The following is a 71,796-nucleotide window of genomic DNA, read 5'->3' as shown; positions in this document are numbered from 1 at the left end:
TGAGCTAACGAGCTATGCTTTGCCTGCAGCAGCAGCAGGGGCGGGCTTGTGGTTGTATTTTCATACACTTCGTGGATCTGATTGGTTGATTTGGCCCGCACCAACATAGGTGATAGACAGATGGTTCATCCAATCAGCTAACCAGTATTTTCACCCCTTCCCAAAAGTTCTCCAACGGGAAGTTCCCAGATGGATATGCTGAGCAAATGCGAAGTTATCCATCTGGCGGAGTCAGGTTAAAAACTACTGACTAAACGGTTGAAATAGTAATTAAAAGTACTGACTTAAGGACCGTTTGGTATTTATGGAATGGACCACTGGAGGAAAATAGGGCAGGGTCATGTCTTTTTATTCTTTTTTGAGGGGAGGGTAATCCAACATTTTTCAGTCCAGGGGGGGGGGGGGTCACCCAACTTTTGTATTCATTAAACAGCAAAATTTCAAAGTGGCTTGTTTGGTGCATATTTTTCAATGTAGTTCTCAGTCTCGGCCCTCCTGTATATCTTTGCCAAGCGCAAACCATTACAGAAGGTATCGATAAATTGTTGGGGGAGGGTCATGCATTTTTTACAAATCGTTTTGGAGGGTCATAGAAAACATTTTATTGGCGAGGGGAGGGTCCTGTCTATTTTGGCTAAAGGTCCCAAAACTCCTCCGGTGGCCCCTGAAATAAATAACGAACAGTCCCTCAACAGTTTGAATAGTTATCAAAGAGTTTTGACTAATCAGTTGAAATAGTATATCAAAGTACTATCTAAACAGTTGAAATAGTAACTAAAAGTACTGACTGAACAGATGAAATAGTAACTAAAAGTACTGATTAAACAGATGAAATAGTTAGCATAAAGTACTGACTAAACAGTTGAAATTGTTCGCTAAATGTATCGACTAAACAGTTGAAATAGTTAGCTGAAAGTACAGACTAAATAGTTGAAATTGTTAGCTAAAAGTACTGACTAAACAGTTGTCTGTATTTGATTCTGTTTCCTGCAGATGTTAAGCAGCTGTTGGTGGTTAAAGAAGAGGTTCCCCCTGAGCAGCAGGAGTGTAGCTCCAGTGTGGACCAGCAGGAGCCAGAGCCCCCCCCACACATTAAAGAGAAGCAGGAGGAACTGTGGAGCAGTCAGGAGGGAGAGCAGCTTCAAGGGCTGGAGGAGGCTGATATCACCAAGTTCCCATTCACTCCTGTCCCTGTGAAGAGTGAAGATGATGAAGAGGAAGCTCAGTCCTCACAGCTTCATCAGAGACAAACTCAACACATGGAAACAGAAGCTGATGGAGAGGACTGTGGAGGACCAGAACCAGCCAGGAACTCACATCCACTTTTACAACCAGAGACTGAAGACCAGATTGGAGACTCTTCTGATCCTGAGACTGATGACAGTGCTGATTGGAAGGAGACCAGAGAACCTCAGTCAGCTTTAAACTCTCGGAAACATGATTCAAGATGTAAGAAAACATTCAGCTGCTCCGAGTGTGGGAGAAGATTTAGCTACATGTCAGATTTTAAGAGACACATGAGAAGCCACGGAGGAGAGAAACCTTTCAGCTGTTCTGTGTGTGGTAAAGCTTTTACTGAAGGGGGAAACCTGAAGAGACACATGATAACTCACACAGGAGAAAAGCCTTTTAGCTGCTCTGAGTGTGGTAAAGCTTTTAATCAAGTGGCACACCTGAAGAGACACAAAAGATCTCACACAGGAGAAAAACCTTTCAGCTGCTCAGTGTGTAAGAGATCTTTTACACAGAGAGGAAGTCTACTGTCACACGTGGCTTTAGTCCACAACGGAGAGAAAAGATTCAGCTGCAGTGTTTGTAACAAAAGATTTGCCTGGCATTCTGAAATCAAAACACATAAATGTGTTGGTCATATAAACACAGAAGCTGATGGAGAGGACTGTGGAGTTACAGAACCAGCCAGGAACTTACATCCACTTTTACAACCAGAGACTGAAAACCAGACTGGAGACTCTTCTGAACCTGAGACTGATGACAGTGCTGATTGGAAGGAGACCAGAGAACCTCAGTCAGCTTTAGACTCTCTGAAATATGATTCAAGACGTAAGAAAACATTCAGCTCCTAATAGTACTGTCTAAACATTTGATATAGTTATGTAAAAGTACTGTCTAAACAGTTGGAATTCTTAGTTAAAAGTACTGACTAAACTGTTGAAATAGTAGCTAAAAGTACTGACTAAACTGTTGAAATAGTTAGCTAAAAGTATTGACTAAACAGTGAGAGCTCGTGATAGATGATAAAAATGCTTCACAAGTTAAAGCACAGTTTGATGTGCTGCAATTGTCTGAAAATGCAACTGCATTGCACAAATCTCTGATGTCTTTAATCCCATCTGATCAACAAGAAAAACAAAATGCATGGTTCAACAAGCATCACTTAATACAATCAAGGATTTACTGAAGATGTTAAAGTTAGGCTTCCAGAAACCAGCAGGCCTCTTTCAAAGCTAACTCCTGATATTGAATGTCACCAGGAAGCTCTGTCAGTGAAAGAAAGTGGGATTCATGAGGCTGTGAAAAAGGGACAAGAGCATCTATCTTCTCAACATGATGACCAGGATGACATGTTGCCATTATTAGGGCCTGAGTGCCGACAGCAGTAAAGGCCCTATTGAAACTGAAGGAATTATTTTCCTGGCAAATGAATTGCCTTTTTGAGGGGCTTAACATATTCAAAAACTCACCAAAATTGGCGGTCGCATCAAGTCTGGGGAAAATTTACGTATTTTAAGGGTTTCGGGAATATGTGCACAAAAATGGCTCGCTAGCGCCCCCTACAAAGTTAAAGAAATTGAGCCCCTGCAGTGCGTTTAACGTAGACTCACGAAACTTGGTAAACATATGTAACATGCCAAGATGTACAAAAAACGTCATTGGAGCCATAACCTAAACCCAACAGGAAGTCCGCCATTTTGAATTGAAAGTTCGAAATTACTGCGATTTTGGCCATTTCCACATGTCGTACTTTAACGAGGTCCTCCTAGAGATTTCATCCAATCAACTTCAAACTCGGTCTGTGCCATCTTAAGATGTTGACGATGACAAGTTGTTAAAAGAAAAACTTTTCGTTATAGGGTGTGGCGCCATTTTGTTCCTACAAAGGTATCTCCTCTTGTTAGCATTCCACTGGCCGGCATTTTTTTTTTTACGTCACTTGACTGCGAATAACTTTACATCTGAAGCGTTTAAAGACTATTTGTCCGTTGTTTATATCTAAATAAACACAACAATGTATAAAAGGCTCCATTACCTTGTACCTCATGTTATGGCTCTTTAGCAGACGTTTTTGTAAAAATAAGCTAACGATTGTGTCATAACCACAAGACTTACTGTCACACAGTAGAGGAATTACCGTATAGTACAGGAGAAGCTTGCAGGCAGTTTCGACTTACATTAGCTGTTTAGGTTTAATTACTAATGTTAACTAGCATGTTAGCTAGCAATAATTAGCCTGTGCTGATGTTATCTCCTTACATCAGTGGTTCTCCAACTTTTTCGGTCATTCCCCACTTAGGACAAGGGGGAATTTTCAAGCCCCACCTGCCCCCATCGCCCCAAAACAATGCTAATGAAATACGCAAAAAGCTTAAAATGTTCCAATTTATTGAAGTAACAAGTTGTATCGAAATACAACTAACTATCTACATCAAATAACAGCAAATTCAAAAATAAAGAAAATAAAAGTGCAGCTGTGTCAAAATTTGTATCAAGTTCAAAAATAGAAAAGACATAAAAGTGCCACTTTGCAATCTGTTAAAAAAAGAAAAGAACAGAAATCCATTTGGCAAGACAGGTCTATTTATCCCTGCATTAGTGGCTGAAATGCACAATTTCGGGGGTGATCGGTCTAATAAGCGGCAACACACTATAAGGACGGTTTGCTCTCACGCATGATGCATTTATAGTCACACACACACACACACACACACACACACACACACACAGTCACTCTCTAGTCTAGTGGAGGCGGGTATGGCTGCAACCTGGAGTGTCCTAAGCTGTCCCGTATCATGCCGAGGCATACCGGTAAATTCAGAGGGTCAAAAATACGAAATCGAATTATTTTCCAGATTGAGTCACGGGTCCATGGGTGTCAGTTTGGTTTGAAATGTGCTGGGGACAGAGACTCATTTGGAAGTGCATTTCCAGAAGTGCTGGGTACAATGACGCATTCATTTTTTTTTCTCTCTTTCGCGCAAGTTATGTTTGAAAGACGCTGTCCTGTAGCTTACTAATTAATAAAAACGTGGTTTAATGTACGTAAACAATGATCAATGATTACCAAATTTCTCTCTCATATTGCTCCTCATAACCACTGAAAACTGTAAAAAATTCGAACCCAAAGTCCTATTATTATGGACGTTATCTGACATCTGACTCGTTTCTGCTTCACATTTTCAGCAGGGCAGCGTAGCGGCTGTGGGTTGACTCCCAACGGTTCTCATGGGCTTCATAAGTCCTAACATGAAAAAGCTTAACGTGGTTTAATGTCATGGTCTAGTGGAGGTCATGGTCTAGTGGAGGTCATGTTCTAGTGCGAGGTCTTGGTCTAGTGTGAGGTCTTGGTCTAGTGGAGTTCTTGGTCTAGTGTGAGGTCTTGTTCTAGTGGAGGTCATGGTCTAGTGGAGGTCATGTTCTAGTGCGAGGTCTTGGTCTAGTGCGAGGTCTTGGTCTAGTGCGAGGTCTTGGTCTAGTGCGAGGTCTTGGTCTAGTGCGAGGTCTTGGTCTAGTGCGAGGTCTTGGTCTAGTGGAGGTCATGGTCTAGTGGAGGTCATGGTCTAGTGGAGGTCTTGGTCTAGTGGAGGTCATGGTCTAGTGCAGCTCTAATTTTATTCGAAACTGTTTTTAAGTAGGATAGGGCTTATGAAGGAATGTTTCTAATGTTTTTAATTATTTATTAATCACTATAGTAGTTGGTCAGCACCGAGAACTGAGTTCTTATTTCGTTCCCCTCATCCGTGTTGTGAGAATGACAAATAAATAAAGTATCTATCTAAAAGAAAATGTTTTAAGGACCTCTGGATCAGTTGTGCGGAGTGCTGCTCCTCAGCGATCTAATGGCATGGAATTATACTTTAAGAAAAAGGAAAAAAATGTTGAAGCTCTTAACATTGATGCAGACTTCCACTTCCACATAAACTTGGAAAAGATTAACAAGGAAAATCAGCAACTGGAAATGCTGTGTTACACTTTGGAATACCAAAAAAGAAAAGGGCAGACAATAACAAATATCTCCAGCATAGGCCCCTGGAGCTTATGAGACAGAGCACAGTTCTAAATACTGGTACTACAGCGCCTCCAGTGTCTCATCACAGAGATGTCCATACACTCTTTTCCACAAATACTAACAATGATCAGAACCACATGTTGTCTATAATGGAAAAACCGAATGAGATAACCGCAATGCTGGTGCATCATCAATGTCTTGCATCGCTGTTATACAATTATTTATTTATTTTTATATATATATATATATATATACACATATACATACACACACACACACACACACTGATGAATACACTGTTTAAAGTCATGTTTAAAGTGTGCATTAAATTTATCACTTAATTATCTTTATAGTTTCTATATTTTAGAATCCAAATTCTTGAGAATCTCTTTTCTATGTCCATATAGGCCTACTAGGAAGGAAAGCATACAATAAAAAAGGAAACTGCCTCTGTGAAACACAAAAACAAAAAGAAGTGAGAAAAAACGTGGCAGAAGTGGACCGACTGAATGACATATATCTAAAAATATACATTTACGAACTACTGCCCTTAAATGGAACCATTTAAGAAGTGTTTCTTTTTTACAAATGTGTTTCACGTTGTGATAATTCCATATGAAGCTGCTGCTCACTCTGTGTAAAGAATACACAATGTGTATTCTCCATTTTAGCATCAGTAAATGTGTGATCGATACCGTAGTCTATTTAAGAAAGCTGTGAACGTGCACTTATCCCAACAATGTACACCTGGCTTGACATAGCTTCACCTTCTCATCCTTGCTCGGCAAACGTGCAACCGATTAAGCCACGATGAGCGGATCACACTAACTCAAGCTGCGCTTTTTCGGGTATCCTGGATTTCTTCATTCTACTTTTGTGCAACCACAACAACTTGTCAGAAGCTGTCAACATATGACTGGTTCAGGCTATGCAAAGGCAAAGACTTAACTTCCAACACGTTGGAAATGAGCACATAATTGCATCTGCCTACTTGGATATGGTCTTCATGGCCAACAATAAAATCTGAAGATGGAAAGGGTATACATGCATACAGTCTGTTCTTGCATGGATGTTGCAACGCCATGGAGGAGGTGCATAGTCTGTGTGAATTGAATACTCCTGCCAATGTGATCACTGTGATTAAAAGATTGCCCTACAAACTGAGAGACAAGTGGCGAACCGTGTCATGTTACATCCAGGAAAGGCATTGCCGGAGAGCTATGTTTGTTGATATTGTGAATTTTATGGAGCACCAAGTGAAAATCCTAACAGTTTGGAAACCTACAGGATGCGCCAAATGTTGGTGTCAAATAAATAAGTCGGCAGGACAAAATCACCTCGCTTAAGACCTAAAGGAAGTAGCTTTGCCACTGCTGCTACTACAGTTGAAAAGACACTAACAGAACACAAGGTTGGAGATGGATATTCACCTGAAAAGACTTGCCTGTATTGCAAGGGTGGACACATGCCCGAGGTTTGGTACTCCTGGAGAAGAGAGCTCAAAGTGAGAAGCTTGATTTTCTGAAAAAGAATGGAGTTTGTTTTGGCTGTTTGTGTAAGGAGTGCAGGAAACGTCTCTCTTGCAAAACATGTGGCTCAAGACACCCTAGAATGTGTCACCTTCACCACAACGACAAGGGAGCACATGCACACAAAGGCAGGAGCAATTCACGGAGTGCAGTTGGCAATTCTTTGGTAAGGCAGGCAAAAGAATTTCTGATTTGACACTTAATGAACTCTGGAAACATCAGTTCAAGAAAGACTTTCCAGAAGGCAGTCAGGAGAAACAGCCAGGACTTTAAAGGGAAGACTGCATGTTCTTGGAAATGGCTAACGATACTGTGAAACTAGTTGATGGCCATTACTGTATTACTGTATTGCTTTACCTCTAAAAGACAGAAAGATAGGCATGCAGAACAACACATCCTTAACCTGAAGAGAAGGTTTATTAGAGATGCATTATTCCACAAGGACTACACTGCTTTCATGAATAACCTTGTATCCAGTGGAGATGCAGAGAGAGTGCCAACCACAGATCTGGAAGCCAGTGACAGAAAGGTTTGGTATATCCTACACCACTGTGTATACCATCCGAAGAAAGGAAAGATCTGAGTTGTCTTTGATTGTGCAGAGTCATTTTAAGGTGCATTACTCAACGCACAACTCCAAGCTGCGCTAACTTTGCTCTCCGAAGGTGCACTTAAGACAACAAAGACTTCTTCAGCCAGCAAGTGTTTGAGACCATCATGTACAGTTTTTATGTGGATGACTGCCTTGATTTTGTGGCCTCAGAACAGGATGCTGTATCCCTCTATAAAGACCTTAAAACTATCTGTGCCAAAGGTGGCTTTCATCTAACAAAATGGATAAGCAACAGTCGCAATGTGTTGGCTTCAATACCTGAAGAAGAGAGAGCAGGAAGGAAGGAATTCAAAGACCTGGATTTGGACCATGACTCACTACCTGTTGAGAGAGCACTGGGAGTGCGTGGGTGCATCAAGTCTGACACCTTTAAGTTCAGCATAACCCTTTAGGAGAGACCATTGACCCGCAGAGGGATTCATTAAATTGTCAGATTTTTCTATGACCCTCTGGGGATCCTAAATCCTGTGGTTTTTACAGCTAAAAGGATTCTTCAGGATCTGTGCCGGAACCGGCTAGGATGGGATGACTTCATACCACAGGCAGTTGCTCAGGAGTGGATGGACTGGTTGAAGGAGCTACATCAGCTGGAAGGCTTCAGCATCAGACGATGTTTAAAACCACGGAACTTTGGAGAAGCAACCACTGCTCAGTTGCATAATTTTGCCTATGCAAGTGAGGACAGATATGGTACAGTTACCTATCTGCAGATGAGCAATTAACACTCTCAGACACAGTGCCTTCATAATGAGAAAATCCAGGCTGGCACCTTTAAAGGCTGTTACAATACCACGCATGGAGCTGACTGCTGCTGTTGTAGCAGCTCGCATGGACAAACTGTGGAGAAAGGAGCTAAGACTACAACACTGTTTTCTGGACATACAGTACCTCTGTATTGTAGTGGGGGGCAGACACCATCACCTCATTTAAGAATAAACTGAAAACTCTCCTCTTTGATAAAGCTTATAGTAAAGAAGTGAGGAGTTGCAGCGTCCGCCTAACCCGGCCCACCTGCTTCTCTTCGTAGTCATCAGATTTATTGATCATATAATCAATAATATAGTGAGAGTAGAGGGAGGCAGGCCAGTACAGCCTCTCATCAATGTTTTCATTTGTTTCCTTTTATATGCATCCTGTCCCAGAACTGCTTGTTACTAACCTAGCTCTGGGGAGTTTACTCCCCGGAGTCCTTATGTTTCTTGCAGAGCATAGCTCTGCGATTCCCTTCAAACGCCCGGCCGCGTCTGCTGCACCCACCCGTGCTCTGCAGCGCCACGTTTCATCCCGCAACGTCCTGCTGTGACATGAACTACAACGACTACCTTCAAAGTCACTGTTCCACTAGCTTTAATGCGACTATTATCACCATCACACCCCCAACCGACCCCGTCAGACAATGCCTACCAAGAGTCTGGGTCTGCCGAGGTTTCTTCCTAAAAGGGAGTTTTTCCTTGCCACTGTCGCAATAGCCACTGCTAATGCTTGCTCTTGAGGGAATTACTGTAATTGTTGGGGCTTTGTAAATTATAGAGTGTGGTTTAGACTGTAAAGTGTCTCGAGATAACACTGTTATTATTTGATACTATAAATAAAATTGAATTGAATATTAAAATACATTAAGAATGAAACTTCAAGATTTTGAATCTTTGTGGCCAACAGGGTCTCAGAGATTCTCGAGGTTTCTAACTTGTCTCAATGGAGATATGTGAACACTGCACACAATCCTGCAGACCTGACTTGAAACTTGGATATCTGGTCCCTCATTTCTCTTGCAATCATAAGAAGACTGGCCTGTTAACCTAGATATGTTGCAAGAATTTCCACCTGTAGACTTTGAGGTCAAGATCTCCACTGCAATTGAAGTTTCTACAGTCAAAGACGAAGATGATGCAGCGACATGTTTGATCAACCACACCTTGTCTTGGACACATCTAACAAGAGTGATGGGCTGGATCCTAATATGGAAGGTTTTCCTTATGAATCTCAGGAAGAAGGACATTGGTGATTTCGAGCATAAGCTCTGGGATGGTTATCTCTCATTGGGAGAGATCAAAGAAGCTGAAATCAAAATGATCATGTTCTGTCAGAGAAGAAGGTTCTCAGAAGAGTTCTGCCTCCAAAAGGGAGAAGGTGTGTATATATAAGCTCAATCCAATACTAGAAGATGGTGTGTTAAGAGTTGGAGGATGGCTGAGTAAGGCTGCCATGCCTGAAGAGTCAAAACATCCTGCCATACTAGCTAAATACCTTCATATCTCTGATCTCATCCTACAACATATTCATCAAGAGGTTGGCCATGGAGGTAGAAATCATATGTTGTCAAGGCTACGCCAGAGATACTGGATCCCTGGTGCCAGTGGTTTAATAAGAAAAATTCTGGCAAGATGTGTCGTCTGTCGTTGACTACATGGAGCTGTAGGTCGTAAAGACAGAGTTTCTTTGGTAGAACCTCCCTTCAGTCATTCTTGCATTAATGCCCTACGACGCTTCATTGCAAGATGAGGGCAGGTCAAAGAGCTACGTTCAGACAACGGCAGTAACTTTGTCGGCGCAGAGCGAGAGTTGAGACGAGCCATTGAAAGGTGGAACCTGGAAACGATCAATGATGTGCTCTCGTTGAAAGGAATAAAATGGACCTTGAACCCTCCCACTGGATCGCATCATGGAGGAGCATTGGCGAGACTGATCCATTCTGTCAGAGAAATTCTTAACTCTACTTTGAGGACACAAAGCATCTAGGATGAGGAAGCACTCCACACAGTGCTGTGTGAAGTTGAATCAATCCTGAACAGTAGACCTATCGCAAAGGAATCCACAGATCTAAACGACTTGGAAGCATTAACACCTAACCACCTTCTGCTGCTCAAAACTAAACCATGTTTACCAACTGGACTGTTTCAGAAAGAGGACATGTACAGTATGCACGGCAAAGATGGAAGCAAGTCCAATACATGGCTGACCTGTTTTGGAAAAGGTGGACTAAGGAGTACTTACCACAACTGCAGGAACGACAGAAATGGACAAAGATCAAGCAGAATTTCATTTCTGGAGACACCATACCAGTGGTGGATGATTCTGCTCCCTGCAACTCCTGGATCATCGGAAGGATAACAGAAGTGGTTCCAGACAGAAGAGGACTCATGTGACAAGTCTGGATAAAGACCCAAACCAGCTGTATATGCAGGCCTGTAACCAAGATCTGCCTTCTTCAGGAGTCAGCTGTTTCCTCTTTGCTGTACTTTGATAACTTGACTTTTGACTGATTTGAATGGACTATTTTTTTACTTTTTGCTTCTGAGAGAAGACAGAAGATTGGATAATTTTTTGTATGATGGACTATAAATATGTTTTTTGTGTATATCCCTGCATGTGTAATATATGTTATAATTACTTTGTATTAACTGTAATAATTAGGGGCCAGAATGTAAGAGCCAGGTGTAGTTCTATTATTTTGAAAGGACATGTACGGTAATCAAGGCACCTGGTGGGGGCGGAGGAAGCAAAACTAAATAAACTAAAACTAAAATGATGTGCTTCTCCAAATCAAGGAACACCGATGATGCTTGTCAGATTGTTACTATAGATGAGAGAGTAATTGAACGAGTGTCAGTCTACAAATTCTTAGAAGAAAGTTTGTCCTTCAAGCAACATATAGAGTGTCTAACAAAACAACTTAGAGGGAAGTTGGGTTTCTATTATAGAAACAAAGGCTGTTTCTCTTTTAGTGCGAGAAACACTTATACAAGCAACATTTCTGTCAATGCTGGATTATGGTGATATTTTATACATTGCATGCAAATCAATGTTCTCTGAAAGATTTGTTACTAATTCTAGTTTTCGTACTCATCACTGTAACTTGTATATGAGTGTTAGTTGGCCTTGCACAATCGCAGGTTGGAGCATTGGTATATTTTTCTTTTTAAGTCCATACTGTGTAAACTGCCTCCTTACTTATGTTCTCTCCTGACTCCTAAAGTCACTACCGGGAAATGTAATCTTCAATCATATGGGCAAATCATGTATGACATTCCCCGAACACGAACCGTTTTCGGTGAAAGTGCCTTTACATTTTTTGCACCCTCATCCTGTTATGAACTGCAGACTCATCTTAAATTAGACTACCTACGAACATTGATACAGTTTAAAATTAGGAGAAAGGATTATTTAAGTACTAAATGCACATGTGCTGCTACTGGGCGCTGCTGGTGATTATGCTGGTGATGTTAATTTGCCAACTGTTTTCTTTTTCTGTTTTTGTTGTACATTTTAAATATGGAACTTTTGTACTGCTGTCTTGGCCAGGACTCACTTGAAAAAATTATTCTGAATCTCAATGGGATTTCTCTTGGTTAAATAAAGGTTAATAAAAAAAAGTAATAATATCTGTTCACCGGTTTTGTGACTAAATGAGGGGGTGAAAGGGGGAAGTCTCATTATTTGCTGACCGCTGTTTTTCACACTTTTCTAAATGCTGTTTATGACTTTTGGACACAACTTCATATGCAAATAACACAATTATGGGATGTATTGAAAGCAGAACCTTGTTAGTGTAAATAAATCTGGAATCCGTGATCATTAAGCGCGTCTGGCAAGTTATTCCCCTACTCAACCTCTCGGTGGCTAAAATCTGAGTCTCAGATTGCCACCTACAATGGTCAACAGTGCTAACACAGATAGCGGGATTACTCCCTAGTTAGCTAAAAGTACTGACAAAACAGTTGAAATAGTTAGCTAAAAGTAATGTTGGAATAGTTCGCTAAAAGTAATTACTAAACAGTTGTCTCTATTTGATTTTGTTTCCTGCAGATGTGCAGCAGCTGTCGGTGGTTAAAGAAGGGGTTCCCCCTGAGCAGCAGGGGTGTAGCTCCAGTGTGGACCAGCAGGAGCCAGAGTCCCCCCCACATTCTGAAGAGGAAGTGTGGAGCAGTCAGGAGGGAGAGCAACTTCAAGGGCTGGAGGAGGCTGATATCACAAAGTTCTCATTCACTTCTTTCCCTGTGAAGAGTGAAGATGATGAAGAGAAAGGTCAGTCCTCACAGCTTCATCAAAGACAAACTCAATACATGGGAACAGAAGCTGATGGAGAGGACTGTGGAGGACCAGAACCAGCCAGGAACTCACATCCACTTTTACAACCAGACACTGAAGAACAGACTGGAGCCTCTTCTGAACCGGAGACGGATGGCAGTGCTGATTGGAAGGAGACCAGAGAACCTCAGTCAGCTTTAAACTCTCTGAAACATGAATCAGGACTTAAGAAAACGTTCATCTGCTCTGAGTGTGGGACAAGATTTGGCCTCAAGTCAAATCTGAAGCAACATATGAGAACTCACACAGGAGAAAAACCTTTCAGATGCTCAGTCTGTAAGAAAGCTTTTACACACAGTGGAACTTTACGGTCACACATGAGAACTCACACAGGAGAAAAACCTTTTAGCTGCTCAGTTTGTAAAAAATCTTTTACACAGAGAGGGAATTTACAGTCACACGTGGTAGTCCACACAGGAGAAAAACCGTTTAGCTGCTCTGAGTGTGGTAAAACTTTTACTGAAAGGGGACACCTGAAAAAACATGTAAGAATCCACACAGGAGAAAAACCTTTTAACTGCTCAGTCTGTAAAAAATCTTTTACACAGAGGGATAATTTACAGAAACACATGAGAACTCACACAGGAGAGAAACCTTTTAGCTGTTCAGTCTGTAAAAAATCTTTTACACAGAGAGGAGATTTACAGAAACACATAAGAGTCCACACAAGAGAGAAACCATTCAGCTGCTCACTTTGTAAAAAATCTTATACACAGAGTTGGAGTTTACGGTCACACATGACAGTCCACACAGGAGAAAAGCCTTTCAGCTGCAGTGTCTGTAATAAATATTTTACACATAGTGGAAATTTACAGAAACACATTAGAACTCACACAGGAGAAAAACCTTTCAGCTGCTCAGTCTGTAAGAAATCTTTTACACGGAGAGGAAATTTACGGTCACACGTGGCTGTAGTCCACACAGAAGAGAAAAGATTCAGCTGCAGTGTTTGTAACAAAAGATTTTCCCGGCATTCTCATGTCAAAACACATAAATGTTTTGGTCCAATGGAAACGGGAGCTGATGGAGAGGATTGTGGAGGACCAGAAACAGCCAGGAACTCACATCCACTTTTACAACCAGAGACTGAAGGCCAGACTGGAGACTCTTCTGAACCTGAGAATGATGACAGTGCTGATTGGAAGGAGACCAGAGAACCTTTAAACCATCTGAAAGATGATGCAAGATGTAAGAAAAAATTCAGCTGCTCTGAGTGTGGGAGGAGATTTGGCCAAATGGGAAATCTGAAGCTGCTCTTAGTACCGACTAAACCGTTGAAATAGTTAGCTAAAGTATTGACTAAACAGTTGACATAGCTAAAATTACTGACTAAACCGTAAGATGTTATTGCAGGAAAGTGTTGACTGTATGTAGATTGGCAGCTCTAACCTGTGTGATGCCTTCACATGCTCCAGTCCATACTGATAGTAGTTTAGTTAAGATGAGCTAATAGCTAATACATTCATCCATAGTACACGTGCACCGGGGAGATGATGGACCCTGGGAGGTAGTGGCTAGCAAACGTGGCTAAATGTGCTAACATGGTTAACAGTGCTTACACAGCTAGCGGGATTACTCCCTAGTTATCTTAAAGTACTGATTAAACAGTCTGTATTTGTTTCCTGCAGATGTTCAGAAGCTGTTGGTGGTTAAAGAAGAGGTTCCCCCTGAGCAGCAGGGGTGTAGCTCCAGTGTGGACCAGCAGGAGCCAGAGCCCCCCCCACACATTAAAGAGGAACAGGAGGAACTGTGGAGCAGTCAGGAGGGAGAGCAGCTTCAAGGGCTGGAGGAGGCTGATATCACCAAGTTCCCATTCACTCCTGTCCCTGTGAAGAGTGAAGATGATGAAGAGGAAGCTCAGTCCTCACAGCTTCATCAGAGACAAACTCAACACATGGAAACAGAAGCTGAAGGAGAGGACTGTGGAGGACCAGAACCAGCCAGGAACTCACATCCACTTTTACAACCAGAGACTGAACACCAGACTGGAGACTCTTCTGAACCTGAGACTGATGACAGTGCTGATTGGAAGGAGACCAGAGAACCTCAGTCAGCTTTAAACTCTCTGAAACATGATTCAAGATGTAAGAAAACATTCAGCTGCTCTGAGTGTGGGAGACGATTTGGCCGCAGGTCAAATCTGAAGCAACACATGATAATTCATACAGGAGAAAAACCTTTCAGCTGCTCAATTTGTGATAAACGATTTGTCTTTAAGTCATCTTTGAAGACACACATGAAAACTCACACAGGAGAAAGACCTTTTAGCTGCTCTGAGTGTCAGAAGAAATTTGGCCGCAAGTCAAATCTGGAAGATCACATGATAACTCACACAGGAGAGAAACCTTTTAGCTGCTCAGTTTGTGATAAAAGATTTCGCCGCAAGTCATGTCTTAAAAAACACGTGTTAACTCATACACGGGAAAAACCTCAGCTCAGTCTGTAAGAAATCTTTTGCACAGAAAGATTGAAAGATGTATAGAAAATGTATAGAAACACTGCCCAGTGTGAGTGTTTAAAGATTTATACAGAAGACATAACTGACACACCACATGGCAGTTCACATACAATACAGTACACTGCTCCAAATTATTTTGCACAACAGTTTTAAAGCATTTTATAGGTTGTAAAGTACTAGTAATGGTCATTTGCTGAATTTGCAGCATTAGGTCATATTTACTGAAATCAAAAGCTATTTCAATCAAACGCATCTTAACATGGCAAGTTACATGTTAACATAGGACCCTTTCTTTGACATCACCTTCACAATTCTTGCATCTATTGAACTTGTGAGTTTATGGAGAGTTTCTGCTTGAATGTCTTTGCAGGATGTCAGAATAGCCTCCCAGAGCTGATTTTTTGATGCGAACTGCCTCCCACCCTCATAGATCTATGCTTGAGGATGCTCCAAAGGTTCTCAATAGGGTTGAGGTCAAGGGAGGATGGGGGCCACACCATGAGTTTCTCTCCTTTTATGCCCATAGCAGCCTATGACACAGAGGTATTCTTAGTAGCATGAAATGGTGCATTATCATGCATGAAGATGATTTTTCTACAGAAGGCACAGTTCTTCTTTTTGTCCCATGGAAGAAAGTGGTCTGTCAGAAACTCTACATACTTTGCCGAGGTCATTTTTCACACCTTCAGGGACCCTAAAGGTGGCCTACCAGCTCTCTCCCCATGATTCCACACCAAAAGAATTGTGCAAAACATGACTCTGCCACCTCCTTGCTGACGTCGCAGCCTTATTGGGACATGGTGGTCATCCACTACTCCATCCATCTGGACCATCCAGGGTTGCATGGCACTCATCAGTAAACAAGACTGTTTGAAAATTTGTCTTCGTGTATTTCTGGGCCCACTGCAACCGTTTCTGCTTGTGAGTATTTGTTAGGAGTAGCAGAAAAGTAGGTTTATGCACAACTGCAAGCATCTGGAGGATCCTACACCTTGAGGTTCACGGGCCAGCAGCTTCAAATACCAGTTTGCTGCTTTGTAATGGCATTTTAGCAGCTGCTCTCTTAGTCCGATTAATTGGTTTGGCAGAAACCTTCCACATTATGCCTTTATCTGCACAAACCCGTGTGTGCTCTGAATCAGCCACAAATCTCTTCATGTAACTTGCCCCGTTAAGATGTGTTTGATTGAAATAGCTTTTGATTTCAGTAAATATGACCTCCTATTACTGCAAATTCAGCAAATGACAATTTTCAGTTCTTTACAACCTATAAAATTCTCTGTTGTGCATAATAATTTGGAACCATGTATTTTGAGTTTTTTTATTTTTGAAAAAATACAGTTTTCATTGGGTGGTTCAATGAAATTCAACTTATACCCTAATGGTTAGTGACTTGAACATTATATATATATTATATAATTTGCATTGACTATTTAGGAAAATCAGTGTAAAATATAATTTGCATTATAATTTGGAACACAGTGTATACTTAAGAAACGGCACACAAAATTGAAAGTGCTCTTTTCAAAAAGTAAACTTGTTGTTTGAGGTCCCACAGGGGTCAATCCTTGGCTGTCTTTGTTTTTTAAGATAACTGACCTAGCGTCTGTCTCCCAAACTGTGTTGAGTGAAATGAAAATGAACCGTAATTAGTTGGTTCAATTCAAAGTGTTTCCTTCTTTATTAAACTTCTTTTCTGTTCTTTTTGCACAAGAGATAACTGAGTGATACATTTATAGAGGACTTCATCTTAAATGCCTCTACTTCTATTGACTCTTGTGTGCTGTTGTAGCTTTTACAATAATGTGAAGACATATAACTCAGCCACATACAAGTGAAATGTTTCCACACACTTATTATTCTCTATTTACACTACTGAAACGCTGTCATATACACTATTGCAACATTTCCAACAGAGTGTTTCATTATTTTTTATTATTTCATGTGATGACCTATAACTCCGACACACACGAGTGAAATGCTCTCACACTCATACTTTATTGAAACAAATTTCACTTTTTTATAGTGTATATGCCAACATTTCAGTAGTGTGTATGAGAGGGTTAGGCCAGTGACTAGGCATTTTCTTGATGCCATGGAAAGACAAGACTATACCCTGTACAGAAAACCCTGTGTGAGCTTTTATATTTTTGCAAAAGCGTTGTTGAAGTGAGCCTGAGATCGGAGACTTTAACCGCCAACGGCGGCTTCTTTGTGATTGCTGTGCACATGATAATAAATGAATAACATTAATCAAGATGTATTACCTGCTGAAAATGAGTGTGAATGCTGAACCAACATCTTCTAGCAGGTTCCAATTTTAAATCTGAGGATAATGGACTGGAGAAAAATGTCTCCATATTCCCATGAGAATAGTTTCTGTTCTGCTTAGAGGGATTCTTAAAATAAACTTTCATGTAACTTGAATCCAGTTAATTAGGCTGCATGAAAGCAACTGAAAATAGTAAATGGATTTCCTGCAGAAAATGTGTGTGATTGCTGAAAGATGAAAAGCTAAACTGGATTGATGTCTGAAATGTAAAAGAAGGAGGTGAAGTAGTAAGAATACCACTAAAACAGTGGGAACATGGGTGGGTCAAAGTAGTTGAAGTTTGACAGATTAGTATAATTGTATATGACAATAAACTATCAAATAAAAACATGAACATTAACCCGCCAGCAATGGCAAAAAAGCACTTTTTGTTTAAAAGATTGCAAATGATAAAACACTTACCCTAGAATTAAGCTGTAAAAACTAGTGCTGTCAGTTAAAAACGTTCTTAACGGCGTTAAAGTAAAAACTACAACACCACACCGGATCTAGCTAGACCGGAAACACAACAACAGGCACGCCGCACACACCAAAGAGTAGTAGGCTAACGGTACGTTTTGAGTGGATGGTGAGCGCCAGACCCCAAAATGGATGCCAATAAGATTCTGAATGGAAAGTTTACTTTTAAAAAGTTGCCAAATGGTTCCATTGACAAGACAAAAGTCATCTGTGTGTTTTGTCGTTGTGAACTGAGCTATCATTGCAGCACGTCCAGTCTGAAATACTACTTGATGGCCGAGCACACAGCTGATGCAATTCTCCGCCCCCTCATCAAAGCCAGCCGACAAAAGCACAAAGCAAGCCGATCCACTTTTCCATGTTGAAAAGAGCATTAAAATGAGAAAAAATAATGGGACAAAAAGAAATCAAGGGACATTCAGAATGGATAAAAATGCGCGATTAATTGGGATTAATTGCAAGTTAACTATATATATCGTGATTAAATATGTTAATTGTTTGACAGCACTAGTGAAAACCAAATTGTTTGTCAGATTCTCAAAATTATGACAGTCCCTGAATGTGCCTCGCTGAAATTGGCTGTAAAAAATCGCTGTAAAAAGCTCCAATGTTAAGCCAAAAAAGCACCCAGTGAATAACAAACTTGCATTGAACATTCCCTTCTTTAAAAAACAAATGTCAAAAATCAACCATTTGCATGATCAAGAAGCTGTAAAATGCATAAAATCCGGTGTCTTCTAACATACAAGAGACACAAGAGATTTGTTTACTGTGAGGCCAAACTGACTGAGACAAGCACCAAAACACAGCGCAGCCTACTGGTGAACAGTGGTAGAAGAAGTATTCAGATCTTTTACTGCAAAAAATATACTAAAACTACACTGCAATAAGTCCTGCATTGAAAATGTTACTTTATTAAAAGTACATAAGTATCATCAGGAAAATGTAGTTTAAGTATTAAAAGTAATCTATGCAAAACTAGTAATTAAAGCTGTTACAATCCAACACTGGTGTTACCTTTGTAAAAATGTAACTAATAGGCTCTATGCACGCATCACTTCCGCACTGGCGTAAGGATGTTTGGTCATTTCCGGTTACTGGGAGAAAACATTTGACAGTGAGTAGACCTTTATGATCGCTGAGATGAAGTATGCTAACGCTAGCTAGCCTGTGCTAGAAGCCTTGCGTTGGTGTTTTAAGTCATGATTCCGTCCTGCTTCAGGTTAATCATGCTTTAAATAAAGTTGAATCAAGAAAAGCTGCACCTCAGTTTTCTCTCTGTGACTTTGTCACAGTCACACCTAATTGAGGAAGCAACCAGATCACTTCTCTAACCTCTAGGCCACCACTGCCCCAAGAAACAAGTGATGAGTTATCAGGGCCAGGGGTTTAAATATGTGTGGGGCTGGGTAGCACCAGGGAAACACTCAAAACCTTTTTAAAACCGATGCCATTATGATACCTGAGTTACTGACATTAAAACCTTTGTGTTGTGTATCCTGAAAAAAAATCCACCTCTCATCCAGTACTGGTGCTGAAAGAACCTAGTAATAATATTTTGTTGTTGTGTCCTTTCAAACCAAAAGTGTTTTCATCAAAAGTATATATAAAGAATTTCACAGTAATAATATGTTTTCTAACTTTTAATGTTGTCAGTTTATATATTGTCACTTTTACAAGGTATACATTTACAATGCCATGTATTGTATATATATAATATATATATATATATATATATATATATATATATATATATATATATATATATATATATATATATATATATATACTATGTATATATTATCTTGTAAAGACAATGTCACCAAATGATGAGTTATATGCCGTTTGTTTCAACATAGTCACCTTATAAAACTATACCAGCCCATTATTGGAAAGTGCTGTTACTCTGACATTACATCACATTGATTGACATCACAGGGATTACTATACTGAATAACTTATGTTCCTTAACCCTGCGATTGAGCCGATCAACGTGGCCTCTCAGTCTGGCAATAGATTGCGTCTTCCTGACCTCTGGCTCAGACAGTTGTGCTTTCTTACACAGAAAGGTAGGTATGTGGATCTTGGAGGGCACACCGTCTTCTACAAGGAAACCCTTGTCAACCATGATGGCCATAGATGGGTTTAAGAGAGCCGTAATGCCAGACTGCTTCAGAATCTCTTTATCACTGATGGCACCTTCATAGAGAGATGACGCAAAGGTTACTGCGCCATGAGGGGCCATCCCAATTAATGCTTTAAATGTGCAGTGTGATTTATAGGTTGAGAACACCTCACTCTGGAGGAGAAGAGAACTTGGTGTTTGTCAGCGTTTTTCGGTACAGTCCAAAATAATTTGTGTGTGAGAGTAACCCTGAAAAACCTCATCCAGCCAAATACCCACAGCCCCTAGTACAGTATACAGGAAGTTAGCCCATGTATTTATGATGCGACTTACAGTTGACTGGTGGCTTTTGAATCTGTGGGCCAGATTCTTCAGCATCACACCCAATGACGAGTAATTCATAAAGAGAAAAAAATCTGTCAATGGGTTGAAGAACCTGAAAAAAGTAAGAATTCCATTATTACCTCATTACACAATTAGATTGTGACTGGCTCAACTTATTTAGCTGTAACGTGTTACCTTTCTAGATGTTAAGTGTCCATACACAACATTAAATTGCAAGCATGTTAGCATCCTTATTGACAGTTATACAACAACCTGGAACATTAAGGCACTAAGGTCAGAAACTGGACCACACACGTCAGTCCTTTTGCTTACTGCTCTTCTCAGTATTCTTAAAATACAATGCGCTAGAAGATAGCCTAGATCAAGATAGTTTCAGATACTTTACTCATCCCGAGGTTCAAGGTTTCCAGTAGCTTACAACAACACACATCACACATGCAACATTTAAACAGATAACAATACTAGTCATTGTTGACAGCTCTAATACGTCTATATAGCTCCTCTCTTTAACCTGCCTCTCTTAAGTTATGCTATTACAATTCTAGACTGCCGGGGAGGCTGTTCCTCCCTAAGACACACTGAGCTGCTCTCTCATCTCTACTTGTTACTTTTGTATGCATCCTGTCCAAGAAATGCTTGTTACTAATCTAGCTCTGGGGAGTTTACTCCCCGGAGTCCTTATGTTTCTTCTTCTGCATTTCCCGGCTGCATCCTGCTGCGTCCTGCTGCACCCGCCGCACCCACCCGTGCTCTGCAGCGCCACGTTACATCCCGCAACGCCCTGCTGTGATGTTCATATGCACAGAGTAGTCAGGATCCGGTATAGGAGACTGCACTACTCAGTATGACACGATGTGCCCTGCTATGACATGAACTTCCACGATAACCTTCGAAGTCACTGTGACTTCTAATGTGACTGTTATCACCACTGTTCATCACGCCCCCAACCGGCCCGTCAGACACCGCCTACCAAGAGTCTGGGTCTGCCGAGGTTTCTTCCTAAAAGGGAGTTTTTTCTTGCCACTGTCGCAATAGCCACTGCTAATGCTTGCTATTGAGGGAATTACTGTAATTGTTGGGGTTTTGGAATTTATAGAGTGTGGTCTAGACCTACTCTGTCTGTAAAGTGTCTCGAGATAACTTTTGTTATGATTTGATACTATAAATATAATTGAATTGAATTGAATTGAATTGAATTAAAACAAAGTGGACATTTTAATTTACCTTGTGAAAAACCTTATGTCATCATCAGATCTAGCAAACTGCTCCAAGCAGAACTTGCTGCTGATAGTTACCTCTTCAAGTTGATTTTGGAGCATTGCTATCTCTATATGAAGTTCTTCATTGTGGTCAAGGGACATAGCCAGCACAGTAGGTTCAGTACTGTCTCAGTAGTCATGCTCAGGAGGATAGTCCAATTCCACAGACGGATCATGCATGGTTTCTGTGTTGGGATGCTCGGTCCTTTCCCAAACTCCGGGCCATGGGGCTAGAAGACTGGAACAGCTCCCTTCTTCAGATGTCTGTGCCCAGCTGGAGTCGGAGGCTCTATCGCACCTTCAATTTGAAAGTGTTGGCTGCAGACTTGTGTGTTCGTTGTAAAGAAGTTGTCTCGTCCGATGTTAATGTAATTCATTGTCTTTGGGAAAAGTAAAAAAACTAAGAGAAGAATTGCATCTTGCAGACATTGTACATCGCAGCACACAGCAGTGGTGGCTGGAAGAGCCGTCATCCCGTCTTTGAAAGGACACTTTTCAAAGGTTTACACGTCATTGCGTTATTAGACAAGTATAACAAGTAAAAACATTAACATAAACAACACAACATCTACGAAAATGAACAGTTTTGAATGTTTTGACGACAAGCATTCAATGGTAGCATACAGTAGCACAGCATTGTACAATAACTGGAAGTTTACATCCATCCTGAGATTTAACTGGAAATATGTCATGCTTGCCTGTTCTTTGTGTGAATGATTTACAGCCAAAATTCTTTTTTTTCCTGTATTGTATATACATGTGTTCCCATATATATATATATATATATATATATATATATATATATATATATATATATATATATATATAAGGGAAATGGGTTATTATCTGATTCAATTGTTATTCTATTTAAAAAAAAGAAAATCTTAAATTTGACCATTTTGTTATATTTATAACTTTGTTATACTGTTCAAAAGACATTTAGGAGCTATTCGTACTTCTGCTCATGGTTGTGCTTGTTAATTTGAGATGCAAAACGTGCAGATAGAGTGAAACATGAGATCACTGTGAGTAATCATGGGACAGGAGCAAAAAAACGCTCAAAAATGGCTTCGTTTAACTTTCCCCTCAGACAAACCCTCGGAGTGTGACAAGATTCACACTCTGAAACTTTTCATCTTACGATTATGATATGATCAACATAAATGGTAACTTTGTTTTCAACCTGGAATGATGGGAACAACAATCTTTTTACATTTGGGTAACTAGAGTCCAGATTAAAAAAAAAAAAAAACCTTTAAAGGAATTGGGAAACTAACTACCATGATATTTAAAAGTTTTCTCAGAGCTGTGAAAATGCAATAAAATATTTGTCTTTCTTCAAACGTGTATTTTAATCATTTATCTTGCTGTGTGTTTATCTAAAGAAGCCTAAAACACTTCCGGACTTTTATTTGGAAGCTCAGCAACTAATCTGCACCGGAAGTTGTAGTCTTCACTCCGGCTAACTTCACACTTTGAACAAGATGGCGTCTAGCAGAAAGGAGTGTTAGCAGAGTGTCTTTGCTGTGTAGAGAAAGAGGTAAAATGTGTAAAGTCCAGATGCTGAGAGCGTTGGTGGAGCAGCGACTAACTGCGGCTGCTGAAGAGATATTTGGGCTGTTTGAAAGAACGATAGCAGAGTACGAGGAGGAACTTTGTCGTTCAAAAGAGGAGAACGAGCGACAACGGGAGCTACTGGACGCTGTTTACAACCCTCAGCTTCGGCTACACAGAGCAGGTTTGGTCCGCTACTTCTTCCTCTCTCTCTGGTTAAACTGACCGCATGTTTGTTCAGACTGCTTCTCTGCAGCAGCACAGCAGTTACTCGATTCAACCCAAGGCCCTTAGCTGCACGTCATCCCCCTTTCTCCCCCATTTCCTGTTTTCAAAGTTGCTGACGATTGCATACTGCAGTATGCAGTATGTACTGCATATGTTCGTCAGTAGTATGCAGTATGTACTGCATATGTTCATCAGTAGTATGCAGTATGTACTGCATATGTTCATCAGTAGTATGCAGTATGAAACACGACGCTGAAGTTAGCTTCTTATTCATCAGGGAAACATAACTTCCATTGCTGAGTGACTGATCCGCCATTTTTTTTTTAACCTCTGTATTGAAGACGTGTTAGTCATGAAGGTCTATTATTAATTATGCCTAAACCACACTTTTAGATTAGTGGAAGCTTGATTTTATTTGTGAAAATGCAATAAAGGGGGATTTCCCTGTTCTTTGTCATATGTAGACTGTAGAATATCAGCAGTTAAAGTTATATTTGTGCACGTTGCAAAAGAAGCTGTGTGCAGTCATTGAGGAAGTGGTTCAAGGAAATGTCTCTGATGCATAGAAGTAGGGCTGCAACTAACGATTATTTTAATAATCGATTAATCTGTCGATTATTTTTTCGATTAATCGATGAATCGGATAAAAAAAACAAAAAAACATTAATTTACATCAACTCAATACATACATACTTGTTGTTTTAGTTAATAGTTGTGTAAAGGTAAGTAACCCAAATAGCAGATACAGACAAGACACACACAAACACACACACTTATTCATTAAATTATTACCATCATTGTAGTAAGTGCAAGTTAAGTTCATTTATACACCACACACATAATATATACAGTACAGGCCAAAAGTTTGGACACACCTTCTCATTCAATGTGTTTCCTTTTTATTTTCATGACTATTTACATTGTAGATTCTCACTGAAGGCATCAAAACTATGAATGAACACATATGGAATTATGTACTTAACAAAAAAGTGTGAAATAACTGAAAACATGTCTTATATTTTAGATTCTTCAAAGTAGCCACCCTTTGCTTTTTTATTAATAAGGGAAATAATTCCACTAATGAACCCTGACAAAGCACACCTGTGAAGGTAAAACCATTTCAGGTGACTACCTCATGAAGCTCATTGAGAGAACACCAAGGGTTTGCAGAGTTATCAAAAAAAGCAAAGGGTGGCTACTTTGAAGAATCTAAAATATAAGACATGTTTTCAGTTATTTCACACTTTTTTGTTAAGTACATAATTCCATATGTGTTCATTCATAGTTTTGATGCCTTCAGTGAGAATCTACAATGTAAATAGTCATGAAAATAAAAAGGAAACGCATTGAATGAGAAGGTCCATCCATCCATCCATCTTCGTCCGCTTATCCGGTGTCGGGTCGCGGGGGGAGCAGCTCCAGCAGGGGACCCCAAACTTCCCTTTCCCGAGCAACATTAACCAGCTCCGACTGGGGGATCCCGAGGCGTTCCCAGGCCAGGTTGGAGATATAATCCCTCCACCTAGTCCTGGGTCTTCCCCGAGGCCTCCTCCCAGCTGGACGTGCCTGGAACACCTCCCTAGGGAGGCGCCCAGGGGGCATCCTTACCAGATGCCCGAACCACCTCAACTGGCTCCTTTCGACGCAAAGGAGCAGCGGCTCTACTCCGAGCTCCTCACGGATGACTGAGCTTCTCACCCTATCTCTAAGGGAGACGCCAGCAACCCTCCTGAGGAAACCCATTTCGCCGCTTGTACCCTGGATCTCGTTCTTTCGGTCATGACCCAGCCTTCATGACCATAGGTGAGGGTAGGAACGAAAACTGACCGGTAGATCGAGAGCTTTGCCTTCTGGCTCAGCTCTCTTTTCGTCCACAACGGTGCGATAGATTGAATGCAATACCGCACCCGCTGCGCCCGATTCTCCGACCAATCTCCCGCTCCATTGTCCCTCACTCGCGAACAAAACCCCAAGGTACTTGAACTCCTTCACTTGGGGTAAGGACTCATTCCCTACCTGGAGAAGGCATTCCATCGGTTTCCTGCTGAGAACCATGGCCTCCGATTTAGAGGTGCTGATCCTCATCCCAACCGCTTCACACTCGGTTGCGAACCGATCCAGTGAGTGCTGAAGGTCGCAGGCCGATGATGCCATCAGGACCACATCATCTGCAAAGAGCAGCGATGAGATCCCCAGCCCACCAAACTGCAACCCCTCCCCACCCGACTACGCCTCGATATCCTGTCCATAAATATTACAAACAGGATTGGTGACAAAGCGCAGCCCTGGCGGAGGCCAACCCTCACCTGAAACGAGTCCGACTTACTACCGAGAACCCGGACACAGCTCTCACTTTGGTCATACAGAGATTGGATGGCCCTGAGTAGACCCCCTCACCCCATACTCCCGCAGCACCTCCCACAGTATCTCCCGGGGACCCGGTCATACGCCTTCTCCAAATCCACAAAACACATGTAGACCGGTTGGGCATACTCCCAGGCTCCCTCCAGGATCCTTGCGAGAGTGAAGAGCTGGTCCGTTGTTCCACGACCAGGACGGAATCCGCATTGTTCCTCCTCAACCCGAGGTTCAACTATCGGCCGAACCCTCCTTTCCAGCACCTTGGAGTAGACTTTACCAGGGAGGCTGAGAAGTGTGATACCCCTATAATTGGCACACACCCTCTGGTCCCCCTTTTAAAAAGAGGAACCACCACCCCAGTCTGCCACTCCTTTGGCACCGTCCCAGACTTCCACGCAATGTTGAAGAGGCGTGTCAACCAGGACAACCCCTCCACACCCAGAGCCTTGAGCATTTCTGGACGGATCTCATCAATCCCGGGGCTTTGCCACTGTGTAGTTGTTTGACTACATCAGTGACTTCCGCCTGGGAAATCGGCGACAATCCCCGTTATCCTCCAGCTCTGCCTCTAACATAGAGGGCGATTAGTCGGATTCAGGAGTTCCTCAAAGTGCTCCCTCCACCGCCCCTATTACCTCCTCAGTGGAGGTCAACAGTGTCCCATCCTTACTGTACACAGCTTGGATGGTTCCCCGCCCCCCTCCTGAGGTGGCGAACAGTTTTCCAGAAACACTTTGGTGCCGACCGAAAGTCCTTCTCCATGTCTTCTCCAAACTTCTCCCACACCCGCTGCTTTGCCTCTTTCACGGCAGAGGCTGCAGCCCGGGCCCCTTCGGTACCCTGCAACTGCCTCCGGAGTCCTCCGAGATAACATATCCCGGAAGGACTCCTTCTTCAGTCGGACGGCTTCCCTGACCACTGGTGTCCACCACGGTGTTCGTGGGTTACCGCCCCTTGAGGCACCTAAGATCCTAAGACCACAGCTCCTCGCCGCAGCTTCAGCAATGGAAACTTTGAACATTGTCCACTCGGGTTCAATGCCCCCAGCCTCCACAGGGATGCACGAAAAGCTCCGCCCGGAGGTGTGAGTTGAAAGTCTGTCGGACAGGGGCCTCCTCCAGACGTTCCCAATTTACCCGCACTACACGTTTGGGCTTACCAGGTCTGTCCAGAGTCTTCCCCACCCCTGACCCAACTCACCACCAGATGGTGATCGGTTGACAGCTCTGCCCCTCTCTTCACCCGAAAGTGTCCAAAACATACGGCCTCAGATCAGATGAAACGATTATGAAATCGATCATTGACCTTCGGCCTAGGGTGCTCTGGTACCAGGTACACTTATGAGCATCCCTATGTTCGAACATGGTGTTCAATTATAGACAATCCATGACTAGCACAGAAGTCCAACAACAAACAACCACTCTGGTTTAGATCAGGAGGCCGTTCCTCCCAATCACCTCTCCAGGTGTCTCCATCATTGCCCACGTGTGCGTTGAAGTCCCCCAGCAGAACAATGGAGTCCCCCACTGGAGCCCCATGCAGGACTCCAGTCAAGGTCTCCAAGAAGGCCGAATACTCCGAACTCCTGTTTGGTGCATATGCACAAACAACAGTCAGAGTTTTCCCCCACAACCCCCGCAGGCGTGGGAGGCGACCCTCTCGTCCACCGGGTAAACCCAACACAGCGGCGCTCAGCCGGGGCTTGTGAGTATCCCCACACCCGCCCGGGCGCCTCACACCCTGGGCAACTCCGGAGAAGAAAAGAGTCCAACCCCTATCCAGGAGTATATGGTTCCAGAACCGAGACTGTGCGTGAGAGGTAAGCCCCACCAGATCTAACCGGTAGCGCTCCACCTCCCGCACCAGTTCGGCTCCTTCCCCCACAGAGAGGTGACGTTCCACGTCCCCAGAGCCAGCGTCTGCCGCCCGGGTCTGGTCCGTCGAGGCCCCTGACCTTCACTGCCACCCATGTGGCATCGCACCCGACCCCAACGGTTCCTCCCACAGGTGGTGGGCCCATGGGCTGGAGAGATGGGAGCCACGTAGCTTGTTCGGGCTGTGCCCGGCCGGGCTCCGTGGCAAACCCGCCACCAGGCGCCGCCGACGAGCCCGCCGCCTGGGCCTGGCTCCAGACGGGGCCCGGGCTTCCTCCGGGCAGGGTCACTCCATCTCTACCTTGCTTCTTCATTGGGGTTTTTGAACCATTCTTTGTCTGGCCCCTCACCTGAGACCACTTTGCCTTGGGAGACCCTACCAGGAGCACAAAGCTCCAGACAACACAGCCCTCAGGTTCACAGAGACACACAAACCTCTCCACCACGATAAGGTGATGGTTCACGGAGAAGTGTGAGTGTGTGAATGAGAAGGTGTGTCCAAACTTTTGGCCTGGACTGTACATGACAACACATTGAAAAATGAATGGGCCAAAAAAGGCGAGTGAATAAAACGTGTCTTTAGTCTTGTAAACTATACCCCCCCTGCTTTATTACTGTTATTACCAAGCTAACGCTAGCTCGTCATGCTAGTCAGCTGGATAACGAGTAACCAACAGCACCAGAAGAGCTCCTGGAGGGACGGTACGTTCCTCCCTTCAGAACGGAACAGAAGTAGGATAGTGTAGTGACTTTACCCTGCTGTTGAACTCCCGTCCTCCTCATCAAGGACTCAAACAGGTTTACGTTTTAGGTGCTGACTCATCACCGTGGTGCGCCCGTGCCATGCCGTGTCGCTTTTGCTTATCTTGCAATTAACACGTTTCTGATTTATTTAGTGTGAAATGCTCCCACACCTCGGATGACTCGGGTCGTACTGATTTCTCTGCCTCCGCCGAGTGTTTCAGAACAACGTTACGGGTCTCTCTCCGTATTTCCTCTACCCCCGCTCTGCTCTTTTTTCTTTTCTTTCGCTCTGCTCTGCGCTCAACTCAATTTTTTTTTATCTCCGCGACTAGGTGGCGTAATAGTTGCACGACACAGCAAATCGATAATTAAATTCGTTGCCAACTTTTTTAGTAATCAAATTTTATTGATTCGTTGTTGCAGCCCTACATAGAAGGTTCAGCTTGATCCGTTAACAGTAGTTGAAGCCTTTTATGGCGCAGGAGTGCATTGTGTACCAGGCAGATAAGCAGGAACACAGGAAAGGCAGTTAAAGTTACAGAACAGATGAGGAAGTTGCACCACAAGGTCGTGTGTGTGTGTGTGTGTGTGTGTGTGTGTGTGTGTGTGTGTGTGTGTGTGTGTGTGTGTGTGTGTGTTTTGTGAAGATAAGAGTTTTTGTCTAGAAACTAGGAGACACCACTCTGTGAGGAGAGAATAAGGGGGGTCCTGTTTTCTGTTTGCCCGTTTTTTCATATGTGGGCTACATTAGAATAAGTGAATTCTTCTTTTATTGCATTTTCACAAATAAATAAATAAATAAAGCTTTCTGAAACTGTTTTAAGAATCTTGAGCCTCTTATTACAGTCGGAGGATCAGTCACTCAGCAATGTAAGTTATGTTTCCCTGATGTATTGGAAGCTAACTTCAGCGTCGTCAGACGACTGCAGTGTGTAGTACCTGCATTATAAAGTATGCAGTACCTACCACATGCATAGGTATGAAGTACCTACTGCATATGTTCATCAGTAGTATGTAGTATGAACCAGTTTAATGGCTTTATTCTGCAGTATTGTAGGCCAGGCTGAGCCTTTTGAACAAGCTCTTAAAGCACTGGGAGAGAAATAACTCACACCACCAGTTCAAAGGAAAAATATAACTTTTTGAGCTTTGCATTTTTTGTTTGTTTACTTTATAAGATGTGGAGATTTTAAGAAACTGAAACTTAATTTCTTACAAACATTAATTATAAACTTGAATATTACATTAATATTATTACACGTTATGTTATAATTTATTTACAAAGCTGTCGAAGAGAGGTGTGTGTGTGTGTGTGTGTGTGTGTGTGTGTGTGTGTGTGTGTGTGTGTGTGTGTGTGTGAGAGAGAGAGTCCGGCCAGGGAGATTGTTACGTTACGCCCGCAACCTCTTGTGACGCTTTATAACTCCATAAAGGTTCCAGTTAATCTTATGATGGTTATGTGTGTTTTGTTATTTAAACAAACAATCAGGAATAAACGCCTGTTGTCCTCAAGTCTCCTGAGAGAGCTCCAACTAGCTCCCAGCGGGGCTGTGAAGGTGGACCGGCTGGGAGGCCAGCCAGCGAACCCGGCAGGCACCCGCAGACTGACTATGGAGCTTCTGAACTCCGACACCGTCAGAGCAAATTTGCAATTAGCCATCTGAAACGGAGGGATGTGACATCCTTCCAATCTATTGTCAGCCTTCTTTAGGCAACATTGGCACTCCAACTGCTTTGTTAATGCCTCTTTGGCTTTGAGGGCTTCCTCTTGCTGTCGCTGGGCCTCCTAGGTCTGCAGCTCTAGCCTTTGGCATTCAATATCACCACATGAGTCCTCTCCTCCAGTGTGCCAGCAGAGAGAGGCTTCTCCCAGCAGAATCGCATCTAAACAGAGCAGTGACGTCAAGCAAAGGCTTATTATACGCATCGTGAGTTGCAGAAAGACAATGGTTTACAATTATTGTCAGCACGTGATAATTTTATGAGCTAGTTCGTTTGTACTGTAGTCAAACATACCGTTTTCTTTCCTGTGCCTTCTAAATATAAAATAGGCCTATTTTAATTCAGTTGGGCACAATTTTATGTGCATTGATTTAATTATTTTGCTCTGTCTGCCTGTAGCAAGTAGCCTACATTTTATTAAAATTACTATAAATCTACATCACTTGATATTATTTGTTATATAGCCTGCCCATCAATTGTAAGTAATCGCAACAAACTACTAAAATATTTGACCTGAACTTTTCCCATTTTGTCCGGTAAAATTAAAACCTTACAGGTAACATGACCGGCACCAATTATTTTCTAGCGGAAACTCTGCTAGTGGGATTACTCTCTAATTAGCTACAATTAGCTAAAAGTACTGACTAAACAGTTTTTGTTAAAGAGGAACAGGAGGAACTGTGGAGCAGTCAGGAGGGAGAGCAGCTTCAAGGGCTGGAGGAGGCTGATATCACCAAGTTCCCATTCACTCCTGTCCCTGTGAAGAGTGAAGATGATGAAGAGGAAGCTCAGTCCTCACAGCTTCATCAGAGACAAACTCAACACATGGAAACAGAAGCTGATGGAGAGGACTGTGGAGGACCAGAACCAGCCAGGAACTCACATCCACTTTTACACCCAGAGACTGAAGACCAGACTGGAGACTCTTCTGATCCTGAGACTGATGACAGTGCTGATTGGAAGGAGACCAGAGAACCTCAGTCAGCTTTAAACTCTCTGAAACATGATTCAAGATGTAAGAACACATTCAGCTGCTAAAAGTACGGTCTAAACAGTTGAAATAGTTAGCCAAATTACTGACTAAACAGTTGAAATAAACTTAGCACAAAAGTAACGAAATTTGTGTTTGGTAGATTATTTCTCTGTGGTAACAACGGGCCTCATTCACCAACCGTTCTTATGAAGAAATGCGTTCTTAAACCCCACTTACGCACTTTTTACGAAGATTCTGACATTCACTAATGTTTTCTTATCTTGGATTTGTTCTTATTGAAGAACACAATCTACAAACACTCAAGAGCACTCTTACGCACATTTGAGTGATGAAAATTTTCTCCAAATAATTGGTTACTGCATTTTATTTAATATTTGTTGAAAAAAAATTCATAGTATGCAAAGCAACACTAACACTGCAATTTACATCAGCAATTAAACTGATTAAATCATATGTTATTTTGTGATTGATCGTGCTATTTATAGGGCCAAAATGCAGTGGTGGAATGTAACGAAGTACAAATTCTTTGTTACTGTACTTAAGTACATTTTCTAGTATCTGTACTTAAAGTGATGGTTCGGAGGAATTTCACCCTAGGGTCCTTTGCACCAAGACCTCGAGCCAAACACCCCCCCCAGATTTTTTTTTAGCTGGGTCTAACATTGGGAGAGTTAGCGTAGAATAGGGTTATCAGCTGAATAGCTTAGTGCAGGGGCTAATGGACCCACGTTTGTATCTCGTAAATGACCCCACTAATAATGCCCGAAATGATACCAAACTTCCACACTAGTTATAGTTAGGGTGAAATTACTCCGAACCATCACTTTAAGTAGAATCAATAGTGCATACTTTTGACTTTTACTTCATTACAAGTTGCAGCAATTATCTATACTTTCTAGTCCACTACATTTCTACAACGTTACGTTACATTTTTCTGATCAGTTTGTCCTCCTGCCAAAACCTCTTCCTGACCGTCACACGTTTGTCTCACCAGTGAAGTTTGGTTACCATACATACTGTATATATGGGGCACCACCGATCCTTCATCAGCTTCCAAGCCAGCTCTGGTGCTCCAGAGCCCGGGCGCAGCGCCGCTGACCCTCGGTAATACAGCCTCCGGTAAACGGGAAAATGAAAATGTTTGTTTTTTTATTATTCCCGTTTTTAAATCATAGTTGCCTCTCCACCGCGTAGTTTACTTCTCTGCCAGGCAGCGTAAGACGTGTTCATATCTTATTTATTTGGCTGGACCTCTTCACATCTCCCCATTTTCACTTACTTGCATTGTAAAAGATAATAAAACAATCTTAAATACATCCATGAATAAAACCAACCGCGTTCCGATTCTAACAACATATTTCCGTTTTATGCTGGTTAGGATAGGAACTTCTTTTAAAAGCCAGGCCTTGTTTGTGGTAGTGGACATCTTCTACTTTTACTAAAGTAAATATGTCTCTGGTTATTTGTACTTTTACTTAAGTACTGAGATTCAGTACTTCCTCCACCACTGCAGTGTACAAGTCATCTGCGACTCCGACAACCATCTCTTGAATGCAGTCTCCCGCTTCCCAGGAGGTGTACAGGACGTGTCATGTCCTTATATTGGAATTTGCGGGGCGTTTTCGTATGCTAATTAGGAACAACTGGCACGCGCTTTCAATTACGAAGACGTGGGATTCATCAATCCTAAGAACACAGGTGCGAACAAATCTGTTGTTTAAGAACACGTCATGAATCCGGCGTAAACCTTTCTTAGAAACCTTCTTAAGAACATATTTAAGAGAAAACTTAGGAAGATATTGGTGTATGAGGCCCAATGCTTTTTGGCAATAAATCTTATACCGTTGGAAAGCCTGTTTAGTTCCCTTTCAAATGGTGCCCCATTTGTAAGGAACATGCATTTGTGGGATGAGCAGCAGCACTGAGTATGTGGGTTGTGCCCATGAAAAATTTGCCAAATCTTCTCTGCCAATGCCAAACAGCTTATTCTGCCATTGACTCGTTTGGTGAATTGGATGTTTGAAGAAACAAGACATATTTGCAATTGAACAATTTATTCACAAACCGCAGCCTCAGTAGCATGTGGAAGAACCATACACAGCCACACCAGCCTGTCACCTCCTCCTCATGCTGGTCACCAGCCTGGTCACACACTGCTGCGGGATGGCATCCCATTCTTCAACCAGCAGTCCTGACCTCAACCCCATTGAACACTTGTGGGATCAGTTTGGGCATGCTGTTTGTGCCAGAGTGACCAGCACACCACATTGGCTGACTTGCGACAAATGCTGGTTGAAGAATGGGATGCCATCGCACAGCATTGTGTGACCAGGCCGGTGACCAGCATGAGGAGGAGGTGCCAGGCTGTTGTGGCTGTGTATGGTTCTTCCACACGCTACTGAGGCTCCTGTTTGTGAAAGGAATAAATTGTTCAATTGCCAATATGTCTTGTTTCTTCAAACTTCAATCATCCAATCCACCAAACACCAAATGAGTCAATGGCAGAATAAGCTGTTTGGTACTGGCAGAGAAGATTTGGCAGATTTTTCATGGGCGCAACCCACATACTTTGCTCTGCTGCTCATCCCACAAATGCATATTCCTTACAAATGGGGCACCATTTGAAAGGGAACTAAACAGGCTTTCCAACGGTATAACATTTATTGCCAAAAAGCATTGTTACCACAGAGAAATAATCTACCAAACACAAATTTCCTTACTTTTTGTGCTAAGTTTAGTTGGTTAAAAGTACTGACTAAACAGTTGAAATAGTTATCTAAAAGTACTGACTAAACTGTTGAGATAGTTAGCTAAATGGACTGACTAAACACTTGAAATAGTTAGCTAAAACTACTAAACAGTAAGATGTTATTGCAGGAAGTTGTCAGAATCAGAAAGTGCTTTATTGCCAAGTACGTTTTTTGCACGTACAAGGAATTTGTCATGGTGACTGTAGTCGGTAGATTGGCAGCTCTAACCTTCACATGCTCCAGTCCACAATGATAGCAGTTTAGTCTAAGATGAGCTAATAGCTAAGACATCCATGGAGATACAGTACACGCGCAACCGGGGAGATGATAGAGCCTGGGAGGCAGCAACTAGCTAACGTGGCTAAATGTGCTAACACGGTCAACAGTGCTAACACAGCTAGTGGGATTACTCCCTAGTTAGCTAAAAGTACCGACTAAACATTTGAAATAGTTAAATAAAAGTATTGTCTAAACAGTTTTCTGTATTTGATTTTGTTTTCTGCAGATGTTGAGCAGCTGTCGGTGGTTAAAGAAGAGGTTCCCCCTGAGCAGCAGGAGTGTAGCTCCAGTGTGGACCAGCAGGAGCCAGAGCCCCCCCCACACATTAAAGAGGAACAGGAGGAACTGGGGAGCAGTCAGGAGGGAGAGCAGCTTCAAGGGCTGGAGGAGGCTGATATCACCAAGTTCCCATTCACTCCTGTCCCTGTGAAGAGTGAAGATGATGAAGAGGAAGCTCAGTCCTCACAGCTTCATCAGAGACAAACTCAACACATGGAAACAGAAGCTGATGGAGAGGACTGTGGAGGACCAGAACCAGCCAGGAACTCACATCCACTTTTACAACCAGAGACTGAAGACCAGACTGAAGAATCTTCTGATCCTGAGGCTGATGACAGTGCTGATTGGAAGGAGACCAGAGAACCTCAGTCAGCTTTAAACTCTCTGAAACATGATTCAACATGTAAGAAAAAATTCAGCTGCTCTGAGTGTGGGAACAGATTTACCTTCAAGTCACATCTGAAGACACACATGAGAAGTCACACAGGAGACAACCCTTTTAGCTGCTCAGTTTGTAATAAAATATTTTGCCACACGGCAGCTCTGAAGAGACACATTAGAACTCACACAGGAGAGAAGCCTTTCAGCTGCTCTGTTTGTAATAAATCTTTTTCACAGAGTGGAACTGTACAGACACACATGAGAATCCACACAGGAGAGAAGCCTTTTAGCTGCTCTGAGTGTGGTAAAGCTTTTACTGAAAGTGGAAACCTAAAGAAACACATGATAACTCACACAGGTGAAAAACCTTTCATCTGCTCAGTCTGTAAGAAATGTTTTACACAGAGTGGACATTTACAAAAACACATGAGAATCCACAGGAGACATACAGGAGAAACACATGAATGTGTTGGTCATATAAACACAGAAGCTGATGCAGAGGACTGTGGAGGACCAGAACCAGCCAGGAACTCACATCCACTTTTACAACCAGAGACTGAAGACCAGATTGGAGACTCTTCTGAACCTGAGACTGGTGACAGTGCTGATTGGAAGGAGACCAGAGAACCTCAGTCAGCTTTAAACTCTCTGAAACATGATTCAAAATGTAAGAAAACATTCAGCTGCTAACAGTACTGTCTAAAGATTTGAAGTAGTTAGCTAAAAGTAATGACTAAACAGATTAAATATTTAGCTAAAAGTACTGACTAGACAGATGAAATGGTTAGCTAAAAGCAATGTCTAAATGGTTGAAATAGCTACAAGTATTGCCTAAATAGTTGAAATAGTAGCTACAAGTATTGCCTAAATAGTTGAAATAATTAGCTAAAAGTACTGACTAAAAGCCAAAAGTACTGACTAAACAGTTGAAATAATAAAGGTAGAAGTACTGACAAAACAGTTTAAATATGTAGCTAAAAGTACTGACTTAACAGTTGAAATACACTCCCCTAAAGAATTATTAGGAACACCTTACTAATACCGTGTTTGACCACCTTTCTCCTTCAGAACTGCCTTAATTCTTTGTGGCATTGATTCAACAAGGTGCTAGAAGCATTCTTTAGAAATGTTGGCCCATATTGAGAGGATAGCATTTTGCAGTTGATGGAGATTTGGGGGATGCACATCCAGGGCACGAAGCTCCCGTACCACCACATCCCAAAGATGTTCTATTGGGTTGAGATCTGGTGACTGTGGGGGCCATTTTAGTACAGTGAACTCATTGTCATGTTCAAGAAAACCAATTTGAAATGATGTGTGCTTTGTGACATGGTGCATTAACCTGCTGGAAGTAGCCGTCAGAGGATGGGTACGTGGTGGTCATAAAAGGATGGACATGGTCAGAAACAATGCTCAGGTAGGCTGTGGCATTTAAACAATGCCCAATTGGTACTAAGGGGCCTAAAGTGTGCCAAGAAAACATCCCCCACACCATTACACCACCATCCCCAGCCTGCCCAGTGGTAACAAGGCATGACGGATCCATGTTCTCATTCTGTTTACGCCAAATTCTGACTCTACCATCTGAATGTCTCAACAGAAATTGAGACTCATCAGACCAGGCAACCTTTTTACAGTCTTCAACTGTCCAATTTTGGAGAGCTCGTGCAAATTGTAGGCTCATTTTCCTATTTTTAGTGGAGATGAGTAGTACCCGGTGGGGTCTTCTGCTGGTGTAGCCCATCCGCCTTCACAAATGCTTTGCTGCAGACCTCGGTTGTAACAAGTGGTTATTTGAGTCAAAGTTGATCTTCTATCAGCTGGAATCAGTCGGCCCGTTCTCCTCTGACCTCTAGTATCAACAAGGCATTTTCGCCCCCCAGGACTGCAGCATACTGGATGTTTTTCCTTTTTCAGACCATTCTTTGTAAACCCTAGAAATGGTTGTGCGTGAAAATCCCAGTAACTGAGCAGATAAATTAAATCCTCAGACCAACCCGTCTGGCACCAACAACTATGCCACGCTCAAAGTTGCTTGGATCACCTTTCTTTCCCATTCTGACGTTCAGTTTGGAGTTCAGGAGCTTGTCTAGACCTGGACACCCCAAAATTCATTGAAGCAGCTGCCATGTGATTGGTTGATTAGATAATTGCATTACCAGAAATCTTACAGGTGTTCCTAATAATCCTTTAAGTGAGTGTAGTATTTAAAAGTACTGACTAAACAGTTGAAATAGTTAGCTAAAAGTAATGTCCAAACAGTTGAAATATTATCTAAAAGTAATGTCTAAATGGTTGAAATAGTTAGTTAGAAGTATTGACTAAACAGTTGTCTGTATTTGATTTTGTTTCCTGCAGATGTTGAGCAGCTGTTGGTGGTTAAAGAAGAGGTTCCCCCTGAGCAGCAGGAGTGTAGCTCCAGTGTGGACCAGCAGGAGCCAGAGCCCCCCCCACACATTAAAGAGAAGCAGGAGGACCTGTGGAGCTGTCAGGAGGGAGAGCAGCTTCAAGGGCTGGAGGAGGCTGATATCACCAAGTTCCCATTCACTCCTGTCCCTGTGAAGAGTGAAGATGATGAAGAGGAAGCTCAGTCCTCACAGCTTCATCAAAGACAAACTCAACACATGGAAATAGAAGCTGATGGAGAGGATTGTGGAGAACCAGAACCAGCCAGGAACTCACATCCACTTTTACAACCAGAGACTGAAGACCAGACTGGAGACTCTTCTGAACCTGAGGCTGATGACAGTGCTGATTGGAAGGAGACCAGAGAACCTCAGTCAGCTTTAAACTCTCTGAAACATGATTCAAGATGTAAGAAAGCATTTAGCTGCTCTGAGTGTGGGAGAAGATTTGGCTTCAAGTATAGTCTAAAGACACACATGAGAACTCATACAGGAGAGAAACCTTTCAGCTGCTCTGTTTGTAAGAAATCTTATACACAGAGAGGAGATTTACAGAAACACATGAAGATCCACACAGGAGAAAAGCCATTTAGCTGCTCTGAGTGTGGGAAAAGATTTGTCTTCAAGTCATATCTGAAAAAACACATGATGACTCACACAGGAGAAAAACCTTTTAGCTGCTCTGTGTGTCAGAGGAAATTTGGCCGCAAGTCCAATCTGGAATATCACATGATAACTCACACAGGAGAAAAACCTTTCAGCTGCTCTGAGTGTCAGAGGAAATTTAGCTTGAAGTCAGATCTTAAGAGACACATGAGAATCCACACAGGAGAAAAACAGTTCAGCTGCTCTGAGTGTCAGAGGAAATTTGGCTGCAAGTCAAAGCTGAAAGATCACATGATAACTCACACAGGAGAAAAACCTTTTAGCTGCTCTGTTTGTAAGAAAAGATTTGGCCACAAGGAAAGTCTGAAGAGACACATGAGAACTCACACAGGACAGGATCCCTTCAGATGCTCAGTCTGCAAGAAATCTTTTACACAGAGAGGATATTTAAAGAAACACATGAGAATTCACACAGGAGAAAAACCTTTTAGCTGCTCAGTTTGTAAGAAATCTTTTACACACAGTCGAAGTTTACAGTCACACATGTTAGTCCACACAGGAGAAAAACCTTTTAGCTGCTCTGATTGTGGTAAAGCTTTTACTGAAAGTGGAAACCTGAAGAAACATGTAAGAATCCACACAGGAGAGAAACCTTTTAACTGCTTAGTCTGTAAAAAATATTTTACACAGAGTGAAACTTTACAGTTACACATGAGAACTCACACAGGAGAGAAACCTTTTAACTGCTCAATCTGTAAAAAATCTTTTACGCAGAGAGGAGATTTACAGAAACACACAAGAGTCCACACAAAAGAGAAACCTTTTAGCTGCTCAGTCTGTAAGAAATCTTTTACACAGAGAGGAAGTTTACGGTCACACATGGCCGTATTCCACACAGGAGAGAAAAGATTCAGCTGCAGTGTTTGTAACAAAAGATTTGCCTGGAGTTCTGATGTCAAAACACATAAATGTGTTGGTCATATAAACACAGAAGCTGATGTAGATTACTGTGGAGGACCAGAACCAGCCAGGAACTCACATCCACTTTTACAACCAGAGACTGAAGACCAGACTGGAGACTCTTCTGATCCTGAGACTGATGACAGTGCTGATTGGAAGGAGATCAGAGAACCTCAGTCAGCTTTAAGCTCTCTGAAACATGATTCAAGATGTAAGAAATCATTCAGCTGCTAATAATACTGTCTAAACATGTGAAGTAGTTAGCTAAATGTACTGACTAAACAGTTGAAATAGTAGCTAAACGTACTGACTAAACAGATGAAATAGTTAGCTAAAAGCAATGTCTAAATGGTTGAAGTAGTTAGCTGTAAATATTGCCTAAACAGTTGTCTGTATTTGATTTTGTTTCCTGCAGATGTTGAGCAGCTTTTGGTGGTTGAAGAAGAGGTTCCCCCTGAGCAGCAGGAGTGTAGCTCCAGTGTGGACCAGCAGGAGCCAGAGCCCCCCCCACACATTAAAGAGGAACAGGAGGAACTGTGGAGCAGTCAGGAGGGAGAGCAGCTTCAAGGGCTGGAGGAGGCTGATATCACCAAGTTCCCATTCACTCCTGTCCCTGTGAAGAGTGAAGATGATGAGGAGAAAGGTCAGTCCCAGGGTTTAATTTGAAAAAAAATCTAATCTAAGCTGTTCACATCTACCTATACAGATAGCACCCTTTTTGCGATCGCGCCCTATTGGTTTTTAATGCACAACGAGATGCAAACAGCAAAGTAAAGGGAGTATTATGAGTGTTTTCTTTTCCTGATGAACAAAACAATATCTCAGTGCCATCCCACGACTAACCATTGCTGTTCTTTTCTACTGCAGCATTCATATTGCAGAAAGGCTTTACCTTACACTCTATTTAATTACTTCAGGCCAAAAATGTTTAAAGGCAGATTTTTTTTAATTGTTAATATGCAATTCACCACCAAGTCAAATCTAAAAAATCAAGTTTGCAAGACTTAACTGTTTTTATTCAAGGGCTACTAATAATGATACATAGCTTATATACTTTTCAGTGAAAGCTTTTTTATTATTTAAATTCAAACTAAAAAATGTTTTTACAATAACAATAAATAAACACTGTTTTATTCATCTCAGACACATCTGTGCCTTCCATTAGCAACAACGCATCGATGACGGGTAGTGGCCTTGCCAAATAGTGGTTACCATTAGACGCGTACAAATCATGACGCTAATATGCGAGTAAACTGGTTCCGGGTTTTGTGCTATAAATTAATCATATTTAATAGCAAAGTTAGAAGTTGACAGTTTTAATAGCATGATTATTTTATGTCAACATACAGTCATAACCTACTGTTGTTAAAAGTGAAACCAGAATAGGCTATAAGGCTGTCTGTGCGTCATAGCACAAACACGATTGAATCAACGGATCGCAATAATGACAAATAGTCTATTGCATTATTGTATCATTATTTCTATTATTATTTTATGTTAACATGCTCAGTCAAAACCTTCCGTCGTGAATTGTGAAAGAGTGTGGACATGTCTTAACAGACAGGATAATAAATTGCATTCGGTACAGTTTATACAGGGTACCCCCAGGATTCTTCAAGTTAAATTTAAGACTTTTTAAGACCTTTTTAATACCACCTAGGATGAAATTTAATGCCAACTTCACAGCCATATAGTGAATTTAATAAAACATTTTATTATAAAACTCAACAATCCTATTTAGTTCACAATAGCTCTGTAAGGCATGTTTGTACTCTAATAATATAAAATAATAAAGAATTTGTTGCATGAATCGCTTATGCTATGAAAAACCAAAATAAATAGGATGATAAAAAATAAAATATGTGCATTATGTCACAATTAGTTCCAGTCATCGTCATTAGTACTGTCATCGTCTTATTCACAATCCTCTCTCCGTTGCTAGCTGAACGGGAACCGGCAGGCGGGTCTTCCAGCTCCCCCGTTTCATTAGCGCTAGACTGACTGGCACGCCGATCCACTTCTTGTGCTAACCTCGGCCACATTGCTCTCAGCCTCGTCCGCCAGCTGGTCCGCATCTCTGGCCAGACCTTCAGACACTTGCCCATTCTAACCGACGAGGTAACGTTAGCTTGTTAGTAGCACGGTACAAGAAGTTTTATTTTCTTTCGTGACAACTGATTAATTTGCGCCTGAGCTTGGATTTTGGATGTTATAGCCTAGCTACATCCGTGTGTCGCACACTCACAATCGATCATACCCCAAAACGTTCAATAGATTGGTCTACCTTATCAGCTGTCTCGATTGTGTCACTATAATCCAAAAACTTTTAGACCGTTCTTTAGTCTTTCAGACGTGTGTTTTTAAGAAAACGGGCTAAGGAGACAAGTGTGTATGTAGGCTACAGCATTAACAAAGCGAAACTCATGGCTGATGCATCTTATTTAGCTTTCACTGATTGAGACTATTGAGACACAGGAAGTTCTCAAAAACACTTTAGGTCTGTAAACATTAAACATAAAAAAATTCACATTCATTCAACGGACCTAATATTTGTTGTTGCCTTACAAAAATATTTTTTGTTCTCATCGGATCTGCAACGATCTCAGATGTGGCATTTCTAAAACCAAATTGACGGAATTCCCCTCAATATGGTGCAGTCGTCCTGTCCCCTTTGCAGAAAAGCATCCCCAAAGAATGATGTTTCCACCTCCATGCTTCACGGTTGGGATGGTGTTCTTGGGATTGTACTCATCCTTCTTCTTCCTCCAAACACGGCGAGTGGAGTTTAGACCAAAAAGCTCTATTTTTGTCTCATCAGACCACATGATCTTCTCCCATTCCTCCTCTGGATCATCCAGATGGTCATTGGCAAACTTCAGACAGGCCTGGACATGCGCTGGCTTGAGCAGGGGGACCTTGCGTGCGCTGCAGGATTTTAATCCATGATGTTGTTTTTTTTTGAGACTGTGGTCCCAGCTCTCTTCAGGTCCTTCCTCATGGTCATTGATGCCCCACAAGGTGAGATCTTGCATGGTGGCCCAGACCGAGGGAGATTGACCGTCATCTTGAACTTCCATTTTCTAATAATTGCGCCAACAGTTGTTGCCTTCTCACCAAGCTACTTGCCTATTGTCCTGTAGCCCATCCCAGCCTTGTGCAGGTCTACAGTTTTATCCATGATGTCCTTACACAGATCTCTGGTCTTGGCCATTGTGGAGAGGTTGGAGTCTGTTTGAGTGTGTGGCTGTGTCTTTTATACAGCTAACGAGTTCAAACAGGTGCAGTTAATACAGGTAATGAGTGGAGAACAGGAGGGCTTCCTAAAGAAAAACTAACAGGTCTGGTTGGTAGGTGATCAAATACTTATGTCATGCAATAAAATGCAAATGAATTATTTAAAAATCATACATTGTGATTTTCTGGATTTGTGTTTTAGATTCCGTCTCTCACAGTTGAAGAGTACCTATGATAAAAATTACAGACCTCTACATGCTTTGTAAGTAGGAAAACCTGCAAAATTGCCAGTGTATCAAATACTTGTTCTCCCCGCTGTATATGTGCGCCTGCTCTACCAACTGATCCAACCCGGCCACAACAGTTGACATAGTTAGCTAAAAGTACTGTCTAAACAGGTGAAATAGTGAGCTACAAATATTGACTAAACAGTTGTCTGTATTTGATTTTGTTTCCTGCAGATGTTGAGCAGCTGTTGGTGGTTAAAGAAGAGGTTCCCCCTGAGCAGCAGGAGTGTAGCTCCAGTGTGGACCAGCAGGAGCCAGAGCCCCCCCCACACATTAAAGAGGAACAGGAGGAACTGTGGAGCAGTCAGGAGGGAGAGCAGCTTCAAGGGCTGGGGGAGGCTGATATCACCAAGTTCCCATTCACTCCTGTCCCTGTGAAGAGTGAAGATGATGAAGAGGAAGCTCAGTCCTCACAGCTTCATCAGAGACAAACTCAACACATGGAAACAGAAGCTGATGGAGAGGACTGTGGAGGACCAGAACCAGCCAGGAACTCACATCCACTTTTACAACCAGAGACTGAAGACCAGATTGGAGACTCTTCTCAGTCAGCTTTAAACTCTCTGAAACATGATTCAAGACATAAGAAAACATTCAGTTGCTCTGAGTGTGGGAAAATATTTAGCTTCAAGTCAAATCTGAAGCAACACATGATAACTCACACAGGAGAAAAACCTTTTAGCTGCTCAGTTTGTAAGAAAAGATTTGGCCTCAACTCAATTCTTAAAAAACACATGTTAACTCATAGAGGAGAGAAACGTTTCAGCTGCTCACGTTGTGATAAAAGATTTGGCAACGGGTATAATCTGAAGAAACACATGAGAACTCATACAGGAGAAAAACCTTTCAGCTGCTCAGTCTGTAAACAATCTTTTTCAGAGAATGGAAGTTTAAAGAAACACATGAGATTCCACACAGGAGAGAAGCCTTTCAGCTGTTCTGAGTGTGATAAAGCTTTCAGTGTTCGTGAATACCTGAAGACACACATGAGAACTCATTCAGGAGAAAAGCCTTTCAGCTGCTCAGTCTGTGAGAAATCTTTTTCACACAGTGGAGCTTTAAAGTCACACATGGCGGTCCACTCAGGAGAAAAACCTTTTAGCTGCTCAGTTTGTAAAAAATCATTTACACAGAGCGTATATTTAAAGTCACACATGAGAATCCACACAGGAGACAAACCTTTCAGCTGCTCTGAGTGTGATAAACGATTTGGCCAGAAGGAACATCTGAAGAGACACATGAGAACTCACACAGGAGAAAAACCTTTCAGCTGCTTACTTTGTGATAAAAGATTTGGAAACGGGTATAATCTGAAGACACACATGAGAACTCATACAGGAGACAAACCTTTCAGCTGCTCAGTTTGTGATAAAAGATTTGGCGTCAAGTCAACGCTTAAAAAACACATGTTAACTCATACATGGGAAAAACCTCAGCTCAATCTGTAAGAAATATTTTACACAGAAAGAAAATGTATAGACACACATAAGAACCCCATACGGGAGAGAAAAGATATAGCTGGCCTTTGTGATGTGATGTGTTAAAAGATTTATACAGAAGACACAACTGACACGCCACGTGGCAGAGTTTAGATTCTCTGCCCGAGCCCAAACTTGACGATATTTTTCGCCGCTATCCTCGGGCAGGGCAGGGCAGGGCCGTGCCCTTGATCAAGCATTTGTGTTTTCTTAATCATTACTTTATTAGCCTAATTTGGTGGGGAGAAAGCTATGCCTCTCCAGCTTCTCCCGTAGCTCTGGGTGTATGTCCTGCACTGACTTTAGTGGGGGGTAAAGCGTGCTACATCGTGTCTCCCCCTCTGCAGCATTGTTGTCGGCCAGTGTGTCGGCATGCAGACCGTGGCGAAGGACAGTATTAATTAGGGGATCGAGACAAAGTCTCGTATATGGTTCCAGGACTTTGATTATGTTGCTGCCTTGATCTGTTCCCCACACTATTCAGCTGAGGGAGCTAGGGTCAAGTTTTTTTATTTTTTGTTTCTTCATTCTGATCCATTTGCGATCCATTCCATTCTGAATAAACAAACTGCAGTTTAGCCTGCTTTGTCATTGTTGCATTATTCATTAAGATAATTCTAAACAGATTTCTGTAGTTCAAACAACTCTGAATTATAGTTGAGAAAGTCAGTGATAACGGCCCATGTATTCAAATATTTTGGGTATAGGGCTCAGGCTCATAATTACAGTTAATGGGCTGGGCTCGGACACAACGTGCACAGGCTCAGGTTGGGTCGGGCTTGATTTTTTTTTGGGCCCGATCTAAGCTCTACATGGCAGTTCAAACAGTAGAGAGAAAGTACACATGCAGTGTTTGTGATAAAAGATTTGCCCATAGCACTATGTCATAAAACATGAATGTGTCAGTCGTCACAGCTTCATCAGAGTCAAACTGAGGAGAAGAGGGGCAGAGCCTCCAGCCAGCAGAGAAACTCAACACATGGAAATAGAAGCTGATGGAGAGGACTGTGGAGGACCAGAACCAGCCAGGAACTCACATCCACTTTTACAACCAGAGACTGAAGACCAGACTGGAGACTCTTCTGAACCTGAGACTGATGACAGTGCTGATTGGAAGGAGACCAGAGAACCTCAGTCAGCTTTAAACTCTCTGAAACATGATTCAAGACGTAAGAAAACATTCAGCTGCTCTGAGTATGATAAAGCTTTTACTGAAAGTGGACACCTGAAGAGACGAATGATAATTCACACAGGAGAAAAGCCTTTCAGCTGCTCTGAGTGAGATTTAGCAAGAAGACAAATCTTAAGGTGCATATGATAATTCACTCAACAGACAAACCATTCAGCTGCACAGTTTGTGGTGAAAGGTTTCTCCGAAGGAGAACTTAGTTCGTCACATGCAACGTCAAACCTGAGAGAAAAACTACAGCTGTACGGTTTGTGAGAGACTTTAAAATCGATTCTGAATTTTACTGGTAACCAATGAAGCTCAGCTAAAACCGGAGTTATGTGGTCATACTTTTTGGTGCCAGAGAGGAGTATTGCAGCAGCATTCTGGACTAATTGGAGTCTGTTCAAATTATGTTGGGTTAGGCCTGTGTATAGTGAGTTACAGTAATCTAGGCGTGAAGTAATAAAGGCATGAGTGATTGTTTCGAGATCCTTCTTCGATAAAAAGTATTTCAGCTTTGCTACTGTTCTAAGCTGGTAAAAACTACCTTTTACAACAGAGCTGACTTGTTTATCAAAATTAAGAGAGCTGTCAAAGAGAACACTTAGGTTTCTGACCTCGCACTGTAAATTTGATGACCAAGGGCATTGCTCAGGTTTTTTGTAGAGCTGGGGGATCCAAATAAAATCATCTCAGTTTTCTTGTCATTTAACTGGAGAATATTTGCTGCCATCCAGGATTTAATGTCCTCCAAACCGCTAAAAATTGTATTAATTGATGAAGTGCAACCAGGGGAAATGGGTAAATACAGTTGTGTATCGTCAGCGTAGCAGTGATAATTTAGATTGTGCTTTTCAATGATCGAACCAAGGGGCAGCATGTATAGGGAGAATAACATGGGGCCAAGAACTGATCCTTGGGGGACGCCAAATGTAATACCCACTGGAGAGGAGGATGTAGTACCCAGTTTTACAGAGAAAGTTCTATCTGTCAGGTATGATTTTAACCAGCTTAAGACAGAGCCCTGTAATCCAACTACATTTTCCAGGCAGTCAATAAGAATGTCATGATCAATGGTGTCAAAAGCAGCGCTGAGGTCTAGGAGAATAAGCAAAGCACATGATCCAGAGTCAGTGGTTAGTAAGATGTCATTATACACTTTTAGTAGGGCAGATTCCGTGCTGTGGAGGGCTCTGAAGCCAGATTGGAATTTATTCAATATATTAAAACTATTAAGGAAAGAGAAAATCTTCTGTGCAACTACTTTTTCCAACATTTTAGAAATAAAAGATAATTTAGAGATGGGTCTATAATTGCTAAGGTCATTTGGGTCATAATTGGGTTTTTTCAGCAGTGGTTGCACCACTGCATGCTTGAAACCAGAGGGGACGACACCACTAAGATTGTTTATCTCGGGAAGAATCTAATCTAATTTATTCAGCTGTCGGGTTCTTCAGTACTCTACCGACCCTACGCCGTAGCCGACATACTACATACATACTGTACTATGATGTTCTCGGAGGGAATGGGGAGGAACCGTTAGACCCAGTGACAACTTTTTTCAACCAACTATATTTTGACTTTTTTCGACATACTATACTATGACTTTTTTATCACTTTTTTCGACATACTATACTATGACTTTTTTTATCACTTTTTTCGACATACTGTACTATGACTTTTTCTGTACTTTTTCGACATACTATACTATGACTTTTCAACATACTGTACTATGACTTTTTTGGTACTTTTTCAACATATTATGCTATGAATTTTTTGTACTTTTTTGACATACTATACTATGACTTATTTAAATTTTTCCGACAAACTGTACTGTAACTTTTTCTAAACTTTTTTTGACATACTATACAATGACTTTTTTTTGTACTTTCTTGACATACTATACTATGACCAGTGGTTAAATTGGGCCGGGGCTCAGCCCCAGGACATAAGCCTGCTCGTTTGTCCTTGCAGTCTAAATATGTCACATAAAATTTGATGAAAGTGAGGCTTTTGAAAACATGATATTTCTGACAATAAATGAAAGATGTTTGAAATGGCATGTCTATTTTGTCTCGGCGGAGCTGAAATGAGAACAACCAGAACACGGAAACAACCAGCGCAGCACTGCAATTCACCACTGCTGTCGGTAGGATTAACAGATCAAATGTCTTCTCCTAAATCTAAAACCCCGTTAGCAGCGGTGGAAGCCCCGTGCTCGGGAGCTCCATATATATATATAATATGTAATCAAAAAATCAATGCGTTAGTAGAGAGAGAGATTAGGTAAAGGAAGTTTGTGTGAGGTGGACCTGCTCACCACAGACCCAAATCTTCTCAGCTGTTGCTACTGTCATGCTGCATGTCTTTCTCTTCATGAGGCTCATTATGTTTGGCACATTGTATGGGTCACTTCTTATATCATAACAAGGTAATACAATGTGTAACCAAGTGATGACTGATTAACAGTAATGCAAATGCTAAATGCCCTAATACCTGATGATACTACAACAATACAGAGTATAGGCTCTTAACCTTGCAGTTTTGCACATATCATGTAAGACTCGATTTCTCCATTTCTTTGCACAAAACTCTCTAGAAACTGCCATTTAACGGTTTATTTTTCAAAAAATGTTCCCGTAGGGGGAATACCCCCGGACGTCTCTAGGGAGAGCCCCCCATAACATATCCCAATTTAAACCCTGACTATGACATTTTATTTTTTCGACATACTATACTATGACTTTTTTTATACGTTTTTTCAACATACTATACTTTGACTTTTTTCGACTGTTTTTGACATAATATACTGTGAATTTTTATAAATTTTTTCGACATACTATACTATGACTTTGTTTTACTTTTTTCAACATACTATACTATGACTTTTTTTTGACATATGATAACTTTTTTAATTACTTTTTCAACATACTGTACTATGACTTTTTTGGTACTTTTTCGACATACTATACTATGACTTTTTTAATTTTTTCCGACATACTGTACTTATGACTTTTTTAATTTTTTTCGACATACTATACTATGACTTTTTTAAAACTTTTTTCAATACTATGACTTTTTTTTACTTTTTCGACATACTATACTATGACTTTTTTAATTTTTTTCGACATACTGTACTATGAAAAAAGTCATAGTATATGTTGAAAAAGTACCAAAAAAAGTCAATTTTTTCGACATACTTTACTATGACTTTTTTATTACTTTTTTCGACATACTATACTATGACTTTTTCTTTAAATTTTTTGACATAATATACCATGATTTTTTTACAACTTTTTTTCAACATCATTTAACATTTTTATCACTTTCTCGACATACTATACTATGACTTTTTAAAAACTTTATTCGGCACATTGTACTTCGACTTTAAACCTTAAACCCATACTTCCCTACTGTGTTTATGTGACAGCTGCAATTACTGGTTACTTTACATATTATAGTTTTACAAATGACAGCTATCGGCCCCATGATTCCTGTTTATTGGCATATAGTAAAATGTGTGTTGTGTGTTCAGATGATGGAGTGTGAGTGGTCCCGTACATCAGTCAGCAGGACAGATCCTCCTCCCATCGCTGCAGGGTGAAGAGGACGGTTGGACGGTGGTGCGGAAGAAGTGAAGATGAACAGAGTTAGGAACTGATACACGAAGACTCATCTGTCCTTAAGGACGGGAATCCGCATGTGTGAGATACTGACATATAAGTCAAAAGTGTGTTTTTAATGGACGTAAACTGTCTGCAGCCTGAAGGGAGAAGCTTCATTAAAACTCTGTCTGGTTTCTCTGGTTGTTTTATATCAAACCTGTTGTGTCTTGTGGTAAATGAACATGTTTAGACTGTAGATTTATGCTGTATAGTGTATGGCCAAAAAGTCAACCAAGGGCGTAAATCTGATCTAACAGGGGGGGGGGACAATAAACATAACATTTCTGAAGAGCAATTTTTGAAGGGGACACAAATAATACAGCCACAATTATACTCGTAGAAGACATGTGTACACAGAGGAAAGCCTTATTACTATCATTAGTGGAGCGTGGAGACTGTACCATTATCCTTCTTTTCAGTGTTTCTCGTGATTCAATAAAGCTGATTAAATTGACCGAAATATTCTTCTTTAAAATCATATATTTATTTTTAAGTTGTTTACAATCAAGCCACAAAAATACCTTAAAACATAATGACTAATTTTGAAAAAGTGTCCCCTTATAAAAAAAATGCAATACTTTTGTACACTTGTTAAATTAGCTGATCATAATGTAAATTAGTGAGCCACTAGTAAAGCTCATCTGCTGACCCTGACCTCAGCCACACACCTCCAACAATATGAACTAAGCTCAACACACTTACCTGAGACTCTCCACCTGACTGTCCCTGGTCTCCCTGAGACTCTCCACCTGACTGTCCCTGGTCTCCCTGAGACTCTCCACCTGACTGTCCCTGGTCTACCTGAGACTCTCCACCTGACTGTCCCCGGTCTACCTGAGACTCTCCACCTGACTGTCCCCGGTCTACCTGAGACTCTCCACCTGACTGTCCCTGGTCTACCTGAGACTCTCAACCTGACTGTCCCCGGTCTACCTGAGACTCTCCACCTGACTGTCCCCGGTCTACCTGAGACTCTCCACCTGACTGTCCCCGGTCTCCCTGAGATTCTCCACCTGACTGTCCCCGGTCTCCCTGAGACTCTCCACCTGACTGTCCCTGCTCTACCTGAGACTCTCCACCTGGCTGTCCCTGGTCTCCCTGAGACTCTCCACCTGACTGTCCCTGGTCTACCTGAGACTCTCCACCTGACTGTCCCCGGTCTACCTGAGACTCTCCACCTGACTGTCCCCGGTCTACCTGAGACTCTCCACCTGACTGTCCCTGGTCTACCTGAGACTCTCCACCTGACTGTCCCCGGTCTACCTGAGACTCTCCACCTGACTGTCCCCGGTCTACCTGATACTCTCCACCTGACTGTCCCCGGTCTACCTGAGACTCTCCACCTGACTGTCCCTGGTCTCCCTGAGACTCTCCCTGAGACTCTCCACCTGACTGTCCCTGGTCTACCTGAGACTCTCCACCTGACTGTCCCCGGTCTACCTGAGACTCTCCACCTGACTGTCCTCGGTCTACCTGAGACTCTCCACCTGACTGTCCCCGGTCTACCTGAGACTCTCCACCTGACTGTCCCTGGTCTCCCTGAGACTCTCCCTGAGACTCTCCACCTGACTGTCCCTGGTCTCCCTGAGACTCTCCACCTGACTGTCCCTGGTCAACCTGAGACTCTACACCTGACTGTCCCTGGTCTCCCTGAGACTCTCCACCTGACTGTCCCCGGTCTCCCTGAGACTCTCCACCTGGCTGTCCCTGGTCTCCCTGAGACTCTCCACCTGACTGTCCCTGGTCTCCCTGAGACTCTCCACCTGACTGTCCCCGGTCTCCCTGAGACTCTCCACCTGGCTGTCCCTGGTCTCCCTGAGACTCTCCACCTGACTGTCCCTGGTCAACCTGAGACTCTACACCTGACTGTCCCTGGTCTCCCTGAGACTCTCCACCTGACTGTCCCCGGTCTCCCTGAGACTCTCCACCTGGCTGTCCCTGGTCTCCCTGAGACTCTCCACCTGACTGTCCCTGGTCTCCCTGAGACTCTCCACCTGACTGTCCCCGGTCTCCCTGAGACTCTCCACCTGGCTGTCCCTGGTCTCCCTGAGACTCTCCACATGACTGTCCCTGGTCTACCTGAGACTCTCCACCTGACTGTCCATGGTCTACCTGAGACTCTCCACCTGACTGTCCCTGGTCTCCCTGAGACTCTCCACATGACTGTCCCTGGTCTCCCTGAGACTCTCCACATGACTGTCCCTGGTCTACCTGAGACTCTCCACCTGACTGTCCCCGGTCAACCTGATGCTCTACACCTGACTGTCCCCGGTCTCCCTGAGACTCTCCACCTGGCTGTCCCTGCTCTACCTGAGACTCTCCACCTGACTGTCCCTGGTCAACCTGAGACTCTCCACCTGACTGTCCCCGGTCTCCCTGAGACTCTCCACCTGACTGTCCCCGGTCTCCCTGAGACTCTCCACCTGACTGTCCCCGGTCTCCCTGAGACTCTCCACCTGACTGTCCCTGGTCTCCCTGAGACTCTCCACCTGACTGTCCCCGGTCTCCCTGAGACTCTCCACCTGGCTGTCCCTGGTCTCCCTGAGACTCTCCACCTGACTGTCCCCGGTCTACCTGAGACTCTCCACCTGGCTGTCCCTGGTCTCCCTGAGACTCTCCAGATGACTGTCCCTGGTCTACCTGAGACTCTCCACCTGACTGTCCCCGGTCTACCTGATGCTCTACACCTGACTGTCCCCGGTCTCCCTGAGACTCTCCACCTGACTGTCCCTGCTCTACCTGAGACTCTCCACCTGACTGTCCCTGGTCAACCTGAGACTCTCCACCTGACTGTCCCCGGTCTCCCTGAGATTCTCCACCTGACTGTCCCCGGTCTCCCTGAGACTCTCCACCTGACTGTCCCTGCTCTACCTGAGACTCTCCACCTGGCTGTCCCTGGTCTCCCTGAGACTCTCCCTGAGACTCTCCACCTGACTGTCCCTGGTCTCCCTGAGACTCTCCACCTGACTGTCCCTGGTCAACCTGAGACTCTACACCTGACTGTCCCTGGTCTCCCTGAGACTCTCCACCTGACCTGACTGTCCCCGGTCTCCCTGAGACTCTCCACCTGGCTGTCCCTGGTCTCCCTGAGACTCTCCACCTGACTGTCCCTGGTCTCCCTGAGACTCTCCACCTGACTGTCCCGGTCTCCTGAGACTCTCCACCTGGCTGTCCCTGGTCTCCCTGAGACTCTCCACCTGACTGTCCCTGGTCAACCTGAGACTCTACACCTGACTGTCCCTGGTCTCCCTGAGACTCTCCACCTGACTGTCCCCGGTCTCCCTGAGACTCTCCACCTGGCTGTCCCTGGTCTCCCTGAGACTCTCCACCTGACTGTCCCTGGTCTCCCTGAGACTCTCCACCTGACTGTCCCCGGTCTACCTGAGACTCTCCACCTGACTGTCCCTGGTCTCCCTGAGACTCTCCACATGACTATCCCTGGTCTCCCTGAGACTCTCCACATGACTGTCCCTGGTCTACCTGAGACTCTCCACCTGACTGTCCCCGGTCAACCTGATGCTCTACACCTGACTGTCCCCGGTCTCCCTGAGACTCTCCACCTGGCTGTCCCTGCTCTACCTGAGACTCTCCACCTGACTGTCCCTGGTCAACCTGAGACTCTCCACCTGACTGTCCCCGGTCTCCCTGAGACTCTCCACCTGACTGTCCCCGGTCTCCCTGAGACTCTCCACCTGACTGTCCCTGGTCTCCCTGAGACTCCCCACCTGACTGTCCCTGGTCTCCCTGAGACTCTCCACCTGACTGTCCCCGGTCTCCCTGAGACTCTCCACCTGGCTGTCCCTGGTCTCCCTGAGACTCTCCACCTGACTGTCCCCGGTCTACCTGAGACTCTCCACCTGGCTGTCCCTGGTCTCCCTGAGACTCTCCAGATGACTGTCCCTGGTCTACCTGAGACTCTCCACCTGACTGTCCCCGGTCTACCTGATGCTCTACACCTGACTGTCCCCGGTCTCCCTGAGACTCTCCACCTGACTGTCCCTGCTCTACCTGAGACTCTCCACCTGACTGTCCCTGGTCAACCTGAGACTCTCCACCTGACTGTCCCCGGTCTCCCTGAGATTCTCCACCTGACTGTCCCCGGTCTCCCTGAGACTCTCCACCTGACTGTCCCTGCTCTACCTGAGACTCTCCACCTGGCTGTCCCTGGTCTCCCTGAGACTCTCCACCTGACTGTCCCAGGTCAACCTGAGACTCTACACCTGACTGTCCCTGGTCTCCCTGAGACTCTCCACCTGACTGTCCCCGGTCTCCCTGAGACTCTCCACCTGGCTGTCCCCGGTCTCCCTGAGACTCTCCACCTGACTGTCCCCGGTCTACCTGATGCTCTACACCTGACTGTCCCTGGTCTCCCTGAGACTCTCCACCTGACTGTCCCTGCTCTACCTGAGACTCTCCACCTGGCTGTCCCCGGTCTACCTGATGCTCTACACCTGACTGTCCCTGCTCTACCTGAGACTCTCCACCTGGCTGTCCCCGGTCTACCTGATGCTCTACACCTGACTGTCCCTGGTCTCCCTGAGACTCTCCACCTGACTGTCCCTGCTCTACCTGAGACTCTCCACCTGGCTGTCCCTGGTCTACCTGATGCTCTCCACCTGACTGTCCCTGCTCTACCTGAGACTATCCACCTGGCTGTCCCTGGTCTCCCTGTCCCTCACTTCTTTCTGTCTCCTTTGCCTGTGACATAGTGACGTTAGTATTTCCATAAGCACCCATTCTTATGAAGATGTTACCAAATTGTCTCGATATGAGGACTTATTGTACTTACTTGGTGTTTTGGTGTAGGCTACTGAAAAAGGATCTTACGTCTGTTATTCTTTTCTCTGTCATTTTATCTAGACAACAACAACACAAATCTTAAGCTAACGTCAGATGTGTGAATATGAGTTAGGTTCATAGATTCACCACGCGGTCATATTATAATTATAAAATGATCTTGCGTCCTCCACATAAATATTAGGTTATGTCTGGGACAGAGGATATATACTTAACCAGGGACTACAGGTGGAAATTAGCAATTGTTGCTATAACCTGGCCCAAGACATATTCTCTTGTTTAACAAGTTTAATGTTTATTTGTGCATTGTCCCTGTTTCAAATAAATCAATTTCCATTCCAACTGATCAGCCACTTAATTTCATATTGAGCAAAAACAACTGTAGATCTCCAAAATTAACCCTAATATAAGTTCACATACATAACGTAAGGCTTATCGCCGTGGTAACGTTAGTTGTAGTGGGTGCATTTCTATCCAACAAGCTATAAGCTAGGTAACGTTACACTATATTACACTAACATAGCAAACTTTTTTGTCATGACTAATTCATTAATTACTCAGCATCATTTCTATTTGAGAAAAGAAAAACTTCATCTGATGTTTAATGTGAATAAGACAGCTCTGAATCGTCTACTTTCTACATTCCTGTCATAGCGATGTGACTGTCACCGTGTGTGTAGCGCAGATCCTACAGCCTGCAGTGGACCAAACCACTCGGAGGCAAGGGAGGGGGGACTCAAAATGTTTCTAAATTTAAAAAGCACTTTTTGGGGTTTGTATTGTTTTACTGCTTACACAGATATTTAAGTGTACATCATTATGTTATTTACAATACTCAGCATTGTTTTAATGATATTTCTAGGGGGGGGGACAACCCTTAGATGGGGGTCGTGACCCCCCCTGACTTCCCTGGGATTTACGCCCTTGACGTCAACATTGTCATGAGGTTAGCATTTTTTCCTTTGTTTTACTTGAGGATGTACTTTGACAGAGTTCAAGGGTTAGGTCATCTTTATTTTCACAGAAGAAACACATGTAAAAAAAACTGGTGCTGTCACTGTGACTGGAGGCGGGAGCAGGGTTGGGGCTCATTTCAATGCACTATTTATTATCTGAACATAGAAACAGGTGAAGATGTCAGAGGCGAGAGATCAATACTGTGATCACAGTCAGTGAAAGGGTCGGCTGCTGTCGGGACGCTACAGTGTGCTCGTCTAAATCAAAACTCGTCTGTGAGGTTTAGGAGTCTTAGAAGTCTCTGATCAATAATCATAATAATCTGCAGAAACTGAGCAAATGTCAGAGACAAGCGCTTAAATCAACCAATCAATCAATTTATCCATACTATCAGACCATGACACATCCTCAGAGTCCACGGCTTCAGGCTGGAGATGTGGCGCAGCTCACCTGAGACAGATTGGACAGTGGCAGAGAGGGGAGACAGAATGTCCTAAAAAGTGATCCAAAAAAAAGTCCTAGTATAGTATGTCTGTTATGTCACATAGCTAGAAATTAACATAAAACCAGTGTAATTGATATTTGAAAGGATATTTATTTTAGAATAAGGCAAAACAAAACAACAGAGCTTACAAACACAAGAATTGGGCCGATGGGTGCTGTGGAAATCCAAAATACAAAGGTGGTATCAGTTTTTAAATCTCAACCCTGGCCCACAATCCTTACACTCTCATACACTGAAGCAAACATATGTGGTCTGGCAGCTGCCCTGAGCTGCAGACTTCATCGGCAGGCCTCGATTAGCCGGTCAATCCCCTTCCTCCTCCTTCTCTCGTCCATCCAATCCACAGCATGGGATGGCCCAGCCTGCTTTGCATCTCACATATAGAACACTCAGAAATTCATAAAAGTCATAGTATAGTATGTTGAAAAAAATAAATATTAAATTCATAGTATAGTATGTTGAAAAAAGTCATAGTATAGTTATGTCAAAAAAAAGTCATAGTATGTCGAAAAAAGTCATGGTATAGTATGTTGAAAAAAGTAAAAAAAAAAAAAGTCAGTATAGTATGTCAAAAAATGAAAAAGTCATAGTACAGTATGTCAAATAACGTAAAAAAAAGTCGAAAACAATTAATACTATGTAAAAAAAAAAAGTCATAGTATAGTACGTCGAAAAAAGAAAAAAGTCATAGTATAGTATGTCAAAAAAAGTCAAACAAAAAAAAAGTCACAATATAGTATGTTGAAAAAAGTAAAAAAAAAGTCATAGTACAGTTGGTTGAAAAAAGTTGCCGCTGGTTTTAACGTTAGAGGTCAGCTGACCTGTTGTCGCCGGGTCTAACTGTTCCTCCTCATCGTCAACGTCTCCCGAGCTGCGTCAGGAGGCTCTCCTCCCAGCAAGCTTCAACACAGTTTACTGACGCATATTGTCACTGGACAACTAACAATCACCATTTTGTTGTGTACCCATCAAATGACCAGGGCAAACAGTCCAATGGCCTTTCTATCCATTTTATTTCTATGCGAGGACACCATGAAGACTCCAGACACTGTTGATATTCACTCCATGCTGATTTATTTGTTACATTTTAACAAACCGAGCTGCCTCGGACACATCAACTGACCACCGGTGATAGTCGAATAGACAACTGAATCTATAATTCATATGACTCTCTTCTTATACAGCGTTTTGGGCGGTATCAGTTGGACACATTCACACCCACAGTTACCTCATGTTTGTTACATCTTTAGATGGATCTGAACTGGTGATATTTTTACTTCTAACAGTCCTCTCATCTTCCTTTTCTTAGGTCCTTGTGACCCAGACAATAACTACTAACGTACATTCTAGTCAACAGAGGGTTTACTTCAAATGATTTCACTTTATTTCATCCTGGAGGGTACTCAGCATGTCCTGGTGTACCACACCGGGCAGATCAAACCATTATATTTCTTTACTTTATTAGTTTTACCATGGCCTAAATAATGGCATAGGAGACATTATACATGTCAAAAGACCTTCATCATTTTGGTGTCACTGATCATATTATCTTGGAACATAGCAATGCACAACTGAGTTCCTGTCTCCCTGACACAGAGAGAAAGTCTCCTCTCACAGACTGCTGGGCCTAAATTGTGCTTAAACATGATATACAAAATTAAAACATGAACCCAATATGTATTGAATAAACTCCCATATTGATACATGATTAATAGTGAATCTTGCTAAACATACGTTACTTAGAAAGAAGTGAATATATGTGTAGGCCCTATAAAATATCACGTGGTTACATTTGTCTTATTTCTTGATTATAATTGATTACAGGACAGACATTACAAGACAAAACAATATCTAATAAAATAGTTTTAAAAAGTGTACTTTTTCCTACCACACAATATAATGTCTTCTATCTAGATGTTGCTACATAAAGATTTTTGTTTGATACTGGAGAAGTTTTGCTTGGATTTAAAGACACAAACATTACTCCATGTCATCAGTCTCAGGATCAGAAGAGTCTCCAGTCTGGTCTTTAGTCTCTGGTTGTAAAAGTGGATGTGAGTTCCTGGCTGGTTCTGGTCCTCCACAGTCCTCTCCATCAGCTTCTGTTTCCATCGGACCAACACATTTATGTGTTTTGACATGAGAACGCCAGGCAAATCTTTTGTTACAAACACTGCAGCTGAATCTTTTCTCTCCTGTGTGGACTACCATGTGTGACCGTAAATATCCTCTCTGAGTAAAAGATTTCTTACAGACTGAGCAGCTGAAAGGTTTCTCTCCTGTGTGGATTCTCATGTGCTTCTTCAGGTGTACACTTTCGGTGAAAGCTTTATCACACTCAGAGCAGCTGAAAAGTGTTTCTCCTGTGTGGATTCTCATGTGTTTCTGTAAACTTCCACTATAGGTAAAATATTTCTTACAAACTGAGCAGCTAACAGGTTTTTCTCCTTTGTGAGTTCTCATGTGTTTCTGTAAATTCCCACTCTGTGTAAAAGATTTCTTACAAACTGAGCAGCTGAAAGGTTTTTCTCCTGTGTGAGTTATCATGTGTTTCTTCAGGTGTCCACTTTCGGTGAAAGCTTTATCACACTCAGAGCAGCTGAAACGCTTTTCTCCTGTGTGGATTCTAATGTGTTTCTTGAGATTTGACTTGCGATCAAATCTTTTACCACACTCAGAGCAGCTGAAAAGTGTTTCTCCTGTGTGGATTTTTATGTGTTTCTGTAAACTTCCACTATATGTAAAAGATTTCTTACAAACTGAGCAGCTTAAAGTTTTTTCTCCTGTGTGAGTTCTCATGTGTTTCTGTAAATTTCCATTCTGTGTAAAAGATTTATTACAAACTGAGCAGCTGAAAGGTTTTTCTCCTGTGTGAGTTATCATGTGTTTCTTCAGTTGTCCACTTTCGGTGAAAGCTTTATCACACTCAGAACAGCTGAAATGCTTTTCTCCGGTGTGGATTCTCATGTGTTTCTTGAGATTTGACTTGCGATCAAATCTTTTCCCACACTCAGAGCAGCTGAATCGTTTCATACATGTTGAATCATGTTTCAGAGAGTTTAAAGCTGACTGAGGTTCTCTGGTCTCCTTCCAATCAGCACTGTCATCAGTCTCAGGTTCAGAAGAGTCTCCAGTCTGGTCTTCAGTCTCTGGTTTTAAAAGTGGATGTGAGTTCCTGGCTGGTTCTGGTCCTCCACAGTCCTCTCCATCAGCTTCTGTTTCCATGTGTTGAGTTTGTCTTTGATGAAGCTGTGAGGACTGAGCTTCCTCTTCATCATCTTCACTCTTCACAGGGACAGGAGTGAATGGGAACTTGGTGATATCAGCCTCCTCCAGCCCTTGAAGCTGCTCTCCCTCCTGACTGCTCCACAGTTCCTCCTGTTCCTCTTTAATGTGTGGGGGGGGCTCTGGCTCCTGCTGGTCCACACTGGAGCTACACTCCTGCTGCTCAGGGGGAACCTCTTCTTTAACCACCAACAGCTGCTCAACATCTACAGGAAACACACAAAGACGTTAACACAGACACAGAGAGACAGCATTAACAGTACAGTCTCTTTTCAGATCTCTTTACTTGGTAAAAAACCTTGTATTTCATGTTTCTGCTTTCTAACAAGTGCTGTAAAGACTGACAATTATACCTGAGGCTTACCTTATTCTTATTTAATTGTCTGGTTTAGTTTCAATCTTACTTAAAGATCAGAGACTACTTTTTGTCTATAGATAAACATCTGAGCAGACAAATATGAAATGCGTTACCCAGTTAGTTACCCAGGGCTCCATTCTGGGGCCTCTTCTGTTTAACATCTACATGCTTCCACTGGGTCAGATAACAGAAGACAGTTGCACTGATTATTTGTCTGTAAGCGTTAAAGTTTGCTGTGTGATCACATCAACACACAGCCACATGACTTGTCAAACTTGACGGAGGTTCTCTGCTCTCCTTCAAAACCTCATAATTACCAATTATGTGTTGAGTTTGTCTCTGATGAAGCTGTGAGTACTGCGCTTCCTCTTCATCATCTTCACTCTTCACAGGGACAGGAGTGAATGGGAACTTGGTGATATATGCATCCTCCAGCCCTTGAAGCTGCTCTCCCTCCTGACTGCTCCACAGTTCCTCCTGTTCCTCTTTAATGTGTGGGGGGGGCTCTGGCTCCTGCTGGTCCACACTGGAGCTACACTCCTGCTGCTCCTCTTCTCTAACAATCACTTCCAGAACATCTTGAGGTAAAGCTGAAACACAGACAGTGTGATTATTTGTACGATTTGACATCTACAATTCCATTAAACGCGGCAAAATCCAACACTGAAAATTATTCAACAACAATTTTAAGAAGACACACACACACACACACCTTCTCAACGTTTTCATCACTTGTTTTGACATTTGTGTCTCTTATTCAACATTTGTTGTTGTTTTCAACTTTAGTCACTTTTTCTTTTCTTATTTTTTGGCACTTCTTTCGAGGATTTTTGACACATTGTCATCAAAAAAATTATTCCGTTTAGTTTTCTTGCTCAAAAGACTTTCAGTTTTGTTGCAAAAGACATACATTGTAACCAGGCACGGATTAATGCACTGGCTTGCGTAGGCTGCAGCCTAGGGGCCCCACGTTTGCAGGGTCCCTGGATTGGCAGGGCTCCAGACTGTGACCAAATGGTCGCATTTTGTGACCAAAATTTGAGAGTGTGAACAGTATGTTTTTTATTACACATGAAACGTGGAAGGGGCGCGTCAATGAATCTGGAATCTGGGGCATGCCGATGAGTGTGAGAAGGATAGGGAATGGCCACTGTAAGTGGCCAATGCGTGGAGGGGAGGGTCCTAGAAATAATCAAGCTTGCTTAAACATCTGTGGGAAGGAGACATATCACAAACTGCTCTGTGCGTCTGAACAATGAGCAAGCAAACTATTGACTCGTTCTTCTGACCTGCGGCTAGTGCCAGAGTCTACACTGTCACAGTCGGATGATGATTCAGAGACAGAGGTTTGTGTGGCGAAAAAGGCCCGAACCCACCATTTTCGGGAAGACTGGCTGAAAGAATTCAGCTGGTTGAGGTACTGTAAGGAGACAAATTCCATGAATTGCGAATGTTGCAGTCGCTACCCCAGAACTGCGGGGAACACGACAGTGCAGGCATTTCGCAGTTTAACCACAATACACTAGTTAAACACAATCTTAGCCTCAAGCATAGAGTATGCCGTAACATGTTGCACAGCGCTGTTGTTACCATGTTTCCGTGAAAATCATGATGTTGCCATCCACAATACATTTACGAGTGGTGATCCGAAGCCGAAGTTCATCCATTTGTTTGCTAAAGACATTGAGAGGTACATTGGTGAAGAAAATGCTGTGTGGTAATAGCCGAAAAGGAATAAACCTTAGCCTACCGTTAGCCCCCCTCTCTTTGTTTACGTCTCAACCCCGGCATGCATGCACTTCCGGTCGGCGGAGCTGGTTGATAGACCTTGGCAGTGCTGTGGTGCATTCACTAATTTATTTGCATTTTTAAACGTCAGAGGTAACGGTAAAAGTACAGGGTTCGGTACCCAACCTTATTTGGTGCAGAAAATATGGCTGGCGAAATCAGTAGTGGAGTGGCAATCGGGAGAGTCAGGACTTTTCCCGGAGGGCCGGTAGTGTTTCGAGGCCGCGAGGGGCGGTCTGATAATAGTTATTAAGTAATTATACATTGGGAGTTCTTAGCAACACCATCCACCGGCCTGGTGTGCGTTCCAATGCGCTATGCGACCCTATGTTGGGGTATAGTCTGGAGTAGGTTGTGTAGTAGACCCTATGTTGGGGTATAGTCTGGAGTTGGTTGTGTAGTAGACCCTATGTTGGAATATAGTCTGGAGTTGGTTGTGTAGTAGACCCTATGTTGGGATATAGTCTGGAGTTGGTTGTGTAGTAGACCCTATGTTGGGATATAGTCTGGAGTTGGTTGTGTAGTAGACCCTATGTTGGGATATAGTCTGGAGTTGGTTGTGTAGTAAGCCCTATGTTGGGGTATAGTCTGGAGTTGGTTGTGTAGTAGACCCTATGTTGGGATATAGTCTGGAGTTGGTTGTGTAGTAGACCCTATGTTGGGATATAGTCTGGAGTTGGTTGTGTAGTAGACCCTATGTTGGGGTATAGTCTGGAGTTGGTTGTGTAGTAGACCCTATGTTGGGGTATAGTCTGGAGTTGGTTGTGTAGTAGACCCTATGTTGGGGTATAGTCTGGAGTTGGTTGTGTAGTAGACCCTATGTTGGGGTATAGTCTGGAGTTGGTTGTGTAGTAGACCCTATGTTGGGATATAGTCTGGAGTTGGTTGTGTAGTAGACCCTATGTTGGGGTATAGTCTGCAGTTGGTTGTGTAGTAGACCCTATGTTGGGGTATAGTCTGGAGTTGGTTGTGTAGTAGACCCTATGTTGGGGTATAGTCTGGAGTTGGTTGTGTAGTAGACCCTATGTTGGGGTATAGTCTGGAGTTGGTTGTGTAGTAGACCCTATGTTGGGGTATAGTCTGGAGTTGGTTGTGTAGTAGACCCTATGTTGGGATATAGTCTGGAGTTGGTTGTGTAGTAGACCCTATGTTGGGGTATAGTCTGGAGTTGGTTGTGTAGTAGACCCTATGTTGGGATATAGTCTGGAGTTGGTTGTGTAGTAGACCCTATGTTGGGATATAGTTTGTACGCACCGTCAGCGCCACTGTATATCATAGAGAGGCGAGTGAGTTTTTAAAAGGAGACAGAGGTAGAGTGGTCTGCAGAATACAGAGCCTGTGTAACATAGTATCTTTAGACTCTACGTGGACCATGGACACAAAATTTAGACATAAAGGGGAATACAGGACATACTGCTCCACCTTTAGCGTTTTTGCGGTCACTTGATAAACTCACAGGTGCTGCTAATGGGTATTGTAGATTCCCGGCCCCGGCAAGTTTGAAGAAGGAAACATGGAGGACCACACGTTATCTTAATACATTCTGTGGCGGTGTGGGACAAAAGAAATCCACCGGGAAATTTCGTAGACCCTCGGGGGGCGGGGGAGCGATGAGTGTTTGGAAATAAGAGGCTGGTGGACCCGCCGTACAGCTTAGCTTGACCAGCGGGCGGCGGCCAGAACGGGCAATGGCAACGGCGGCAGCCGGAGTGGGCAATCAGACCACTACCGGCCCACCGGGAAAATTCCAGACTGCCGATTGCCACTCCGCCTCATGCACGTATTCAAAATCCAAGTTTCAGGAACAGGAGTCTTCTTCTTCACCCAGAAAAAGCAAAAGGATATTGAAAAAAGCAAAAGACCGGCTTTTTGAAGCGTGAAGGCTACCGTAACTGTAATACGTAATTTGAACTGCGTGGTGCAAGAGAGTTGATTGCGATATATGATCTCAATGCTAGATGGGAGAAATTTCTTTAAGCCTTTAAGCAATCATTCTTTGAAAAGTACACAACAGGTGTCAAAGGATGAAAATGTCATTCTGTAGGAAAGCATTTCATTCTCATGTTTTTAGACTGTTCTGTGAGACAGCAAAGGCAAGGTGGTCTACAGCTTAAGTCAAAAGCATCACTTAAACCTAACAAACATACTGAAATTAAAAATGATGTCAAATGGATATTGGTCCAAAGTGCAGCAGAGAAAATAAATTAACAGCTATTGAATTAAAATAGTTTCTACAGAATGATACCTGATAGGTCATATGGTGAAAATAAATTACAAATATACTTTACTTGGGCAAAAGATTAAAGTTAATCCAGCTCACTGTCATAAGTTAAACAGACAACTTGTAATGGTGGACAATAAGATATATTATTTTCTAACTCTCCCTACCTCCCTTTTGACAAACTTTGCATCCTGACATTTAATGATCCTGGGCCTTGAGAAGAACAGCTCTAATGCCCTAAAATAACAAACAACAAAAAACATTTAACAAAAAATAACAAATTAAATTTTAACAAACCAACTGAGCTGCCTCGGACACATCAACTGACCACCGGTGATATTCAGTCGAATAGACAACTGAGTCTAAGTTTCATATGACTCTCTTCTCAGAGCGTTTTGGGCGGTGTCAGTTGGACATATTCACACCCACAGTTCCCTCATGTTTGTTACATCTTGAGATGGATCTGAACTGGTGATATTTTTACTTCTAACAGTCCTCTCATCTTCCTGTTCTTAAGTACACCTAGGTCCTTGTGACCCAGACAATAACTACTAACGGACATGCTAGTCAACCATCAATCAATCAATCAATCAAATTTATTTATAAAGCACTTTAAAAGCAGCCAACATTGCACACGGTGCTGTACAGAAAAAGTAGAACATTTACAACATTAACATTTAAAACATGAAACAGTATCACAGTAAAAATTATTACACAAAAATGTCAGCCTCTGCTGGGAAATGCCCCAAAAAAAGTGGGTTTTAAGAAGAGATTTAAAAGTAGACAGTGAAGAAGCCTGTCTAATAGGCCGAGGTAGCTCATTCCATATTTTTGGAGCTGACACAGCAAAAGCACGATCCCGTTTCCGCTTTGTTTTAGGAACATTCAGGCGCAGTTTTTCAGCTGACCTGAGTGAGTGGGTCGGAGTGTAGGGGTGAAGCAATTCGATGGATGGGGCAAGACCATTTAAGGATTTAAACACAAGTAAATTAATTTTAAAATGGATCCTAAAATATCCGGGGAGCCAGTGGAAGCTAAAATGGGCAGGCATGAAAACGGGTCAGGGGTGAAAAAGGTGAGAAGGATATTACCCCTCTGGGGGGGTCCGGGGGAGCCCCCCGTAAGAAAATTTTAAATATTCCATATTTTAAAGTATCAATCTGATGCATTTTGAGATGCATTTTTTGCCAACCAACAGTGTAATATTTCAATATGCACTCATTAAAGTTAATTTGACTGGCAAAACAGTTAAAATCCTTCTGACATTACACAATAATAAAAGTCATAATTTTTAAAAACTAAAAAGTTTTGGATCAATTTTTACTTCTTCCAACCATATGTTAAATTAAGAGTCAATGTGGATTTACATATTGCAATAATATCATAATCCTACAATGAATCATTGTGAAAACTAAACTTTACTACTTTGGCCAGGTCATCATCACAGAAGCTAATTAGTACATTCATGAGTTGGTCCATATGTTGATATTAGCTGCTTTATTTACATTTATTAAAAACATTGCATTGTTTATCTTTTCATATAGTGGTAAATGCCGGTAACATACTCGTATGACAGAGCGTACAGACCGAAGCTTTGTGCCGTCCAGTGTCTTCCTTGAACATGCGCTGCAGAAGCACCCGGCTCCCTCAGTTTGAGACACCAAGTACTAATAACAGCTTCCTGTCTCCACTATATCCTGTCTCTGGTCTCCATCCTTTTCCTCTCGTCCTCTATTCATGCCCAGCGCCATTTGTTTTAACTACTTTCTCAACTAAAGCTGCCTGTATCTGCATGCTCCAAGTTTGATAAACTTTGCCTCCATTTTTTCTAGCCGCGTTACCACGGAGACCACATCGCACTCTGACATTTCGGCAAAGATCCGCCCTACTTTGCATCTGATTGGCTAGAACTCGTTTCATTGATTGGTGGAAAAAAAAATGGCAAAGTTATTTATAAAATCGTTATTATATTTGGGAGGCCGACCACTGCACATAACACTGTGTGAGAGCAGCCCAGCTCGAATAAGCTGAGTTCAAAGCTTGTGTGCATAGATTCTAGCGATAACTGTTTACATTTATAGTCATTCTTGTAGACAGTTGCTATTCATCCTCCTCGACCAGATATCTGTGGGGAGTTAAAATAACAACAATCATGCGGCAATAATTCAGAGACAGCACTGGACTCCCGAACAGTCATCCACGTCTCTGTCATAAGAAAGAAATCCAATCCACGGGAAATGAAGAAATCATTCAGAATAAAAGTTTTTTTCGATAGCGATCTAGTGCTAACCAGGCCGAACCTGGCAGGAGCAGGCGGGTTTTCAAAAATTCACCCCGCGCCCACGGGGACGAGGAGAGGAGATTCAACAGATGGTTTACTTCAAATGAGTACTGCGTGGACTACGGCCATGTGTAACCGTAAATTTCCTCTCTGTGTAAAAGATTTCTTACAAACAGAGCAGCTGAAAGGTTTTTCTCCTGTGTGGACTCTCATGTGTTTCTGTAAATCTCCACTCTGTGTAAATGATGTATTACAAACTGAGCAGCTAAAAGGCTTCTCTCCTGTGTGGATTCTAATGTGTTTCTGTAAACTTCCTCTCTGTGTAAAAGATTTCTTACAAACTGAGCAGCTGAAAGGTTTTTCTCCAGAATGAGTCATCATGTGGTTCTTCAGGGTTCCACGTTCAGAGAAAGCTCTACCACACTCAGAGCAGCTAAAAGATTTTTCTCCTGTGTGGATTCTCATATGTGACCGTAAACTTCCTCTCCGTGTAAAAGATTTATTACAAACTGAGCAGCTAAAAGGCTTCTCTCCTGTGTGGATTCTCATATGTGTCTGCAGATCTGACTTGAGGCCAAATCTGTTCCCACACTCAGAGCAGCTGAATGTTTTCTTACGTCTTGAATCATGTTTCAGAGAGTTTAAAGCTGACTGAGGTTCTCTGGTCTCCTTCCAATCAGTACTGTCACCAGTCTCAGGTTCAGAAGGGTCTCCAGTCTGGTCTTCAGTCTCTGGTTGTAAAAGTTGATGTGAGTTCCTGGCTGGTTCTGGTCCTCCACAGTCCTCTCCATCAGCTTCTGTTTCCATGTGTTGAGTTTGTCTCTGATGAAGCTGTGAGGACTGAGCTTCCTCTTCATCATCTTCACTCTTCACAGGGACAGGAGTGAATGGGAACTTGGTGATATCAGCCTCCTCCAGCCCTTGAAGCTGCTCTCCCTCCTGACTGCTCCACAGTTCCTCCTGTTCCTCTTTAATGTGTGGGGGCTCTGGCTCCTGCTGGTCCACACTGGAGCTACACTCCTGCTGCTCAGGGGGAACCTCTTCTTTAACCACCAACAGCTGTTCAACATCTGTAGGAAACAGGAAACAGACATTGAGGAGAACCGGGACTACATGGTTCTGCATACTAACTTCCAGAGCGCTCAATCTGTAAAGACCATGGATGTATTAAGAGAACTGGATACAGTGTTCGACGCAAAGCCCGGCAACATCGCCCTGTACTGCAGGCTCACGACAGATGAGATCCTATACTGTAGCTGTAAAAATGGATATAATGGCTGTAATTCATCATGCGTATTATCTAATGATACGTCCGAGCACTGTATACTGTAAAGCCTGTAACCTGGATGCAATGTTATAAATGTCTCTATTCCCAAACTGCCAGGGCTAGCTATCTTCAGAATGAATGAATGGCAGTCCTGCGGGTCTGCTCGCGTTCTATATGTGTGTTAAATAATTCTGGATTTGGCTATTAGTGCAATTTAAAACATGATGGTTTGAACAAGAACCATTTAAATGTTCAGACTGTTAAGTGGATGTACCCCCAAAAGAATGTGAAAACTTTTTACTTGCCCCCACGCAAAAAACATTTGAAAACAAGTTTGAAAAACCCGTCAAAAACTTAAAAAAGAAAACATCAGTGGGGGTCAGTGGAGAGGGCTGAGGGGGGTGCAGTTGGTTGTGGGATGTCAGAGTAGGAGCAGGTGAGGGGAGTGAATGGGGGATTATCCATCCTGCAGTAAAACACTGCACTTTTGAATTTTGGGACAAACCAAAGACCAATCAATTGGTAGAAGATCCAGTAGAATTTCAGTTGACGGATATTTTCGGTGTTTGAATATAGCCCTTATGTACACAGTACTTTAAAGGGGAGGTAGAATGATTATATAGGGTATATCACACAGTTCCTTAAGGTCTCCTAATAAGGTATGTAACATTGGTTGGGCTGAAAATGACACAGGTGCTATTCTTTTGGCCCTTAACCATCCCTGTGGAATTTCTCTATTTGGAACGACATCTTTTCTTCCGAATGTGGTATGCTCATGAATATTTAGATGAGCTGCACGCTGATTGGTTGAGCAAACCACATACACATACAGTGGAGACGAGACAGCAGGTCTCATATTTCAGACACTGCAACGTTATACATTGTTTGTCTGCGATTTCGTTATTAAATTCACTTCTGAGACTTTTTTTATGTAAGAAATCAACTAAATAAAGCTCAAATATGGGCCATTTATGAAAATTGATGGCTAACTGCAAATTTGGTAAGGCGTGTCTGACTTCAGGAGAGCCACACAGTCTGCCCCTGCTGGGCTTACTGGACTACCGGGAGCTCGGGGCTCCGTGGAGCTCGCCGGCTGCAAGCTGCCGGCATAACTATCGTTTGAATTTCGTCACGGCATGTATATCACAGCTACCCTAAGGTCTTAACAAAGCTAACACGTTTGTCCGATTTCAATTTAAGGCATTTTTGTGAATTTGAGGGGTCTCCATAGGAGGAGCTGCTAGCTAGGCCATGTGTCCCGTTTAATCCTATGGGAAAAGATCGCCGCTACACTTTCGGCATTACTATAGTATATTTACACTTTGAATTTCATCCCGGCATGTATATCACAGCTCCCTAAAGTCTTACAAAGCTTAGCTAATCGTTTCTTACATCTTGAATCATGTTTCAGAGAGTTTAAAGCTGACTGAGGTTCTGTGGTCTCCTTCCAATCAGCACTGTCAGCAGTCTCAGGATCAGAAGAGTCTCCAGTCTGGTCTTCAGTCTCTGGTTGTAAAAGTGGATGTGAGTTCCTGGCTGGTTCTGGTCCTCCACAGTCCTCTCCATCAGCTTTTGTTTCCATCGGACCAACACATTTATGTCTTTTGACAAGAGAACGCCAGGCAAATCTTTTGTTACAAACACTGCAGCTGAATCTTTTCTCTCCTGTGTGGACTACCATGTGTTTCTGTAAATGTTCTCTCCGTGTAAAAGATTTCTTACAAACTGAGCAGCTGAAAGGTTTTTCTCCTGTGTGAGTTATCATGTGTTTCTTCAGGGTTCCACTAAAGGTGAAAGCTTTACCACACTCAGAGCAGCTAAAAGGCTTCTCTCCTGTGTGAATTCTCATGTGTATTTGTAAATTTCCTCTCTGTGTAAAACATTTCTTACAGACTGAGCAGCTGAAAGGTTTTTCTCCTGTGTGAGTTCTCATGTGATCTTCCAGATCTGACTTGTGGCCAAATTTCCTCCGACACGCAGAGCAGCTGAATGTTTTCGTACGTCTTGAATCATGTTTCAGAGAGTTTAAAGCTGACTGAGGTTCTCTGGTCTCCTTCCAATCAGCACTGTCATCAGTCTCAGGATCAGAAGAGTCTCCAGTCTGGTCTTCAGTCTCTGGTTGTAAAAGTGGATGTGAGTTCCTGGCTGGTTCTGGTCCTCCACAGTCCTCTCCATCAGCTTCTGTTTCCATGTGTTGAGTTTGTCTCTGATGAAGCTGTGAGGACTGAGCTTCCTCTTCATCATCTTCACTCTTCACAGGGACAGGAGTGAATGGGAACTTGGTGATATCAGCCTCCTCCAGTCCTTGAAGCTGCTCTCCCTCCTCACTGCTCCACAGTTCCTCCTGTTCCTCTTTAATGTGTGGGGGGGGCTCTGGCTCCTGCTGGTCCACACTGGAGCTACACTCCCGCTGCTCAGGGGGAACCTCTTCTTTAACCACCAACAGCTGCTCAACATCTGCAGGAAACATACAGAGAAATGTTGTGGAACTGTACCTTATCACCTGGATTGCGATTGTTATAAAGAAATACTGGTTGTTCAGTCAGTTACTTAGGTTTTGTATGAACCACTGATTATTTATTAGTTGTTTTGGCTTGCTCATGCTAATGTAATTTTAAAATGGCCCCCACCGTGTCTGACGTGTTTGCGTCGTTCTCCCGATACGAACATATTTTTGTGTATCTATTGTTAGCATGTATCTTAATTGTACAGGTTGTTTATGCAACAATAAGATACAGTAAGGAGGAACTTCTCAACATTGGCAAAGTTCACCACAAGCATGAAAACCGCCTGTTGGACTGTGACTTTCTCCTTCGTCGGGATCCAGCCAACTACACCTGGAAGGATAAAGCGGCAACGGCTTCCCGCGATCAATACAGCCAAACCACTGTGCGCCCAAGGCGGAGACGAAGCATGAGAGGTGGGCTACATGCTAGGTTAAAGGCTAGAGCTACTTGAACACCGCTACCTAGCCTGCTACTGGCCAATGTACGTTCACTGGAAAATAAGATGGACGAGCCGAGGACTAGAACTACAACTCAGCGTGAGTAAAGGGAATTCTGTGCTCTTATTTTTACATAAACCTGGCTTGAACAGATGGTGTGGGGATGTGCGGGTTGTTGAAAAACACTGCTCAGCTGATATTGAATCATTGTTGGTACAGTGCAGACCCTTTTATTTACCAAGGGAGTTCACCGCTGTGTTTCTACTGGCTGTTTAAATCCCGTCATGAGCAGATTACGTAACTGCGCTGGGGATACTGCATGACGTCATCAGCAAGCATGAGACTGCACACCCAAATTACGTGTTTATTGTGGCTGGTGAGTTTAATCAATGCAACCTCAGGATTGTCCTCCCCAAATACCATCAACACGTGAGCTTTCCAACAAGGCAGTGGAACATTCTAGACCAAGTGTACAGCAACGTGAAGGATGCCTACAAGGCTGTGCCTCGGCCCCACTTTGGACAATCAGACCACATCTCCGTAATCCTCTATCCATCATACAGGCAACTCCTCAAGCAAGACCCCCCCACCCTCAGTAAGTAAAACTGTTAAGGTTGTGAATGAAGAAACTGAACTGTTGCTTCAGGACTGCTTTTGGAGTACAGAGTGGTTTGTGTTTAAAACCACTGCTGCAAAAGGGGAATCTACTGTAGACATAGCCGTCACTGGCTAGATTAGCACATGTACTGCGAACATTATACCTACAAGACTAGGGATGTAACGGTATGAAAATGTAACCTCACGGTTATAGTGACCAAAATGATCACGGTATTTCTAAAAATGTGTTCAATATGTTCAGAAAGCACTGACAGGCCTAGACAAGTTGAAATAGTCTCAAAAAGTGTTAACAGTGTTTATTATATTACAAAAATATAGGCTAGGGCTGCACAATTAATCAAATTTTAATCACGATCACGATTTTGGCTTCCCACGATCAAATTTGCATTATCGAGCGATATTTAAAATGCGTCATAGAACGCTCCTTATCCAAGTTTTTGCAAAGCCACTCTAGCGCTCCATAAACCACTGTGTGATCACGTGCCTCTGTGAGCCAATCAGAGTTGTTCGCTGCACCGTGCAGCTTAGTTTCTAGATGTAGACCAGGGATGGCGAACCTGTGGCTCTTGAGCCGTATGCGGCTCTTTGCCTGCTCCTTTGAGGCTCTTACTGTGTACTGTGTTATTGGTGGATTTTTGTTTTTTAACTTTTTGAAACATTTCAGACAACGCGAGCATGGACTATACTGCTACATCATGATATGGAGGTGATTAGTTTTTTCTCATAGAAATGTTACGTATTACACAGATTAATTACCGTTGAAATAAACGTTCGTATATTCGTTTCCATGTACTCTGGTGGACTGCAATTGTGGATGTAGTTATGCCCATCGACTTTATTTATTTTACACAGGCTGCATGCTCGTTTGTCCCCGGGGGACACCACACACGAGGAGAAATCGGGCCAAATAAATCCAACATGTTGGATGATATCCCCGATTTGAGATCGGAGAGGTCCCGAGGTCCTTCGGAGCAGACGAGAGCAGTCTTAACACACCACACACGGCAGGAATATCTGGTCAGATTATTTTACCATAATCTGAGCATCTTTAGGATTGTCGGGAGGGGTGAATCAGGGCTAAAATCGGCCTAATTATCCTGCCATCTGAACCAGGCTTAAGTAGCAGTGTAATGAGCCAATAAAATCTGCGTTGCTATTTCGTCAGGTAGATACCTCACGGCAAACGTGCATGTATGGAAAGCGGTCGCACAACAGCTGAAATGGCATACTCCTTCACAGTATCCTTCAATAAAGGAGGAATGTAGCACAATATGGATGTAAAAGCAGTTATAATTAGCCTATGTGACAATAAAATTTATTTTGGTTAAATCAACAAATAATCGTGATAATTAATCGTGATCTCAATATTGATCAAAATAATCGCGATTATCATTTTGACCATAATCGTGCAGCCCTACAATAGGCTTGTAAAAACTATTTTAAACTGGCTACTAAAACACTGGCCGACTGTAGGGGTCCGGTAAGAACTTAAACCAGAGATGTCTGACTTTGAGATCCAGGAAGATTTATTTACAACTCCAACATTAAGTTAACTATGAAGTTGTATTTGACGTTACATGTGAAATTGGTTCTGAAATATAAGCAAATAATAATGCACATTAATAAGCATCTGACTTAATATGAACATTATTTACCAAAACTAAATAGTATAGCCACCAGCATACAAGAAACAATACTAAGAATTACATTAATTTCTCTGTAATAACATAAATGTAACCTATTGCTCAGTAACACAAACTGAGAATTAAATCTGCAAGCAGCGATGAACGGGCCCTCGCCTCCTTGCAGGTCGAGGGTACTGGTGGGCGCCGCTTCTTGCGGCCGTGCATTTGCTCTCAGACCATGCAATATCACACGTAGACAACACATTCTAAGTTTCATGTAAATCGGAATAACTTTTGCCAAGATACAACCGTTCCTGATTCAACAGCCACCTACAGGAAGTTGTTCCTCCATAACTTGCGCATTGTGTTAGCTATCAAAATTCTTTTGATAACTTTTAGTCAAAAGGGTCCACCGAGTCTATATCCAAGTTTTCGTGCAGATTGGACTCACAGCCCAGGAGGAGTTAGACAAAGTAGGTTTCCCATATATTGCGATGTGGCTAATTAAGAAAAAGAAAATCTAACAGCGCCATCTAATGGCCGATTCACTCAAAATTTGGCATGGATCTCAAGCCCCTATGCAGAACAACTGTGTCATGTTTTGTGGCAATCGGAATAAATCTTGGCAAGATACGCAACTGCCTGTTTCGACAGCCCCCTACAGGAAGTTGGTCCTCTATAACTTTTTACCTCTCACACATTCTTTTGCACTATCAAAATTATTT

At 42.7% G+C, this 71,796-nt stretch overlaps 5 protein-coding genes across 5 annotated transcripts; 3 read left to right on the top strand and 2 right to left on the bottom strand.

Moving 5' to 3' along the window:
* Positions 1–1,977: 1,977 nt before the first annotated feature.
* Positions 1,978–16,742, top strand: LOC114568518 (gastrula zinc finger protein XlCGF8.2DB-like). Its single transcript, XM_028598132.1, has 3 exons — positions 1,978–2,061; positions 12,194–13,561; positions 16,726–16,742. Exons 2-3 carry the CDS (start codon positions 12,451–12,453, stop codon positions 16,740–16,742), a joined length of 1,128 nt encoding a protein of 375 aa, XP_028453933.1. The 5' UTR covers positions 1,978–2,061; positions 12,194–12,450.
* Positions 16,743–37,405: 20,663 nt separating this feature from the next.
* LOC114567652 (gastrula zinc finger protein XlCGF57.1-like) lies at positions 37,406–38,698 on the top strand (the record flags this gene model as incomplete). The annotated part of the gene is made up of 1 exon (XM_028596761.1): positions 37,406–38,698. A coding segment is annotated over exon 1 (1,197 nt), but the record flags the coding sequence as incomplete, so codon positions are not given.
* Positions 38,699–42,676: 3,978 nt separating this feature from the next.
* On the top strand, positions 42,677–44,628 carry LOC114567660 (gastrula zinc finger protein XlCGF71.1-like). Its single transcript, XM_028596770.1, has one exon. It carries the CDS (start codon positions 42,762–42,764, stop codon positions 43,557–43,559), a length of 798 nt encoding a protein of 265 aa, XP_028452571.1. The 5' UTR covers positions 42,677–42,761; the 3' UTR covers positions 43,560–44,628.
* A 3,694-nt stretch (positions 44,629–48,322) lies between these two features.
* LOC114568517 (gastrula zinc finger protein XlCGF8.2DB-like) lies at positions 48,323–57,726 on the bottom strand. The gene is made up of 3 exons (XM_028598131.1): positions 56,802–57,726; positions 54,576–54,629; positions 48,323–48,441 (listed from the first exon to the last, which is right to left on the bottom strand). Exons 1-3 carry the CDS (start codon positions 57,715–57,717, stop codon positions 48,323–48,325), a joined length of 1,089 nt encoding a protein of 362 aa, XP_028453932.1. The 5' UTR covers positions 57,718–57,726.
* A 6,929-nt stretch (positions 57,727–64,655) lies between these two features.
* Positions 64,656–71,296, bottom strand: LOC114568516 (gastrula zinc finger protein XlCGF71.1-like). The gene is made up of 3 exons (XM_028598130.1): positions 71,206–71,296; positions 67,566–67,909; positions 64,656–64,998 (listed from the first exon to the last, which is right to left on the bottom strand). Exons 1-3 carry the CDS (start codon positions 71,294–71,296, stop codon positions 64,717–64,719), a joined length of 717 nt encoding a protein of 238 aa, XP_028453931.1. The 3' UTR covers positions 64,656–64,716.
* Between the last annotated feature and the right edge of the window lie 500 nt (positions 71,297–71,796).

Source organism: Perca flavescens, chromosome 14 (genome assembly GCF_004354835.1).
Source record: "Perca flavescens isolate YP-PL-M2 chromosome 14, PFLA_1.0, whole genome shotgun sequence".
NCBI lineage: Eukaryota > Metazoa > Chordata > Actinopteri > Perciformes > Percidae > Perca > Perca flavescens.
Note: the sequence above shows the minus strand (reverse complement) of the source record. Positions and strands in the feature narration are given on the sequence as shown.

Excerpts from the sequence above, each read along its gene's own strand:
- LOC114568518 (XM_028598132.1), top strand. The coding sequence starts at position 12,451 with ATGGGAACAGAAGCTGATGGAGAGGACTGTGGAGGACCAGAACCAGCC.
- LOC114567660 (XM_028596770.1), top strand. The coding sequence starts at position 42,762 with ATGATAACTCACACAGGAGAAAAACCTTTTAGCTGCTCAGTTTGTAAG.
- LOC114568516 (XM_028598130.1), bottom strand. The coding sequence starts at position 71,296 with ATGCACGGCCGCAAGAAGCGGCGCCCACCAGTACCCTCGACCTGCAAG. Across the intron at positions 67,910-71,205 it reads GCTTGCAGATTTAATTCTCA|ACTCTCTGAAACATGATTCA; the intron begins GTTTGTGTTACT and ends AGTCAGCTTTAA. Across the intron at positions 64,999-67,565 it reads GAGAACATTTACAGAAACAC|ATGATGACTCATTCTGGAGA; the intron begins ATGGTAGTCCAC and ends CTGAAGAACCAC.
- LOC114568517 (XM_028598131.1), bottom strand. The coding sequence starts at position 57,717 with ATGAAACGATTCAGCTGCTCTGAGTGTGGGAAAAGATTTGATCGCAAG. Across the intron at positions 54,630-56,801 it reads CAAAACACATAAATGTGTTG|GTGAGCTGCGCCACATCTCC; the intron begins GTCCGATGGAAA and ends AATCTGTCTCAG. Across the intron at positions 48,442-54,575 it reads GACTCTGAGGATGTGTCATG|GACAGATGAGTCTTCGTGTA; the intron begins GTCTGATAGTAT and ends CCCGTCCTTAAG.